General features: G+C 34.8%; 8 protein-coding genes and 1 non-coding gene across 10 annotated transcripts; 3 read left to right on the top strand and 6 right to left on the bottom strand.

The window, feature by feature from the left end:
• The first annotated feature begins 5,559 nt into the window (after positions 1–5,559).
• LOC104724953 (multiple organellar RNA editing factor 4, mitochondrial) lies at positions 5,560–8,617 on the top strand. The gene is made up of 4 exons (XM_010443525.3): positions 5,560–6,243; positions 6,339–6,436; positions 6,523–6,588; positions 6,679–8,617. The coding sequence occupies exons 1-4, from the start codon at positions 5,891–5,893 to the stop codon at positions 8,376–8,378; spliced, it is 2,217 nt and encodes a 738-aa protein (XP_010441827.1). The 5' UTR covers positions 5,560–5,890; the 3' UTR covers positions 8,379–8,617.
• Positions 8,618–8,771: 154 nt separating this feature from the next.
• Positions 8,772–11,354, bottom strand: LOC104724952 (protein OSB3, chloroplastic/mitochondrial). Its single transcript, XM_010443524.3, has 9 exons — positions 10,826–11,354; positions 10,583–10,721; positions 10,343–10,454; positions 9,975–10,087; positions 9,727–9,877; positions 9,576–9,640; positions 9,325–9,475; positions 9,173–9,237; positions 8,772–9,065 (listed from the first exon to the last, which is right to left on the bottom strand). The coding sequence occupies exons 1-9, from the start codon at positions 11,194–11,196 to the stop codon at positions 8,937–8,939; spliced, it is 1,296 nt and encodes a 431-aa protein (XP_010441826.1). The 5' UTR covers positions 11,197–11,354; the 3' UTR covers positions 8,772–8,936.
• A 1,904-nt stretch (positions 11,355–13,258) lies between these two features.
• On the bottom strand, positions 13,259–13,729 carry LOC147934824 (uncharacterized). Its single transcript, XM_087472817.1, has one exon. The coding sequence runs from the start codon at positions 13,727–13,729 to the stop codon at positions 13,259–13,261; it is 471 nt and encodes a 156-aa protein (XP_087328943.1).
• A 1,636-nt stretch (positions 13,730–15,365) lies between these two features.
• Positions 15,366–20,107, bottom strand: LOC104724950 (copper-transporting ATPase RAN1). Of its 2 annotated transcripts, XM_087474604.1 has the most exons (10): positions 19,835–20,107; positions 19,204–19,667; positions 18,479–19,096; positions 17,935–18,364; positions 17,459–17,784; positions 17,281–17,339; positions 16,847–17,189; positions 16,564–16,758; positions 16,212–16,469; positions 15,366–16,106 (listed from the first exon to the last, which is right to left on the bottom strand). In XM_087474604.1, exons 2-10 carry the CDS (start codon positions 19,516–19,518, stop codon positions 15,630–15,632), a joined length of 3,021 nt encoding a protein of 1,006 aa, XP_087330730.1. In that variant the 5' UTR covers positions 19,519–19,667; positions 19,835–20,107; the 3' UTR covers positions 15,366–15,629. The 2 variants fall into 2 exon arrangements, with proteins under 2 accessions (XP_087330730.1, XP_010441824.2); XM_010443522.3 differs by lacking the exon at positions 19,835–20,107 and having other exon boundaries at positions 19,204–19,823.
• Positions 20,108–22,971: 2,864 nt separating this feature from the next.
• Positions 22,972–24,456, top strand: LOC147934823 (uncharacterized). Its single transcript, XM_087472816.1, has 4 exons — positions 22,972–23,286; positions 23,452–23,647; positions 23,697–24,252; positions 24,408–24,456. Exons 1-4 carry the CDS (start codon positions 22,972–22,974, stop codon positions 24,454–24,456), a joined length of 1,116 nt encoding a protein of 371 aa, XP_087328942.1.
• Positions 24,457–29,545: 5,089 nt separating this feature from the next.
• On the bottom strand, positions 29,546–40,088 carry LOC104724947 (protein CHROMATIN REMODELING 4-like). The gene is made up of 11 exons (XM_087474603.1): positions 39,312–40,088; positions 37,999–38,335; positions 37,819–37,920; positions 37,022–37,720; positions 36,273–36,368; positions 33,493–36,120; positions 33,038–33,195; positions 32,796–32,910; positions 32,617–32,699; positions 31,840–32,365; positions 29,546–31,732 (listed from the first exon to the last, which is right to left on the bottom strand). The coding sequence occupies exons 2-11, from the start codon at positions 38,215–38,217 to the stop codon at positions 29,735–29,737; spliced, it is 6,624 nt and encodes a 2,207-aa protein (XP_087330729.1). The 5' UTR covers positions 38,218–38,335; positions 39,312–40,088; the 3' UTR covers positions 29,546–29,734.
• Positions 40,089–45,370: 5,282 nt separating this feature from the next.
• Positions 45,371–47,294, bottom strand: LOC104724946 (uncharacterized protein At4g15970-like). Its single transcript, XM_010443519.3, has 3 exons — positions 46,880–47,294; positions 46,398–46,763; positions 45,371–45,976 (listed from the first exon to the last, which is right to left on the bottom strand). Exons 1-3 carry the CDS (start codon positions 47,138–47,140, stop codon positions 45,494–45,496), a joined length of 1,110 nt encoding a protein of 369 aa, XP_010441821.1. The 5' UTR covers positions 47,141–47,294; the 3' UTR covers positions 45,371–45,493.
• TRNAH-GUG (transfer RNA histidin (anticodon GUG)) lies at positions 46,086–46,157 on the top strand. The gene has a single exon. It is a non-coding gene; the product is annotated as a tRNA-His (tRNA).
• Positions 47,295–53,431: 6,137 nt separating the features above from the next.
• LOC147934822 (uncharacterized) lies at positions 53,432–54,058 on the bottom strand. The gene has a single exon (XM_087472815.1). It carries the CDS (start codon positions 54,056–54,058, stop codon positions 53,432–53,434), a length of 627 nt encoding a protein of 208 aa, XP_087328941.1.
• Between the last annotated feature and the right edge of the window lie 7,347 nt (positions 54,059–61,405).

The raw sequence follows: 61,405 nt of genomic DNA, 5'->3' as shown, positions 1-61,405 counted from the left end.
AGCCCGAATGGACTGAGTCCAAAAGATCCGATTTTTTTGAACATATATTTAAGTCTGAACCTGGTGTTTTTCAAAGCCAGGCCGAGCCGAACTGGGCCAGTCTGCGGGCTTTGGGTCCAACTGACATGCCTAATGGCACATAATTTTTTTATTGATTTAGAAATCTTAGCTGTATTAATTAAAATGTTTTTATTGGCTATTGATTTTAATTTAGGTGTCAACAAGCTGATGTGTCACACAAATAAAACAATACATTCTTATTTTATTGTATTGATTATTGATTATTATTATTATGTCTATTCTCGAACGGAACCATTCATGAAGCCATTTCTCACCTTAACCCCTCCCCAATAATAATATGCAACGTCCCTATACAATACAACACAAACAAAATACGCTAAATTAGTTTATATAAATGAATCAAGTAAAAAACATATATATATATATATATATGTATAGAAATATATCATTCTCTTAACATATACTAGATTTATGAAAATGTGTATTTACTAGTTATAATTTTATTTTAATTTTTCAAAATATAAGGTTTTCTTTTTATCATTTAATCTTCTGCATAAACATAAAACACTACCAAACGTTGTGCACTTACGGTGAGTTGTCCAAACTGTATGATAGAATTATAGTAACTTTTTATAGGTACAAAATAGTTTAATATCTAAACATCAAAGCAGAGCCGTCGCTAACAATTAGGAGGCCACAAGCCCAAAACAAAAACAAACTTAATTTATATCCAAAAAAATTGTTCTAAGTCTTTTTATGATTCTGAGAATCGAACCTACCACCTATTACTCTTCCACCTAGCACTTAACCAGTAGAACTATAAGAGATTTTTGACAAAAACAGGACCGAAAAATGGATAAGTAAAACCGGGCCGCAAGAACATGCTTCACCAGCTTGTGGCTTGGGCCGGCTCTGCATCAAAGCGAACTCAAAGACAAAAGCAAGAAAACCAAAAAAAAAAAAAGCTTTAAAAGAAAATTGAACTATAAAATGAACTATAAATTGTAATTATAACAACAAAAATGAACTATAAAATGTAAGAATAGAAAATAAAGCTAATGGTTCCAAAACTTAAAGAAATGGTAGATGGATTTTAATAATTTTATGTAAGAAAAATTCCAAAAATTAAGATATAAAATCAATACCATTCAAATTTAAAATGATAATCTATCAAAAACTCAGCCGAAGTCATTGATATCTCTTTTGTTGCTATATTCGTCATCATCATCGGTTTCACCTCCATTATTCTATTTCTTACCCTATTAGTATTATTTTCATCCTTGTGTGCCTACTAATAGAATATTTGTGAGTTTTGGTGTTGAACAAATTATAGTATACTGTTTGGTTAAAGACTGAAAACAAATGAAATAAAAGTTCGAGTGTGATCATGAAAACGAATCTTTAAAGTAAATTTAGGTTACATATTTTTGAATTAATTGGATTAATTGTACTTTGATTTATGTTAAGCCCATGATATGTCATTTGAACACCAATATCTAATATAATAAAGTAGAGAGTCCTCACTCCGGTCGACTATGGGATTTGGTATTTGTTGGATTACCCATGAACAAATTTCCATTTGATTCGGTGTATTTAAATTTGGATTTTATTTATGGTAAAGGGTTAGTCCCTATGGCCTTAGGAGCTACACATCTTTCGTTACTATGGATTGTTTTGTTCATTTGGAAGGATAGGAACAAGAAGGTTTTTCAAGGGATACTTTTAGAACCTTTAGATATCATTAATCAAGCTTTAGGTGAACAATTGTTGTGGGAGGATGCCCAAATAGGCTTAAGGGGTTGTCCGGTTCTATCAGAACCTTTACATATTCCTGAGCCGATTACTCGTTGTCAAGTTGATGGTTTATGGAAATCTACCAAATCAAATTCAGGTTTGGGCTAGTGGTGTGGTGATGGTGAGGATCAGACCTTAGTCATGAGTGCAAGATTCCAACGTCGAAGTTCGTCCCCACTCCATTCGGAGCTAGAGGCATTACTATGGGCTATGGAGTGTATTCTTTCCAGAGGCGTTGATTGTCAGTGTTACGAAACGGATTTTGCAGAGCTTGTTGCGATGGTACAAGATCCGGAGGAGTGGCCGGCCTTCTCTACGCTTTGATGAGTTTCACGCTTTTCGTGCCTCCTTGCCTGCTTTTACTCTTTCCAAGATCCCACGGAAATCAAATGGAAGGACGGATTGTTTAGCTTGTTCTTCTAGAAAGTTATTATCACACACCAATTTTGTAAATAACTTTCCTCCAGTTTGGGCAACCACCTTAGGAGTTCTATTTTAATTATTGTTAGGTTGGAAAAGAAAAAATAAAGTAGCGAGTCACTTACAAACTTGCTCTCAAAGATTGTCATGTGGCATCATAGATCTGCCATTTGTCCTCTTTTAAATTTTTTTGGTTTCTTGTTTATAATTATCCTATAATAACAAAAAAAAAATAACTTAAGTCAAAATAATATATAATATAATTATTAAATTAATTTTCAATTTCATTCTAATTATAAAATTAAAATATATTTTCATATATATAATTTATAATATTTATAGATAAATAACTGAATTCATATTTCGTTTAATTAGAGAACGTAATATATATTTAAAATTGTAATTTGATTAGCTTGAAGCTCATGTCATATATTTATGTTCACAATAACTTTGATTTGTTTTATTTAAAACAAAAAAAATCAGTTCTTTATTCACAATCATTTTTTAATAATTTTTCTTACATATTTTATTAACTTACATATTTTATCAAATATTTCTAACTCTCATATTAATAATCATATCTATATTTTAAGGCACTAAATTTTAATTAATTTCAAATTTTTTTTTGTCTTCAATTAATTGCAATTTATTAATTATATTTATTTTGATATTTTTGTCACCTCCATAGTATTTATAGCATTGCAATGAATGATTAATGAATATTATAAATAATAATTAATATAACATATTAATATTAGTTATTGCATTTTTGTAACTCTTTATAGATTATGTAACTGTTATGACAATGAAAAATGAATTGATAGAGATTAGTGCAGCAATTACTAACCAATTAAATAATGAATTTATAATATGATATTAACTACAATTTTACCAATAAATAGTAAGACACACATCTAACTAACTTTCATATCTAAAATCTTTTAATTTTGTAAATTTTATATTTTTTAGTATTCAGCTAACATCTTTTTAGCTTATTTCAATATATATGTAGCATATGCTATTATACACATCTTTGTTCTTATGTTTTGGAATATTATTACTGCATAGATATTATTATTCATATAGTTTTAAGTAGCAAATAAAGTAATAAACTGATCATATCCTAGAAGATAATGTGTAGCACTCTCTCATTGAAGTTTAATAGTTGGAGCCAATGACTCAGCCTCTTTTATCATCAGCTTTGTTTTTTTCTATGTCAACATTTGTTATTTTGTTTTTTCTGGATTTCGTCGTTTAATAGATATGATTTCATGTGGTGTGTAATATTAGTTATCTTTTAACAAAAACATAGCAAGTATTACTTAAATTAAATTTCATATTTACTTGAATTCCAAATTTTTAGCTTTCAAACGTCAAAATATGTAGAGCATTCTTATTTCTAACATCATATTTACTTTCTTTTTTTGTCAAACACTTACTTCAAGTATTACTTCTTCTTATAAAACTCTGACTATTACAAGTTTCTTACAAGTTCAACATCTTCAGATAATATGATTTTCAAGACAGAAAGCGATTGACAGAAAGAACCAAAAACATCAAACTCTCCTGCGGGCTCACCTAATGATGGTATGAAGTACTATGATCTAACTTCAGACACCTATTTGAATTCATTTTCTTTTATAAGATTCTTTATATATATCCTAAAATATTTTCTGTGACTCTCATACATGTATGTTACCTTCCATGGCTTCTAAGAGAGTACAAGAAGAGAGAAGAAATATAATTGCGCAGAAAAAAAAACAAAAAAAGAGTCAACTACACCCAACAAACACTACTACTTCCGGCTTCAAAAATATTGGTAGATTATAACGTGTTATCAATACTATATGATTCAATTATTCTGCTTAAGTAAGTACTTACTTTCTCACCTAATTTATAAAATAGGCACACCACATAAGAGGAAACAACAACCAGTCAAAATATCCAAGACCTAGAAATAACACAAAGGAATTTGTTCATAATTTAGAAAAAATAAACTTATCAATTAAATAAACTATATATTTAATGAATACAAATAAAACAAAGACCAAAATATCAAAATTTAAAGAAAAAAAAACACAGTAAACCCATTAACAAACCCCAAAATAGACATCAAAATTTAAAGGAAAAAAAAACACAATAAACCCATTAACAAACCCCAATTACTTTTAACAAAATATACATATATACTAGGTTTTCACCCGCGGTATACTGCATATCTAAATTATAAATTATTGTATTTTAAATAATAATTTTTAATTTATATAGTTTTCAAATTTCTAATTAATTAACTTTATCTAATTAATTTCTAATTTTGTTCTTTTTTTATCGTCTGAATTTATTATTAATTGTAAATTATGATAACAATTACATATGATTCTACCATCGGCAATTCTTTCTGACCCTATTAGATTTACTACGAACACTCTTACTCTCCTGCTCCATGCTCTTGATGGTCACCTTCCTTCTCTATGCTCACCTGCATGTGTATGTAGAATCACGACGTACGGCGATAATTGCGCATCACTGGAGATCGTCTGTAAATTTGTTTCCATTAATCTGCACATTTATTAAATCGCATTATCCGGGATTCGAACCCCAGACCTCCTGGTGTAGAAGCATTAATGAACTCTATGCCAACCACTGGACCAAGGGGGCTTCCACAATTTCTAATTTTGTTTAGAATTTTTTTTTCTTACGTTTTATACATTTTATAATCTAATTACATTAAATTTATTATTAGATAGAATATAAAATTTTAAAACACTTAGTTTTTTTTTTATAATTAAACAGAGGTATATACATATATGGTATATTAGTGTATATTTTTATGTGTATACAATTTTTTTTTTGGGAATATTAAGAATGTGTTGTAATATATGTAATATTTTGTAGTTTATATATTAAATAATTTATAAGTTAATTTTCCAAGCTATGACTACAAATCTATAGTATGTGAAATAAACTAATAGTTTTAGTGTTGGTTCTATAGTCCAAACCCGTCATGCTAGGCGGATCACGCAACATGTTCAAAGATTTTTAATCCGTAAAAACTCATCATATGAAACCCGTTAAAGTAAAATATAGTATGTGAACCTAAAAGTAACTTTTTATAAAATTAGTTTTTCAAATTTTTAAAGAACAATAGCTTTTTACTCACCTCTTTATAAAATAAAGAAATAAAATCTGTATACATTTACAATTATGTTTGTTACCTTTTAAAACATTTAGTTTCTATAAAAAATCGAATATAAGTAGAATTAATTTATAAATGTCTCCAAAAATAGATATATATAGATTAATATAAATAAATCCATGCAAATCACGGAACTCTACCTAGTAAATTATATAATCTGAAATTTATCCTATAACTATAACCTAACTTGTCTGAGAGCTTTCAAAACAAAACACCACTCTTGATGCGACCTTGCTAAGAAAAATATAGTAACCTCAAGAAGAAGAAGACGGCGTCGTTTTATAAATTCTATACCCGGGAAAATGTTGATACTTCTGAAACTTTGTGTCAAGGTTCAAAATAACTTCAAAAGCTAAGGGGCTTTGTAATAAACAAACTCGAAAAGCCCTAAAGGCCTAACTAAACCCATCAGTCACTGTGTTTAAACCAAGGCGGCGTAATTCTCAATCTCCGGCATCAATGGCCATGCTCTCGCACCGTCTCCGGCGAGTTCTAGTCGCCGCACCTTCCTATTTCCAACGATCCTTCACTCTATCTCGTCCCTCCGATTTTATCACTCCCGTCTCATCGTTATTACCTAGATCCGCGGTGAAGCAATCCGCGGAATCAAATCGATCTCCGACGAGGTTGTTCTCGACGGCTCAGTATCAGTACGATCCTTACACCGGAGAAGACTCGTTCACTCCCGATAACGAAGGATGCGATTTTAATCATTGGTTAATCACAATGAACTTCCCCAAAGATAATCTCCCATCTAGAGATGAAATGGTTTCGATTTTTGAGCAAACTTGTGCTAAAGGACTTGGTTTAAGGTTCGTAATCTCTTGAATTTTTTTTTGTTGTTAATTTCGATTTTACAATGTTAAATCTTTATTTTGGAATTTGAGTGTTTTTTTGGTTTGTTCAGTTTGGAAGAAGCTAAGAAGAAGATATATGCAATTTGCACAACGAGTTACCAAGGGTTTCAAGCAACAATGACTATAGGAGAAGTCGAAAAGTTTAGAGGTAATGAATGATATATGAAAGCTTTTTGTTGGATGGAATTTGTATTTTGTTGACAGTTTTTGCGGTGTGGTGTTTATTGTAAACAGATTTGCCTGGTGTGCAGTACATAATTCCTGATTCTTATGTTGATGTTGAGAATAAGGTGTATGGAGGTATGTTTCTTGTTTGTTTTGTGGAGTTTTTATATCTTATTGTGGGGAAGTTACGTTTTTTTTCTGAACTGTTTTTTTTTTTTTTTTCAGGAGATAAGTATGAGAATGGAGTGATTACACCTGGGCCAGTTCCTGTTCCTACTAAGGAAGGTTTTGATTCTTTGGAGAAGGGACAAGATAAAGCTCAAAGAAGTGAAGCGAGTTCAGATCAGGGTCTAACCCCAGGAGAAGAGCTAGCTCAGATAATTGAAGTGCCTCCAGATCAGAGGAGTTTGAAGCAAATGCAAGGAACTCTGGCTCTAGGACAGGGGCAAGGTCAAGGAACTCGAACGTCAATCCCAAGACAAGGGCAAGGGGAAGGTCAAAGAAGTCGAATGCCAATTCCAGTACAAGGGCAAAGTCGAGGTGAAGGAAGTCGAATGCCTTCATTTCAAGGGAGTTTCAAACAAAGCCAGGGAACTCCGTCTGTAGGTCAAGGGCAAACTCAAAGAAGTGTAGTGCCTTCATTCCAAGGGAGTGTCAAGGAAGGCCAAGATATACGTATCCATGGACAAGGGCAAGCTCAGCAAAGTCAAGTACCTTCATTTCAGGGTAGTTTCAAGCAAGGCCAAGAAACCCCGACCCTAAGACAAGGACAAGCTCAAAGAAGTCAAATGCCTTCATTTCAAAGTGGTAACAACCAAGGTGAAGGAAGACCAGTCCCTGGACAAAGGCAAGGTCAAGGAAGTCAAATACCTTCTAATCAGGTGGGTTACAGCCAAGGTCAAGGACCTCAGACACCTCCATACCAAGGATTACCAAACAATTACGCTCAAGGACCCCGTCAAGGAGCATCGGTGTACTACAGCCAAGGAGCACCACAAGCAAACTTTGTCCAAGGGACGCCAGAAAATTACAACCAAATGGGACAAGGGAATTACACTCCGCAGAGTGTTGGAAACTGCGGTCCTGCACAAGGAGCAGGAAGCCCAGGATTTGGACATGGGTATCCTGGAAACGGGCAAGGTCAAGGAGGTCAGTTATTGTCTCCATATCAAGGGAGTTACAACCAAGGCCAGGGAACTCCGGTACCAGGACAAGGCCAAGAAGGTCAAATACCTTCATATCAGACGGGTTACAGCCAAGGATTGGGAGCTTCGGTGCCTACATACCAAGTAACACCAGGAAATTATGGTCATTGGGCATTTGTGAACTACAACCAAGGACCACCACATGGCAACTTTCACCAAGGGCCCCAACCAAATTACATCCAAGGAGGTCAATGGAATTACAGTCCACAGAACGGTGGACACTATGGTCCTGCACAGTTTGGGCAGTGGTATCCCGGACCCACTCAAGGCCAAGGAAATCAAATGCCTCAATATCAGCTTGGTTACAATCAAGGCCAAGGACCTCCATTCCCTGGACAATGTCGCTGTCAAGGATGTGGAATGCCTTCATATCAGTGGAGTTACAATCAAGGCCAAGGAACTCAAATCCCTGGACAATGGCAAGGTCAAGGATATGGAATGCCTTCATATCAGGCTAGTTACCATGGAAACTTCAATCAAGCAACACCAGGCAGTTACGGTCAAGGGACATCTGCAGTGAAACCAGCGAATTACAATATGCAGAACGGTGGAATCTATGGTCCTACACATGGATCAGCAGGAACTCCAGGATTTGCACAAGGTTATACTGGACACCGGCAGAATGAAACATTTCAACAAGTGGATCAGAAAAATGTAGCAGGTGACTGGAGCAACAACAATCCTGCAAACCCAACTGATACCAGAAAACCAAATTCCTGAACATAAGCAATTACACAGTTTACTTGTCTCATAGCTTTATGAAAACAGAAGTCTGCAGTTCACTCTTATTGCTCTGTATATATGTTGCATAGATGATTCCATTGTTTCCGTTACTACAAATCTACAGTAAAAGAATGAAGATCAGATGAGAGTAAGCAGGAATTGTTGAAACTTGCAGCTTCTAAGAGAAGCAGATTTCTTTACTGGTAATATACCATTGAGCCAAATTTTGTCGGTAATTTTCGAGGCACTGTGTGTTCACTCTAAAATTGGTAGATTCATAAGCCAGAAAATATTGGCTCAATACATAATGGGTTGGGTGTACCGTGAAAAATGTAAAATTTCGAGGCACTGATAAGTTTTTCTGCAATGAAGACTAAAACCCTTACGAGATCCTAAGCAAAAACTACTTCTATAGATATGGTGCTCATTTTGATAATGTCTCACTCAGGATCCTTAATTTACTCTAGCAATTTTCTTTATATAAGACTGGATAAATAAAGTCACGGCCTTTTTACATAGTGGGTGGCCAAAATCAACGTAAGGCTGCGAGACAAACTAGGCCATGACAGGACTTTCTTGGTTCTTTAAAGGTGGTAACTTTGAAAGCGCCCAAGTTGGAGAATTATTTATCCACAGTCCTTCACCGGTCTCCTTATGCTTGAAATCAGGGTATTTCGGGGTTCTCTACATATAGTTCAAAAACATTATCGGGAAATTCGAAAATGAATATAAGAGGAGAAATGGAAAGAGAATAGTGTCTTCAAAGATTCAAAGATGGATGATATATTTACCTTGTCTAATCTGTTATCCCACCATTTACTCGGGTTCTCAACCAAGTTCTTCCAAGATTCTTCTCCTACATCTCACAACGGCTCGTTTTAGAAAAGTGAGACAAATACAAATGCCACATACCTATCTAATACTTGCTAAAAGAAGAACTTACTTTTAAGCTGCGGGATTGTATTGGACATGAGAGGTCTTTCTTGGTTCTTCTTCAATGGTGGTAACTTTGATAGAACCCAAAGAGGAGAACCGGTCATCCACAGTGCTTCGCCAGTCTCTTTATGTATGAAGTCAGGAGCTTTCTCATTTGTCTACACGTGTTCAAAAACATAAGTAGGACGCCAGATAAAGAAGATACGAAGAGACTAGTTTCTTCATGCTTCAAAGATAACCTCCAGCGCAGTATATTACCTTAACTGAGCGGTTGTCTAACCATTTATCTGGGTTCTGAACCAAATCCTTCCAAGATTCCTCTCCTATATCTCAGGATAGCTCATATTATAAAACGAGATCATAACAGAATGCCACTACTTACCTAATACTTACTGAAAGGAGAACTTACCTTTAAGTTGTTTCAGTTTGGTGTTTCCTGTAGGGACTAAGACATCAAACTCAAGCTCTTCGAGTTTTAGCAAAGCCCATTCAGGAGCTGTGCTGAGCCACAAAGAAAAACCACCAACCTTCCTTTTGAAATCGGGATGTTTTAGCTTTACCTGCACATGAGAAAATAGATAACCAAAAGATTAATAATCAAACATATCAACTAACATGACTGAAAGAGAAAATGAATCAGAATCAAAGTGTGTTTACCAATCCGTTAGCTTTATTCCCACGGTGATCCAACCACTCTTTAGGATTTTCAATAAGGTGCTTCCACGAATTAGAGGTTTCTTCATCTATGACTTTAACCTTTTTGGATCTTGCTAGAAAGATAGAATATAATATATGTGTTAACTCAAATGTCGCAAAACCTTGTACACAAGAGATATTGCCAAAGACAAAGAGAATCACGTTGACCAGAACACCACTATATAAAACACAAAAAGTTAGCCCCTAAAAGACTTAACCATGACCTAGCCGAGCCACTAGTTGAAAGACACAAAATATAAAACGAACATAGGTACACAACAACATTAGTATTTTCTCACGCATAACATTGAATAAGGATATTAACATACCGGGCTGTCTCTTCGTGCTGGTTACTTCTTCTTTAGGTGGTGAAATCTTCTTCATAACTTCTTTTTCAATACAAGTTTCAGCTTGTACGAAGTTAAGACTCTGAACCATAACCTGTATGTAATGAACGAACTTCATATATATTACAGATGAATAATCCAAGAACATGAAACAGATTACAAATCTAGTCTTTAAAATTGATTCCATCTACAACAACACTCAATTTCCTATATAAAACTCACCTGAACATTGGATTGAGTATATGTAACACTCGGAGGAGGTGAATCAATAAACAGCTTCCCAGATATATGAATTCGATCCTCTTTCTTTACATGTTGAACTGCAATTTGAGCTAGATCCCCTTCGAATATAATTGGAATCCTGAACAAAAGTTTCAAACTTTTGATTATATAATCTTTAAGATAAACAAACAAGTTCCACTATAACAATAACAACAACACACTCATGCTTTCAAAAAAGGGTACCAGAAACTAGATGATTTTGAACCCGAACGCTGAGAAATCACAGTTCCAGCCCAGAATTTACCATCGGAGCAAGGACCGAACTGAACAGGTTGCTCGACGAATCCAATTAGGTTGATCCAATTCGAATTCTCCGGCTTGTACTCAATCTTCTTCGGCGGAGTCAGTTCTTTCTCCTCTACGGGGGAAATAAGCGGCGGCGATTTCGCTGATGCTTTAGCCCTAGGCTTCCTTCCTCCGGTTCCGATGACGTTGGCTGAGAAAACGCGGATTTGCTGCGAGATCACCCATTTTTGAGTGGGGAGCTTCGCTGCTTTCGAGTGGTAGAGTGAGGAAGTAACTACTCTAGTCAATGTTCTAGAGATTAAATTCATAGTTTCATACTAAAAAGGGAAAGAATCTGATTCCGTTTACGAGTTCCGGTGATACTGTGGTTGCCGGAGAAGGAGATGAGAGAATCGTGAAGATAAGCGAATAAGAACAAAAGAAGCCCTAATTTTTTCGGTCGCCAAGGGTTTAAGGGAAACTAGTCAATGGATCCGTAATAGGCCTTAAAGGCCCAAATAAATTATACTGGGCCTTGTTTTGTCTTTAAAATCATAGTAAAGGAAATTCAGAAACCAAGCAAAGTTTGTCACCGGAATAAGGTTTTTTGAATCTGATTCTCAACGGTTTGTGTCTATTGATCAGGCAAAGAACAGATGTGCCAAACTTGGCACCAATATTACACATTTTGAGGACTCCAAAGTTGTTTTTGCGAGTCGAAAAGGAAGCGACATGGCCGAGATAAAATAGCCAAAAAAAAAAAAAAAAAGACTTTCATGATCCTAAGTTGGTATATTATAGTGGCATATTGGGTTAAACTTAAAACCAATGTGAAATTAGATAAAAGTATAATTTTGTTCTTAGAGAACAAAAAACAAAAAAGTTGTTTATTTGTTTAATTTTTCTTATCTTTTCCAACATTCTAGTATTCTACACAATTCAAATTTAAAAACATAACTCAAATTTTGCCTTGACCAATTCAAAACAGAGATTTTAGCCCCAAAAAAAAAAAAAAAGAAAGAAAAGGAAACGTAATCATCATCTTATGGCTCACAGCTCAGTTTGTATAATTTTATATACATAAATACATACACATATAGAGAGACGTATATTATAGATGTTGAATATTCTTACAACTTTTGTATATAATTAAAGTATGAATTCTGCAAACCTTTGCTACGCAAACAAGGAACAAAAAGCGTTTTATTTTTCTAAGACGTGTAGAGGAACCATGAATAGAGAAACCATGACGTATAACGTTTTAACGTTCAAATATGTTTTGGGTGTTTATCTTTTAGTTAACTTGTCCTTCAGCCGTACGGTTCAAGTATATCGCGTGGACGAGAAGATATCATCTATATTGTGGTTAAAGAAATAGAAAAAAGATTGAAGCAAAATAAGAATAACATCTAAAGTTTTTTCTTGATGTTATATTATCTGAAGTTTATATACTCGTGGTTGATTTTGACGAACTCATGGTTGATTTTGTAGCGTAAAAAAAACTTAGCCATACAACAAGAGTTCAACGAGTATTTGATTTTTATTCTAGCTAACCGACTAGAGACAGAACTGAACAGTACGATGTTTGTTACTATTCAAATCGCACCGTATTTTTCTCACGATTATTCCGCATGTTAACACACTCAGAATTTCATAAAATTTTAATATTCAAAGCCAAAGAGATCAATAAGATCAATCAAACAATACAATAATATTGTATGCTTTTTCTGAAATGTGAATGGACTCTAACAACAGTTGATACCATGTTGACTTATTAAATTCGATTTCCACATTGATCAAGTACTAGTCCGAGATCTTGACCATATGGTTTGAAACATATGAATTAAAACTTAAAAAGTTTGCTGGTTTATAAAATTTAGTGATAATTAACTAAATAGACCTATATATCTTATTCATTGACTACGGGGTTTTAATATAAAATTGACCCTTCTACTTTTATTGTGTCATTTTACTTAGTACAACTACAAACACTTAGCGTGTATTTTTTTATCTTAACTTATGTGAATTCTTCTTATGTAATGAGTAATGACTGATATATTTTAAGCACCTCAAATAAAAAAATTATCAACAAAATAATCATTCATCTATAGTACCGCAAAAATCATAAATGATTGCCAAAAAATTGATATTTTTGTAGCTGAGCCATCATCGTTGGAAAACCTCGTTGTATCGTTGTATAGTTTAAATTTAACTTTTACGAGAGTTATTTATACATATATATTGGAAATTCAAAAAAAAAACATCACATGAATATTACAACATAAATGTAGCAATAAGAATTTACCCTAACTAATGTTTCACTTTCACTATCATCATATATCATACATGATAATGTTTTATAATCTGTAAAAGTAAATAAATCATATAAAATCATATGTCGAGATCTTTCATCAAAAACTCCTCCACCATTACGGCGTCAAGGTAAAACGCATCACAATCCATAGTAATCACTCCATCAAAGCTACTATTTTTCAAGTATTCCCTAATAAGATCATCATCATCATCATCATGAGCATAATATTCATCACACCCACCATAACCCTCAGAGTCATCACTTAGTTGACCCATCTCACACGACGCCGCCGTCTGCTTACCTTCCCATTCACAGGTCCCGTGACTCTCCCTTTCCACCACCTGCATATCAGTGGCACAATCTTGGTTTTGGACATCACCGGAGCTCGGAAAAATGACTTCTGTAGCAACCGAAGCCGGCGACCTGAAATCTAACGTCACCGGACCTTTTCTTCCGACAGATACATCAATGCCGGAAGAACGTCCGGTGAATCTTTGAACTATGTCTCGGAAATTGCTAGGGTTTGCGTTGAGGAGTGTTGTGTGCATATTTCTCTTAGATGATCTATTATAAGATCGGCTTCTATCATGTTTTGATGCATTGGAACATACTTCAATACAAGAAAGAAATTAAAATAAGTTAAACTTTTAATAGGTCAAATATATACATTTCGTAGGAAAAAAAAATGAATATAACTTAGAAATAATTTGAGATGATTCTGATTCTGTAATCGCCATGTTGTACATCTGGGCTTCACCAGTGTTAATAGAAGGATCATAGTGTAGTAAACATTGGTTTGTTCTAAAGTTATTATTCATTTTTGTGTGTGTGTGTTTTGTTTTTTCGGTCGTGTCTTAGCTTGCAAAGACGCTAAAACTGAGTGCCTGGTTCATTTATATGTGGAGGTATAGAGAGAGAGGTCGATCGTAGCTAGATTTGACTTTTATGATAGTTTTTTTAAATTATTTGCATTAATTTCTATTGCTTACACTGATCATCAATATCAAGGCTTCTTGACCACATGTATATAGAAACAATCCGCGTTCAGTTTTGGTTTTATCCTATATCAATATTATCATGTATTACTTTATACAGAGATAGAGGGTCAGAAACCGTAAATTGTAATCGCTTTACCATAGTGTATGACTATTGTCAAAATATTGCAAATTTCGAATATGATTAAATAATTCAAACTAATCAAGCGTTTTAGTCGATACAATAATCTTGAACACATGTTATGATCTCTTTATTAAATTTGTAGTTAAAACAATCCAAACAATATTTTCGTCAATCGAATAAAATAATCATTAGTACGTACAACACATATCATAATCTAATATATACTTACATATATCGTCCTCTACATTGTAAATACGTATGATACATTGATACGTGTGTATATGCCCTAGCGATGTTTATACAAAATATAAGACAGTATAATATAAAGGTTTGGATGTAGATTATTTTCGAGGAAGCAACCAACACGTGATGACAACATCGATAATGATCTCCTGGAAGACTTTTATACTTACTTAAAAGATGCTCTCTCTTGGATAAACCGTGTCTTTGGCTCTTTTACGGTCAATACATGCATATATACAATTAAGTAAACTAAACTTAATTGCAAAGTATGTTCTAGGTAGTAATATGTAAGAAATTACAAAAACGACTATTTGGTTGTAGTCTTGTATTGTATTCATATTAACGAAAGAAGAAGTGAGTATTTCACTTTAAATTGTTGTTAGGGGCACTCTCTTACGAACCATACGTTGTTATCGATAATAATTATATACCCTTAATTAATAAGATTTCATAGAACTATGTGTCTTTAGCTGTCATCTATTAGCTAAATCAGCGGTGGGATCTATATATAAACGTGGCGGTAGTTTGTGTGACAAAATCTTTTATTCCACAGCGCATCCGTGATTTTGTTCGGTAAAAGAGAAGATAGAAATGAATATTTTAAAAGTTCAATTATATGCTACGAATTAATTCAAAATTTTAATCAACTATAAACAGCACGTTTCTTATACAGGGTAGTCACACCTGCCATTTTTGCAATAAAATTTGGGTTTATAAAATATTGTTTTAGTTTTTCTTTCTTATTAGTGAAAAAAACTGAAATTAGTCGCATTAGAGAAACTTTCACTCTCTGGCTCTTTGTACAAAAAAAAAAAAAAAAAAAAGAGAAACTTTCACTATTTTACATTAATCAAGCAGAAGCATCGAAACCATTCTTCTTACAACAAAGGCCGAGAGGAAATGTTCTTACATACAGAAATAAGAGACCAACCAACCTCTCAACTCTCAAGACCGATACATTGTTGTTACATGATTACAACAACAATCAACGGTAAAAGAAAAAAAAAAAAAAAGTAAATACAAATTATTTTCAAAACAAAAACTAGTCAAAGTCACTCCAATGCAAGGAAGAAAGGACTTTTTTTTTTACTCCTTGGTGAATTCCAAAATAGTGGTAAGTCTTGGCTTCTTGTATCTTCTAAGAAGCAAAGAAGAGCAAACAACACTAACCGAAGAGAGTGCCATACATGCTCCGGCTGCCCAAGGCGGCATTTGCACCCGCAGAACCGGGAAGAACACTCCTGCTGCTACTGGGATTGACACTACATTGTACGCCATGGCGAAAACGTAATTTAATTTGATTCGTGTTAGGGTTTTTCGAGAGAGATCGATGGCTGTTATGACGTCTTCTAAGTTGTTTCTCATCAGAACGTAATCCGCTGCTTCTATCGCTACATCTGTTCCTGCACCAATCGCCATTCCCACGTCGGCAGCGGCTAGAGCGGGGGAGTCATTGATTCCATCTCCTACCATCGCTACTGTGCTTCCGTCTTTTTGCAGCGAACGGATGACTTCAGCTTTTCCTGCTGGCATTACTTCTGCTCTCACATCTTCGATACCAACCTGCACTCCATGCCACCAAAAGACTGTCATTTACTAAACAGGAATGGAACCATAACAACGAAATGGCCAAACCTAATCCCAGAGATTGTGAATTGGGATTCTAACCTCTTTGGCGACTGCTCTTGCTGTTCTCCAGTTATCACCTGTAACCATTATGGGTCGAACACCCATTCTAAGGAGACCTTCCACAACCACAGCGGCTTCTCGCTTTAGAGGATCCGCGATTCCCAGCACACCAATTAATTCACCATTATAGGCTACAATGACTCCTGTCTTTGCATTTTCTTCAAGATCTTCAACAAACTTCTCAACGTGGTCTGGGATGGTTATGGCATTTTCTGACATAAGTTTACGGTTTCCCACCTGATTTAAAGAAAATAAAAAAACTCTCTTTTAAGTTGCGAGAGCAGGACCAAAAGCAGATAGTTGTTTATATACTATGGAATAAAATCTCAACCAGAATTATCTTCTCATTGACTAAGCACTGAATTCCTTTTCCGGGAAGAGCAGAGAAATTCGAGGTATTGAGTAACCATCCAGAGTTTTGCAAATCTTTGTTACTTGTTTCACCGTCTTCAGTGGGTTCATCAAAGAAGTGGAAATGCCGAGCATACGCAACTATAGCTTTTGCCAATGGGTGTTCACTGCTAGCCTAAGGAAATTAAGAGAATATGAAAAGCTTCAGTAACAGTTTATATGTCATACCAATCCAAGAAGCTACGAAAGAAGATTTATCTGACCTCAGCAGAAGCGACAAGTGTGAGGAATTCTCCACGGTCCATCTCTGAGAAGGCTTTTGCGGTTGTCACGGTAGCTTTCCCTTGAGTTAAGGTGCCTGTTTTGTCAAAGATTACATACTTCACTTTGTGAGCTTTCTCCAATGCATCACCTCCTTTGATCAATACACCATTGGTTGCTCCAACTCCTGTTGCCACCATAACCGCGGTCGGTGTTGCCAAGCCGAGTGCACAAGGACAAGCAATTACTACAACGGATATTGAGAACATAAGCGAGAAAACAAAGTGAGTTCCGTTTTTCGGCAGCCATTCGTCTGGGTAAGCTCCAACAGCTCCACCAATTGACCTACAAAATCATTTGATTCTAGAATGAGAACACACTAATCCCATGTGTTTCGTTGTCAGAGAATAATTAAAGCTAAGATAGTAGATCTCACCAGCCTATTAAGGTGAACAATGCCAAAGTAATCACTACCGGAACAAAAATACTTGCAACCTGAAAAGTGGACAAGCCAGGGTAAATTTATTTCACTCTTAATGACTATATCACAAAGGAGCAAGTAGCAATACCAATGTATGAAAGAATTATTAGAATGTTTCTATAGTAATAATTACATAATCCGCAAATTTCTGGATAGGAGCTTTAGACATTTGGGCTGTCTCGACCAAACTAATAATCTGGCTCAGAACTGCATCAGATCCCACTTTTGTAGCTTTCATGTGAAGAGCACCATGCATATTAATAGTTCCCCCGATCACTGGTGAATCAACCTCTTTTGATACAGGAACTGATTCACCAGTCACCATGCTTTCGTTGACGTAACTTGAACCCCACACCACAACACCATCTGCTGGGATCTTTGAACCAGGATGAACTTTTAATGTATCACCAGGCTGAATCAATAATGCATCTATCTCTCTTTCCCCTACAAGCTTTCCTCCTATAAGATGGAAGAAAGATATGGAACTTAACTTAAGCAAAGTAGAATAGTTGAGCTTTATTTTTTGATAGAACTCAATCTCATTGATAAACGATCCTCATAGGAAGCATTACAATGCAATAATCATTTAGGGATAGGACAAGTAAGTACCTTTGCCTTCGATTAGTAAAATGGCTGTTGCTGGCGTAAGTTGTACTAGTTTCTTCATAGCATCCGAGGTTTTCCCCTTTGCAAGAGATTCCAAATATTTTCCCAGCAAGACAAATGTTATAAGCATGGCACTTGCATCAAAGTACGTGGGAGACCAAAACCCAGTGACAGCTCCATATAAAAGAGCCCCAACAGAGTAGAAGTAAGACGCAGACGTGCCCAGAGCGACCAGGACATCCATGTTAGTTGAACCATTTCGAAGAGCTCTCCATGCTGCGACATAGAAACGCTTACCAACAACAAACTGAATCACACTTACCAAGGCCCATTTCAACCAATCACCCATCATGAAGGGTCCACATCTCCATACCAGTAACGCATCAAAAAGAGCAATGTGGGGACAGATTACTTGGATAAAGAAGAGAGGAATCTGGATAAGAAAAAATCTTCACTATTAAATGACATTAGAAAACATATTCAAGACAAATGAATGTATCATAAATGGTGTCCATAAAGCATTGAAAGGAAGAGATAAGTTACTCACACTGAGAACAAGACTGGAGATAAAACGCCTGAACATATTCGAGGCCTCTCCAGTATCTTTTGAAGTCAACCTTTCATAAGGGCTCATAACACGCAACTTAAACTTCCCATACCCGTCTCCTTCAATCCCATCAACCAAAGACCTCGAGCTAACAACTTCAGGATCAAACACAACCTCCAGCTCTCCAGAAATCCTGTCAAGACGAAACTGTCTAACCCCATTCAATCTGGTAAGTATACCTTCCAAAACCTGAGCATCAAGCTCGTTCAAAATCCCCTCAACCCTCAAAACGAGTTTATCCTGCTGATTACTCTGAACAAGAGCACCTTCAAACCCAGCATCTTCAATCGCAGTAACAATCTCATCTTTGTTAATAACATTCGGATCATACTCAACTTCTCCTAAAGATGTAGCTAAAGCCACAACTGCTCTTTTAACACCAGGAAGATCTCTAAGGATACCTTCAACAGAGTTAACACAAGCTGCACATGTCATACCTCCAATAGTAAACTGACCCACCAAAGTGGCCTGTGTCTTTGTCCCAGTACTAGTAACAGGCTCAGCCAAAATCTCAGCCTCAAATCCAGCATCCTCTATAGCTTCTTTAATATCCTCTTCCTATATTAAATGCACCAAATCAGAAACAACAACAAAAAATCAAATCATGGATAAATAAATAGTTTGAGAAAATCTTAAATCTCAAATAAAATTAATCGAATTAAAACCTTGACTAAATTAGGGTCGAAGACGACATCGGCTCTGTTCTGTAACAAAGCAACGGAGGCTTTGAAGACGCCATTAACGTTCATCAAAGCTCCTTCGACGGAATTAGAACAAGCAGCACAAGTCATACCGGTAACTCCGACCTGAATCTTTCGTAAACCGGAATCATTACCACCTCCTCCTCCTTCCTCGATCTTACTCAGCACATCTTCTTCATCATCATATGAATCGAGAAGACGAACTTCTTCCATATCAGAAGAAGAAGAAGAATCTCCGGTGACCGGAGTAAGCTGCAAATCCCGTCTACTCGGCGCCATGTTTATTTTTTTTCTTTTTGGTTAATGAGATTCCGCAGACGGGAGAAATCGAGCAAATCGGAGAAGAGAAAAGAGGAAGTTATCTTCTTCCTCTTCTTCTTCTTTCTCCTTCGACGATGATTTGAAATTACAGAGACCTTTCTTTTTTCCTTTATGTACAAAAAAAAAAAAAAAAACAATGGAGGATTTGAAGAAAAAATAAATAAATAGAAAAAGAAACTCAAAAAGGATTTATTTATTTATTTATTTTTTTTGTAGCGAGAGAGAGAGAGGAAGAAGGTGGTGGAGAAAACAATTTGTCAACTAAAACACGCACCTTCTGTAATGACAATTTTGCCCCTACTCTTTTTTTTTCTTTTTTTTTCTTTTTGTTGTTGGTTAATAAATCACATTTACGGGCTTTGTTGCTGCGATCGTCATTGTACACGACGACCAAAATCAAATCAACAAAAGAACTGAATCGTATTTATTTATTGACAGGATCTGTATATCCAAGTTATGTATTTTCGCATGTATTATATGGAGGAGAAGTAAGAGACGAAGAGGGTATTTATAAAGGAGAAATTTTTGTTTTTTTCTTATACAAGATATTAATTATGACATAAAATTGTCTGTTTATAATGCATGCAATTATTTGTTAAAAGAAAATCAGAATGTACCGAGCAAAACAAGTTTGTACATAAATGTTATGATTTTGCGCCAGATCAAAGATGTAATTTTTTTAAAAGTTTTTTGGTGAACCTCTTAAACTTTAGGGAAGAAATCCGATTCAAAACTATACCATTTATTTGTTTGATGAGTGGTTGAGAAATTTTTATATGAGAATTTTTTACTAATGCTTTTTCTTTATACCTTTTTTTTTTAAATGTCTCTTCGGTAATTATTTTTAATTTTATCATTCTTTTATTTTGTAAAGACAATTTTGTCTTTCCTTTATATTACTACTTCAATAATTTTATTTGTCATTTCCGTCGTTGACTTTCTCTGTCGTCATCTTTCCTTCTGTCGCATCTCTCCTTCTCTGGTGGCATCTCTATTTCTCTGATTTCTTTTTCTCCGCCCATCTATCCTTCGCCGTTGTCACTGCTTCTCCGTCGTTTTTCCTTTTAGTCCTCTCTTCTACTTCGTCGTCTCTTCTTCTCCCATCGTGTAAGCTTGCTTCTGAATTTTAATTTTGATTTCAATTTCAATTTTGTCTTACCTATTCGATTGTTGTTTCGATTTCAAATTTGATGTCACAATTTATTAGGTTTAAAGCACTTGTTTTTTAGATTTGTTCGTGATTATAAAGTTCTTTAATAGATCTTTTGAAACCTACTGTTGTTCTTTGATATAGTTGTTGAGATCTGTTTGGGAATATGAAGTATTTTTTTGAATTGTTGTTCTTGTAATGTAGTTTTATATTTGTGATATTAGTTTGATTTCTCGGGACTTGTTTGGGTGTACAAATGATTAAATTGTATTCAGTATGTGGATTGTGGAAGTTGAACAACAATATTCATTTGGAATTTGAGATGGATAATGAAAGGGGAACTTCTTTGATTAACATTGATGAGAAAACTAGATTTAGTGAGTTGGTAAATGTTCTTCTAGAATATTTTGACATTGATATTCAAGCACAATGTTTAAAGCTTAGTTATACATTACCTGTTATGGCTGCTACCATAAGTAGTATTCGGAACTTTATTAAAAATGATAGGCAATTTAAACCTTTTATGCTCAAATATGCACAAAGTGGAGGAGTTATTCATTTATGTGTTACTGTTGAGTATAAAAAGCTGGAAAATTACCTATCTATGAATATGGAAATGGACGGAAAATTTTTAAGTATAAGAACTTCGAAAAATAAATATGCAATAGATACTTTGAAAACTCATAAAAAAAAAGAAATGGGAAGTAAAAAAAAACCATAAAAAAATGCATGTGTATGCGAAAAAGTTATTATTATCGATAATAGGAAACATTATAGTGATTTCTGTATAATCAATCGTTTTGCATAATATATACGGTAATACAAAAATAGTGATACAATATATATCAATATTATATTTTTCTTTCAGCGAATGGAAAAATGATAGTTTTTTTTTTCTATCTAGATTTATTATTTATTGTAAATTATGATTTTTTTTTTGTTATTGTATTTTTATGATATATCTATATTACCATAATATATACTCTTGCAGACATGTTAAATGACATTTATATCAATTCTGATTGGTCTTGATAATTTTTTTATTATAGTATATAGCCGTTTAAAACATGGATATGCTAAATAGTAATCGTTTGACTTCGTCTTCTACAAAATAATTTAAAATGAATAATCATGTTTTGGCACATGACTCTTTCTCTCTGTTTTCCTATATCATTTTTTCCTAACAGCAATTTACTTACTATACGATTCAAATTCAATGGATGTAGCCTACCTAGTTCAAAGTTCAAACTAGTGGCACACTCGTGAGACCTATTCATAATCATATGTATCTTAAATAGTCTCAAAATAAATGAATCCATTGTACTGTGTCCATACAAAACATTCAATAATAATATGTAACTTTAAAAATATGTTACTATTCCTTCAGTTTTATTTTATAATATTTTACCTAAAAGAATTATAACATTTAAGTTAAATAAAAAAGTCAAATACGGTAAACCTCATAAATTAATAAATATAATAAAATAATAATTTTTTCGTGCCAAAATCGATATCATCTCTAGAACATGTCATAAAAATAACCAATTTTTTCTTTTAAGTTTTCAGTTTCTAGATAGGTATCATTGCCATTTTAATAGTTTTATTGATGGTTAAAAGATAAAAATTGTGGATTCCAAAGTCGCTCTATCAACCAGAAAGTTGTAATTTTTATAAAGACAAAATCTATAGATATGATGGAGAGTGATGAGAACCCTAGGGCGGCGGTGAGATCTGGCTTACAGGATGCTACAATGCTAGAAGTAGGGGAGAAGGAGCGTCCTCCAGGAGAGCCGCCTGATGGCTCGCAAACGTGGGTGGATAGGGTTAATGGAGGTTTAGTCGGAGCCATGCGGATGCCGGAGAGTGTCATGGATGATGCTTTTGTGTCAGCAAGATTACGCGTGGCTTTTCCACACGGGGAGGACGGTGAGCCTGAGATCACGATTGGAGACGAGGTCCTGAAAGTGATGCATGGTCTGTGGAAGAATTGTATGGTGGTTAAGATGCTTGGACGGCCAATCCCGATTGCAGTCTTGAGTCGCAAGTTACGGGAGTTGTGGAAGCCGAAGGGGGAGATGTTCGTCATGGATCTACCACGTCAATTCTTCATGGTCCGTTTTACACAGGAGGAGGAGTACATGGGTGCTATTACCGGTGGTCCATGGCGGGTCTTTGGTAATTACTTGATGGTTCAAAACTGGACACCGGCTTTTGACCCATTAAAGGATGAGATCGTGACTACGCCAGTCTAGGTGAGATTGATGAATATTCCGGTGTCATATGATCATCAGTCTATTCTTATGGGCATTGCAAGTGGATTAGGGAAACCGTTGAAGGTTGATACGACAACGCTGAACTTCTCACGTGCTCGTTTTGTCAGGGTCTATGTTGAAATCAACCTGTCGAGGCCTTTGAAGGGTATGGTTTTGATTAATGGTGAACGTTACTTTGTGGCATATGAAGGTTTAGACAGAATTTGCTCGTCATGTGGGCTCTATGGGCATTTAGTTCATAGCTGTCCTACGAGGGTGACAGAAAAGGATCTGGTTGTGGCTGACAAGCCAGTGGTGCCCGGGGTAGGGGATGTGTGGCAAACCAACAGAATCCTCTAGTGACGAATGAGGAAGGTTTTACTCCTGTTAACCGGTCTAGACGACCTCCGGCAAGGAAACAGGCAGAGAGGGTTAATGCGGTAGTTCCCCTTGTTGGGGCTCTTGAGCGTAATCTTCGGGATATTACAGTTTATTGCTGTGACGATTAAATCAGGTTCTGAGACGTTGCATCTTGTGGTTGTTTATGCGGCTCCGTCAGTGAGTCGTCGGAGTGGTTTGTGGGAGCAGTTGACTTCAGTGATAACTCGTTTGGATGGTCCTATCATCGTGGGAGGTGATTTTAATACAATTGTGCGTGTTGATGAGAGAACAGGAGGGCATGGTGGTTTGTCTCCAGACTCATTAGCGTTCAGCGAATGGATCAACTCTGATAGATATGGGATTCAGTGATAGTAATTTCACTTGGAGACGGGGGAAGGTGGCAGAGACTTATGTGGCCAAGCGTTTAGACAGAATACTGTGTTGTGCTCACGCGAGACTTAAGTGGCAGGAGGCGTGTGTTAGGCATTTGCCGTTTCTGGCTTCGGATCATGCTCCTTTATACCTCCAATTGACGCTAGATGTTGCTTTGAATCCTTTACGGAGACCATTTAGGTTTGAAGTAGCTTGGCTGCAACATCCTAGCTTCAAAGAACTTCTTACTGCCTCTTGGAATGGGAATGTGTCTACGATGGAAGCGTTAGAGCTGTTAAGAGTGAAGCTTCGGAAGTGGAAGAAAGAAAATTTTGGTGATATTCAAAGGAGAAAAGAAGACTTGATGGGCAATATTAAAGTTGTGCAAGATGTTCTGGATGTATCTCCGACAGATGATATGTTGCAGCAGGAGGAGGGTCTCATCCAACAATTTGAGGAGGTCTTAGAACAAGAGGAAACACATTGGTTCCAAAAAGCACGTGAAAAATGGGTTGCTCTTGGTGATCGTAATACCAAGTACTTCCATACATCAATGGTTATACGGCGGCGCAGAACCGGATTGATCTGCTGCGGAATGAGGATGACACCTGGGTCTCGGGTCAAGCAGAGTTGGAACAGCTTGCAGTGTCCTATTAATTCTTGTCTCTATTCATTAACGGATGTACCGCCAGAGGTGGAGCGGTTGCCGATGGAGGGTTTTGTGACGTTGACAAGAGATGAGAAATTGAAGTTGGCAAGACCTTTTGTGCCACTGGAGGTGGAGACGATTGTCAAGAGTATGGGGAAGTTTAAGGCTCCAGGCCCTGATGGTTACCAGCCGGTTTTTTATCAAGATTGTTGGGAAGTAGTGGGTGAATCTGTAATAAGTTTTGTTTTACAATTTTTTGAGACTGGTGAGCTGCCTCCAGCTACGAATGATGCTTTGGTGGTACTTATTGCTAAGGTCTCTAGCCCTGAACGGATCACTCAGTTTCGCCCAATTAGTCTTTGTAATGTGCTATTTAAAGTCATAACAAAGGCAATGGTCTTGCGGTTGAAGCAAGTGATTGGAAATCTTATTGGTCCGGCGCAGTCCAGTTATATCCCGGGTCGTTTGAGCATTGATAACATTGTCATTGTGCAAGAGGCGGTGCATTCAATGAAGATGAAACATGGCAGAAAAGGGTGGATGCTCTTGAAGCTGGATCTTGAGAAAGCTTATGACCGGATACGGTGGGATTTTCTTGAGGATACGTTGAGAGCACCTGGTTTCAAGGAGAAATGGGTTCAATGAATCTTAACTTGTGTAGTGGATCCGTCAATGACGATCTTATGGAATGGAGAGAAAACAGAGGCTTTTAAACCAGCTCGTGGACTTCGTCAGGGAGATCCCCTTTCTCCGTATCTCTTTGTTTTGTGTCTTGGGCGGCTCTGTCGAATGGTGGATAGATCTATTGCAGCGAAAGAATGGAAACCAATACGCTTATCACAAGGAGGTCCGAGTTTGTCTCACATTTGCTTTGCCGACGATTTGATTCTGTTTGCAGAGGCTTCAGTATCCCAGATAAGAGTTATCCGTCGAGTTCTGGAGAGGTTTTGTGTATCATCGGGTCAGAAAGTGAGTCTGGAGAAGTCGAAGATTTTCTTCTCTAGTAATATCTCACGAGAATTGGGAAAGCTGATCAATGATGAAAGTGGAATCAAAGCAACAACAGATTTGGGAAAATACCTAGGCATGCATATTCTCCAGAAGCGGATTAATAAAGAAACTTTTGGTGAAGTGCTTGGTAGGGTGAGTTCACGACTATCAGGGTGGCGAGGCAGATTTCTGAGTTTTGCGGGGAGATTAACTTTAACCAAGTTTGTTCTAGCTTCTATTCCCGTGCATACAATGAACACCATCAGTCTCCCGAAATCCACGTTGAATGAGCTTGATAAGATTTCTCGATCCTTCCTCTGGGGGTCTACTCCGGAGAAACGTAAGCAACATCTTGTATCTTTGGACAAGGTATGTCAGCCTAAGGAGAAGGGCGGACTTGGTATTAGGAAATCTCAGGACATGAATAGCGCGTTATTAGCTAAGTCTGGATAGCGGGTCCTTCATGACCACACAAGTCTCTGGGCGCGGGTGGTACGATGTAAGTATAAGGTTGGTGGAGTTCAGGATCAGCGTTGGTTATCTGCAAAAAGACCAAGCTCCTCTACCTGGAAAAGTATTGTGCTCGGTTTAAAAGAAGTGGTGTTGCACGGAACTAGATGGGTTGTGGGGGATGGTGGGACCATTCGCTTTTGGACAGATAAATGGGTACTGAATACACCTTTGGTTGAGATGATGATAATGGCTCCTCCGAGTGGTCTCGAAGGGGTACGTGCGAAGGACGTCTGGCGGATTGGTGAAGGATGGGATTGGAATAATATTTTGCCATATGTCCCATTGGAGATCTTGTTGGTATTGTCAACTGTGGTTATTGACAATGTCACGGGAGCACGAGACAGGCTTGCTTGGGGAGGTACTTCGAATGGACAGTTTACAGTTAAATCTGCACACTCCTTGCTTACAGGAACCACGGATCCCAGTCCGAATATGTTTAGCTTTTTTCAGAGACTTTGGCAAGTCAGAGCTCCAGAGAGGGTTCGTACTTTTTTGTGGTTGGTGAGTCATCAAGTTATCATGACGAATCTGGAGAGAGCGCGTCGCCACTTGGGAGACACGAGTGTCTGTCAAGTTTGCAACGGGGGAGATGAGTCCATCATGCATGTCCTGCGAGATTGTCCGGCCATTGCAGGGCTGTGGATCAAACTCTTACCAGTTCGGCGATGAGAGGCTTTCTTTACAAGCACGATCTTCGAATGGTTATATGAGAATTTGGGTCTGACGGATGCAGCGACAGAATTCCCCTGGGCAACATTTTTCGCTATTGTGGTATGGTGGGCCTGGAAGTGGAGGTGCGGACATATTTTCAGTGAAGTGAGTAATTGCAGGGATAAAGTGAAGTTTATAAAAACTTTGGCCGCGGAATCGCTTGAGTGATCCGATTGAGCAAATGATATGTTGGAGACCACCGCGGGATGGGTGGGTGAAGTTGAATACGGACGGAGCGTCACACGGGAATCCGGGTTTGGCTATAGCTGGGGGAGTCCTATGGGATACGATGGGACGATGGTGCGGCGGTTTTGCCTTGAACATTGGCATATGTTGTGCTCCCTTAGCGGAGTTATGGGGAGTGTACTACGGCTTACACATTGCTTGGGAACAACGAGTGACAAGGCTTGAGCTGGAGGTTGACTCGAAGTTAGTTGTTGGATTCTTAACTACAGGGATTGCTGATTCGCACCCCCTGTCGTTTCTGGTACATTTGTGTCACGATTTCATTTCAAAGGACTAGATTGTCCGTATATCTCACATCTATAGGGAAGCTAATCGTCTAGCGGATGGGTTAGCCAACTATGCTTTTTCTTTATCTTTAGGGTTTCATTGGTTTGTAACAACTCCGACCATGGTTGAGTCGCTTGTAAGGGAGAATGTTGTCGAAACTGCGTTTCCGCGTCAAATCCGTTTGTAATTTTTTTTCTAGTATGAATAAATAGCAGGGAGGTCACTTGCCTCCTTGTCCTCTACCAAAAAAATATATATAAATTGTGGTCACTAGTCATAAATTTTCATTTATCTATATCATGCATATAAGTGAATTTATCTATTGTACTTAATTTCTTGCCAAATTTTTTTTCTTCTAAATATTAAAATTTGAATTCCAAAACTGTAAACTTTATAACATCCAGAAGACTAATCATATTTTTGTAAAATTGTCTTAATCCATATGTTTTATGAATTTTAATAACCAAAAAGTACCTCTATAATTAATACTTCTAATTTATACTCTAAAATTATAAAAAATTAATGTATAAAATATTAATATCACTATAAATGTACAAATTATCATGATCCCGACATTATTAGTTTATAGAAAATTATATGAATATTTTTAAAACATGAATTTGAGTGACCGAATTCAAATCTAAATTATAATCTAATTAAATAACAATGTATCATTTGGTTGATATGCGTATTATAGGTAGAAAAAATATAGCTATCTTTTTTTGTTATCCATTATATATCCAAAATCAAATTTCTAATGATGTTTATCTATTCTCTTCTTTGTTTTCCTTTTGCTATGATCTAAATTTTGAATTTTTTAACCAAAATTTCTGAAATACTGAAAAGCATGTAACTTTGAAATAGTATTATTTTACTTTATCTTTTGTTGGAAATGTGACTTCCACTCCACTGATCAAAAGCTAATACACCAAATATACTTTCTCTCTGTCTACATCATTATGCTTTCTACAAACAAATAAAATAACAAGAAAAATAAAGACAAAAATAACAATAGAACCTTCCACTTATAAAATTTTAAAAATGGTGAAGAGGTAAGCTTTGACCTAAACGTATAGTTTTTTTATTTTTTTTATTTTTTAATACGTATAATTTAAGTAACCTTAAAAACAATTTATGATTCCTTAAAACCTAATTTGTATAGTACATATAGCTTCCCAAGGGAAAGTAATCGCTAATTGTATAGTACAAAACAAAATAAAACTAGTATATCAACAAAAAAAGACACCAACAAAGTATTTTATTAATAACAAAGACATCAGTTATGTAATCTTTTTATACATCATTGTTATCTTTTCGTTTTCTACACTTTTCCTCTTTTTCTGAAAACAATTCTCACGTAGTTGCAATACATGTTCATGGATCATGGAATGATAAAAAGTTATCAATTAACAAAATAATTTTTCTAAGGCCATAAATTATAAAACACGCATTCAAAAGCATTGTTTGGTACATGACCCACCTACCAACCAAACGTAATAATATTCACTTCAAATTGCCTTTATAATTTCTCGTGTGCATCTTTTATAACTAAAAAGCGAGTTTAAATTACATAAACAAACAATAATAGTGTTACATTTTCGTAAGTCAGAATGCAAATAATGTTTAAGTATAATCATGTCAAAGAAATTAGGTATTAGGTATATCGCATCCATAATCAGAAAAAAAAGCCTAAAAGGTGGTGTCGATGCCTAATGTCTTAAAAGCCAATCCCGCGCATTATTCCAAACTCACATATTTAATTAAATATATACATGCATTAGTGTGTTTGTTAATTTTGTTTCTCACCTGTGTTGTTTACTTGTTTATGCGTTAGATTAAATTAAACGCAAACTAGGTAAACACAAAAGTCAAGAAGTCGTTGAACATTGTCAGGGTTAATTTAGTAAGTTCCTCATAAAACCTCAGAAGACAAATGATGTTTAGTTGAACAAAGATCAAAGTTTAGTTGAGCTAACGAGAGAGTTGGTTTAGTGTTAATGTGTCAGTTTCTTGAGTTGGTTATTTTTTTACCAAACATCACCATTAATAATGTTTCCAACCACAATCAAATTGTGGGATTTATTGTCACCAAAGCATATTTAAATGTCAGGTGAAAAAGGAACCTTCTATACTATTCAGAGTCTTTTCAAACTGATATACACTCCACTTGGTTAAGATTCAAACCAGTTGTACAAGTATAAAGCTGAAGACTAAAACATACCAGACAAAGAGGCTAGAAATGAAACAAACATAATCTGGTTAAGAACAATCTGCTAAACCGGAATTGAATTTCCAACAGCAAGAATTAAAGATCTCTTCCACTAAGCATTACAATCTAAAGTGTCTGGTTTTACACAATCCAAACCAACCAGTTAGATCACTAAATTCTCTTACACATCTGGTTTTACACAATCCAAACCAACCAGTTAGATCACTAAATTCTCTTACACAAGCTTTACAATCAAATATAATTTAACCAAAGATAAAAATGTAGTCTCAAATACATATACTGCTTCTTCACTGATTTGCGTCATACCTACAAAACTTAATACTTAATAGCAGTGAAGATTTGATTGCAAAGACCTACAAAATAAAAAGCAACACTGGTAATTGACTAATTTCACTGCAATCTGATCGCAGGTTTCATTCATCACCAGGAGAATTATCAGACGCCATCTTCATGGATTCTTCTTCTTCTTCTGCATTGGTGTTTTGACTTTCAGCCTCTATGGGATCACACGGCTTGTTCAATGCATTTTCAGTTTCTTGTTCCTCTTGTTTCTCATCTAAAGGTTTATCTGAATGAAGCGGGGTTCGATCAGACTCCATTTTCTCATCAGTTTCTGGATCTAAGTCTCCACATTGGTTGGTAGATTTAAGTTCAGAGCTTTTGCTCTCTAGCGAGACTAACTTCTTCGTACCAGAGATTCCTTCTAGACTAGGCCCTGGTGCTTCATATGGCGATGCTGCTATCACATAATCTTCTTCAGGTTGTGAAAATCTGATTGCCTCTGAGGACATTGGTTCTGTGCTGTTTAGGTTGTGAGGAGGTAAACTGGCTTGGGAAGACCCTGAAGTTTCACCCAATAGAGAAGGTGGAGGCAAGGGAGGAGTTGATGACGTTAGTGGATTGCCTTGAGAGCTGCTTTCTGCAGCATTGTGGCTGCTACTACCAATGTCTGTAGTCTTTCGACTCAATGGATGCAATTTACGTTTCCTTTTCTTACGCAGACTGTGTCTTGGATCTCTAGGAGCAGGAGGCGGCGGCTCCGGTATCACAAACGGTGGAATGGTGGTCGAATCTTCACCATATAAAACGCGGACTGATTGCGCTATAGCTGACACAGTTGGAGGTAGAGTGGGTGGTTCAGGTGACTTCACGGTAGGAACAGTCACAACATCCCGTAACCAATGAGGTAGCTTGTTCTCTGAAGAGCTCATTCCCAATATGTCTTTCCCCATAGGATTGGAGAGATTCAAACCTCGATTCGGATTAAGGAAAGACTGATTGGCTGATCTTCCCAAGAACACGTTGTTGCTTGAATCAAGCATTGGAGGTAACGGCATATCTAGAAACAAGGGTAGTTTCCCACGCTTAATAGCATCCCGTTTTTCATCAGCTCTCTGGCTGTTTAAGGAACTTAAACTGTCCAAACCCAATGAACCTAAGTTGCCCATTCCAAGAGAGTTGAGTGGAAAAGGCTTCTCATTGGGAATATTTGTTGATGTCCCTGGTCGTTCAGATGGCCCAGCAGAAGGATCACCAGGGAGATTGTCAGTGCACAGATTTGCAATGGGAGGAAAAGGCTCACCTCGAAATCCCAGGTGATCAGATGGTTCAAATAACGGAAGGGGAGATGCTAGATCACTGAATCCGAGTTTTATGTCTGTGAGGTGGGATTGGAACCTTGGAGGAGTGGCATATCTAGTTCCATGCAAAGCCCGATTCATTATTCCTTGGGGAAGACCAGGAAACAAGGAAGATTTGGTGGACTTATCAGTTCTGCTTGATTTAGATGGCAGAGATGAAAGACTATCCAAGAATTTACGTTGCTCTTCTTCCCACCTTGCTGCCAAGTACTCTGGTGTTTTAAACTTCGAAAACTTTAGCCTTGGATCTCTAAGAATTGTCTCCCAGTTTCCATACCCATGTCTACGAATCCCAATCCAGAGAGAATCTAGTTCATCCTCAGACCACGCATCTACTCTTGTCTTCTTTTTCTGTAAGTGTCCAATTCCAGAACCAGTTCTTAGCATTATATTCTCCAGCACCTTGCGATGGTTCTCCGGAATAGATTGAAAAGCTGATGGAAACTGATCCAAACCCAAAGGCGGTAATTCCTTCTCTTGTTGGTTGAAGACAGGTGGTTCCATAGGAGGGATTTTCATATTGGGTAGAAATGGCATTGATGGTACGCCAAATAGGTCTTGCATAGAATGACCGGTAGCTTCAAATCTTTTCCTCATCGAAAGACTGGCCATGATGTCTTGATGCGATGCTCCCATGGTTCTCGGCTGAAATGGAAATCGAGGAAGCAGCTTATCATCAAAAGGAAGGTTAAGTAGCGGAAACTTCTCCTGGAAATCAGTCAAAGCAGCACCAGAACTTCCGGGACGCTCAAAATCCCCTGATGGAGAAAACTGCAATGTTCACAAGTTATGACCCACATATAAGTATATGTTACATATATGTGAATGGAAAGTAGATGTGTTAGATGAAATTGCATGTATATGAGGGAGCGGAGTACCTGACGATGTGGAAGCCAACCATCCATATTACTAAGAGGTTGCTGATGAGGTTCTTCCTTTACGTTCTGTGGTTTTAGTCTACTCATAGAAGGTTCCTGATCATTTGCTTCCCTCTCAACCATGTTTGATGTTTGGGGTAGATTGAAGGGAAAATGGGGTCCTGCTATGGTTCTGTTCTGTCTACTACCTGGACGAGAATTATTTCTCCGGGAGGATTCAGAATGAGTAAAATTAGGAGCACACAGTCCAAGAACTGGCAGGCTATTCGGGGGTAAAGATGGCAGACATTCTGCGCCATGATGATGCTGGATTGGAAGTTCTGGTCTAGGATCTGAAGAACTGGCTTTTCTTTTCTGTGCATCACATTGCTGGCTGGCTTTGCTATCGTCCAAGTCCATTGATGTAGGGCTTTCTTCGTCCTGATTAGCTGCTTCAGTTACCTGATCCTCATTGCCATTAGGAAAAGAATCTTCAACAGAATTCCTTTTTGCAAGCAGGTTCTTTTGCCTTTCTCGCAGCTTGGTACTGTTTTGCAGAAAACAAAGGTAAGGCAAACTTAATATGACAAATCAGATATCTTCTAACCAAATTTACACAAAATGATTTTGCTAAAGAATCTTCTTTTGTCTTCTCATCAGGAAAAATCACAATTTCTAAGTATAATTTACATGGGAAGCAGACGTGAATGTATCTAAATATTTCTAAGTATATATTTTTTCCAACTTCACTAATATCAACCTAGCAAAACAGTGAATAGACTTGGAACAAAAACTTACAACTTTTCTTTAAGGGCTCGCCCTGCAGGTGTATATTCCTTCTTAAATTCTGGTTCTGGTTCTTTCTCATCTTCACCGCCACTCTGCAATAATTATAAATCAGGTATACTGGTAATTGTCACGACAAAGGTACTCATAGCCACCAAAAGAAGCTTTTAGGAGTAGAGTAAAACGGTTACCTCAGTTACAGGTCCACTGGTATGTGGGGCATATGCTTCCCTGTATGAAACAGCCTTTCTTAAACGCTTCCCTCTACCAAGCGCTGCTTCTTCCTCGCTCTGATATTTCTCCCATCTACAAATACAGTTTTCCGTATAAAAATCAGCTAACAAGTGATAACTAATATGTAGTGAAAACATCATCTGACCGAAGCAAATAACAGAGCTAAGCCGCTTAATTTGGCGCAAGAGGAAACTCCAACCTCATACGCAGAAGCCTGTCCCATTCATTTTCCTCAGTACAATTTACTACATCATCATCTTTCCTCTCTGAACTTTGTTCATCAGCATCATCAGTCACCAGAGCAGGTGATTCAGCTTCAACTTGTTCTTCAGCTATTTCCTCATTCCATTCCACAGGCTGTTAAAGACGAAATAATAAGGCAGTAAGAGGAGGCAATTCTACTTTGTAGTTTAAAGCAACCTAGAACAGCCTTCAGGTAATACAAGAGTCACTTCAGTCAATCTAGAGAGGCCTATCTTACTGTTCCTCTTTATTCAGCTAAAAGAAAAACTCGCATCTGGAAACCTACTAGTGCATATCAGTAGTGACTAAAAAAGGTGGATATTAACATGTCTTTTCTTTTCTTTTTTGTATGAATGTAAAATTGATTAACATGTCATTTAGCAATAATAACATATGAATATGATACCTCACCTTTACGGAGCCGAGCATATCATTTTCCAACTCAGTATCATTAGCATCGGTGGAGACCGTTTGAATATTTGACCGGTCAAGCAACTTCATAATTGCAATCTCATCCCAAACAATCTTGCCGTTTCCTTCTGTACATTTGTCTTGATAAACATCTCCGAGGCCACCACCTTTTTTCCTACTTTTACTTTCTAAATCCATGATTACATCTAAGTTCCCATTACTTTCAGATGTATCTTTATTATTCTCACCAGCAGAGTCGTTGAAAAGTTGTTCAGTCCCCCAGCGTAGAATATCTTCAAATTCCTTCTGGGATCCAGACTTGTTTACAAAAAGCTGATCGAGCATCAACTTCTTCTTCGCTAGCTGTAAAATGCGCTCTTCAACACTGGCACGGACGACAAGTCTGTATACCAAAAGTCGTTTGGATTGTCCGATTCGATGAGCTCTATTCATAGCTTGGATATCAGCGTGAGGGTTGAAATCAGAGTCATAGATAATAACAGTGTCAGCCGTTGCCAGATTGATACCAAGACCACAGGCACGTGTTGATAACAGAAAAACAAACCGATTTTTGTCTTGGTTGAAACGTGCTATAGCTGCCTGACGATCAGCTACAGCAACAGAACCATCCACCCTTTCAAATGTCTTAGGCCCAAATTCTATATTCAGGTAGTCCTCCAGAATGTCCAGAAGCTTTGTCATCTGTGAAAATATCAGAACTCTATGGCCTTCCTTCTGTAGAACCTTAAGCATGGAGTGCAACAGAGTCAACTTGGCTGACGCTTTTATTCTCATATCATGAAGAAACTCCAATGACCCAGACTCCGGCTCAGTACCTGGTATGAGATATGGGTGATTACAAACCTTTCTCAACTGCATCACTATGTTAAGCATTGACTGTTGCGCTACCCCTTTCCCGATATTTCGTAGTATCTGATAGTTCTTAGTTAGCATTGCACGATAATATTCCGCCTGGATTGATGTCAACTCGACAGGAACCATCCTCTCTGTCTTTGGAGGAATATTCTGCATGGCATCTTTTTTAAGACGACGAAGCATATGAGGAGCAACAAGTTTCTTCAGTTCCTCTACTTTCTCAGCACTTGTCAAATCATGGAACCTCTCCTCAAAAGAAGACAAAGAAGGGAATGAAGATGGTTGCAAGAAGTTGAGCAGATTATACATCTCACCAATGTTATTCTGAAGAGGGGTGCCAGTCAAAAGCACACGGTGTTGAAAAGAGAATGTGTTGAGCAAGCTAAACAGTTTACTTTCTGAATTCTTTAGACGATGCCCTTCATCAACCACAAGAACTTCCCAGGGAACTCCACGTAGATGAGACGAGTCAGCCAGAACCATTTCATAAGTAGTTAAAAGGACATTGAATTTGTAGGATGTCGGCTTCTTGGTCGTCCCAGTGAGATTCTTAGCATGCCACTCATAGTCTCGAATGATGGCTCGTCCTTTTGCGCTTCCATGATACTCCACAACATTCAGGAGTGGAGCCCAAAGAGAAAACTCGGATAGCCAGTTTGGCATTGTTGAAAGAGGAACCAAGACTAAGCAAGGTCTTGCAACTCCAAATTCAAAATAAAGAGAGGAGAGGAATGCACTAGCAGACACTGTTTTTCCAAGCCCCATCTCATCAGCAAGTATTACATTTTTCGATTTATGCCAGCATCTACGCAGCCAATTCAAGGCCTCAAGCTGATGGGGAAACAAAGCACCTCCTCTGAGCTCTTGAGGTTGTTCTGTGAGGGTAACAATTTCACTTTGCTGACCTTCACCCCTTTCCCTTGTGGGATTACCCTTACTATTCCTTTCCAATGTTTTCTGTTCATACTGATGAAATAGATCTATCAAATGGGATGAACTTTTAAGAATAGGCTCCTCCACGCTCTCCCACGTGCATTCATCATAAGCTAAGCCTGTCCACTTCACGTAAGCTTCTTGGTTACCTTCTTCTGAAACCCGAATAGCAACTATCCGCTGAGGCTGTTTCCATTTATCTTCACAGATATTTATTACAGTTGTTCCGTACTTTGATTTGTAGTTCTCTAGTTTTCTTTTAGCAAGACCTTTTAGCTCCACCTCGGAAATCCAAGTATTATGAATATTAGATTTTCCCACCCATTTAACAAGAAACTCATATGATACAGTCTCGCCAATAAGATCTGAAGTCTGAGCAACTACAGGCTTCTCAACTTCTTGCCCAGCCACACTGCATTTTTCCCCTGTTTCCTGATGTGCCTCTTCAAGTAATTCTCTCTCAACAGATACAGGTGTTCCACTAACTTTTGTATCTTCATTATCCACATGTCTACTCAATGTGGCATCAGAATTGTCTTCTGAAAGCATATCTTCTTTCCCCTCAACCATACCCTCAGCACCTAAGGCAGATTCGTCCATATCTTTCTCCTTCAGATGTGAATGCCTGGAACTTTTACCTGTCTCAGAAGAAGATTCTGTTCTGTCCTCGGCAACTAATAATTCAGCATTTGTATTGTGTACAGAGCTATCCCGCTGGTCATTAGCTTGTAAATTATCAAAACACAAGTCATCTGAAAGAGAACTACACAGTGAGGTCTTAGTCAGGCCTTGGATTCGGCATCCTAAAATGCGATCAACCTGTCAGGAAACCACAAAGAAAAGAATGAAAACATATATTAACAAGCATGAGCAATAAATGAGTCACCAGAAATGAAAAAGGCACACTATAATAGACAATTCTGAAGGAACAAGAAATATTTCTGATGGCATTGACACAAGGATAGAGATACCTGGAGGTTTCCAGCAGGAGGAGAGTTTTTATCATCCAAATAACTAGAAGATTTTTTTTTGCCACGTAATGCACGACGTTCCTCCTTGGAAAGCTTCTGCATTAGTAAGGATAAGTGGATAAGAACATATACTAAATGAAAGATGATACAAGAACAACAATGAATATAGAATGAAATCAATAAGACCATCAAACATGGTTTGTAAGAAATTTCAACTCAAATGAAGAAACATTCCAAGCTCCTGCAGTTAAAAAGAGATATCTACAATTCCGAAACAGAGGTATAGTCACATGTATCGTAACTACTTGTGAGAAACCACTTTACTAAATGCAAAACAATATTGAGTTTGCGGAGAATAACCAGTTGTTGCAACAAGTTTAAGCAGAACAAAATGTCACACTGGTTATATAAGAACTTAAAATCACAATTCACGAGAGCCACAATCTTCAGGGCAGAACAGGAAAAAGTACATGCAAATTGACCAAGTATCTTTATATTAATGCAGAAGATACTCAACATTAAATACAGAGTGACAGAAAAACTAGCTTGAAACGATTCTGAATCTTGTAACTCTACCAAATCTCTGATCTCTGATTCATTTATTATTATTATATATTTAGATCTACTACATTCCTCTATTATAAGAAAAAAAGCGTGGTGCAACAAGGTTTCTTACACTACATTCCCCTATTATAAGCATAGTCAAATGCCTACAAAATCTAAAATCTATAATGATTATGAAAACATACCTTCACTTTTTCTGGTATTTCCGTCTGGGACTGAGATTTGGACAAGGATCTTAAAGTCACGCGATTTTTCTTTTTCTTTTTCTTCGAAGACTCTGGTGATTTGGTACTCTGAGAAGAACCCACTTTGGACAAACTTTTCTTCGAACGTTTCTTATCAGTCTTTAACCTCTCAACACTTTCCCCATCATTTAATTCACGCTTTCGTTTTTTCCTTTTACCTTTTCCAGTCTCCACTTCAGCAACTGTCTTGTTTTCCACAATCTCGCTGGAAGCATGTTCCAACTTCTCCACGGGTGCTTCATGATTTTTTTCTGTATCTGATAGTTTAGATTCAGAGAGATCTGCAGGTTTTCCCATATCACCTTCTCCGTGAGACGATGAATTAGGTCGGTCATCCGCAGATGCATGACCAAGGTCAGCAGTTGAACAACCATCCATTGGGGACGAATAAACTTCCTTTCCTATGGATTTGCTCTCTTCAGCCGATACAGATTTCCCTTTCTCTGAAGATTGTTCTCCAGAGATTATAGAACTGCAATAAATCTGAGAAGCTCTCTCGCACTTTGGTCCGGCTTGAGAATTTCTTTTCGTGGTTTTCGTTCTTGCTCGCTTAGCAATCGCATCTAAACGATTGACAGGCTTGAGTGCTTCACTGTTTGGGGAACATTTAGGGCAGATCCACTTGCCATTTGGAATCCGCTAGAGGATACAAAATAAGGAGTAAGATAAGTTTCCCAAATTTGAGTAATGCGAATCCACAACTACGAAGGACACATGGAATAAAAAAGATCGTTTACCTTAAGAGGTGGAGTTAGGCATTCGGTATGATAAGTCCTAGGACAACTATCACAACACAGTAAATCACCACCAAGATCACAGATTACACATTCAAAATAATTCTGTGAAAGAAAAAAAAAAATTAATAACAGAACAAAACCATATATAAAATGAGGTGAGAAACTTTAAAAAAACTTTACCCCATCATTTCCTTTCCTCTTAGAGGAGTTCCTTTCAGGAGTTGAATCAGTCCTAAGCCGATGCTTAGTTGGTTTAGCGGAAGAGGTGTATTCAGGAGAATCAAAAGCCACTGAACTTTCCACTTTCTGGTCTAATAAATCCAGTATAGACGGAAGCTTTCTTCGTTTCTGCTTCATGACCCAATCTCTATTAATCATTTCACTGCCTGAATCTTTCATCTTCTATTTCTCTGTTCATACCATATGCTTGATAGAGAACCGGATAGACCTTCATGTGTAAGTTACAGCTACAGTAGTAACTAAAGAATACTGGCCTTTAAAGACCTCTGCTTCCACACTAAAATTACAAAAGAAAAACGAGTAAGGCAAACCATAATCTAAGATCAAGGCACACTGAAACAACAAAAGGAGGTAGCTAGAAATGTGCACATGCTCCGAAACACTGAACAATAACGTGACAAGACAAAATGAAGTATCACTCAATTAAAATAAGCGGCATCATCAAACAGACAGCAATGGCGTGCAACTCGATAGTCATATGAACTATAAATCAAAAATGTGAACTGAGCCTTTTCTGATTTAAAAATGTCATGCACAACGGAAAAAAAGCATAGTGTACCGACCTGTAACCACAATTTAATTCACTTTCACATAGATATGAAGAATTCAAACAGCTTCATTCAATCAAAATATAAGATATAGAAGCTAAGAAACTAAATGATATCCAATAGTAAATCTACAACATTAGAGAAGTATCACATCCCGTAATCAAAAGTCTTAATTGAAGACGAAACATAAACCTAGTAAGTAATCTAATCTAAAATTAGCACAAACTTTGATAATAAACGATTAGTTCCCTCAACTACTTGGAGAATAATACTTCCATTAAGATCATCCTATATTACATTCCTCTACTGCAAAATACGGTGTCTTACATAGCCCTAGAGCTTATCTCTAGGGCAAATTCATTAGTTTTTGAAACATAGATCAATGATGATCCTATAAGATAAGTGAATTAACAACACACACTAGTGTAGAATTCCATCAAAGTAAACACAGGCTGTCGAAACATGAATCCAAACACAAACCATTTGGAAGAAAGTAGCAAAGAAAAAACAAGACACATTGGCAGTAAAAACCAGGACAATTCACCTAGAAACAAAGACAATTAAAAATAAAAAAACCAAAATCACACTAAATCAGTAATTAATCAAACCAGCATTAACCTGACAAACCCCTAAACCAAGCATCCAAATCACAAACAAAAAAACAAAAAGAAGAGATTTACCCAGAAAGGAGAGGAAACAACTTACAAATCTGGGAATCTGAAATCGGAATAGAGAAAAGTAAAAAAAGAGTCCTCCGATGATCTAAGGGACGAGCGAAACCCGGCGATTAGGGATTGAAGTCCCGGAGAAAAGGGAAAGGGGGGGCTTCTAGGGCACGGCCTCGAACAAGAGAGAGAGAGATGATGAGAAAGAGAGAGAGATGATGAGAAAGAGGGCGACACGCGAAACGATAAATAAATTAGAGAGAGAGAGAGAGAGAGAGAGAGAAAGGTCAAGTCTTTGGAGATGGGGTTTGGGGTTAGATAGAGAGAGAGAGAGATGGCGAAAAGAAAGGCATATGATTCGGATTCGCCGGGCTCATAGGGGAACGGACTCTGACATGGCAACCAACCAAAACCAACAAACAACGCACCGCACGAGACAGAAAGAACCGGGAACGGAGAGTGACCTCTCTACCTCTCCTTTCCCGACACGTGTCCCCCTTCTCTCTCTCTCACCTAAAAAGATCTTCTTGCCTTTTTTTGTTGCTTTGGCTTCCTTCCACCGTTTCGGTTCGGTTCGGACCCCCTTGTTCTTTCTTACACAACAAGGTGCGATCCATCGAGACAGATACAGAATCCTCCGCCATGGATCTTCGAGATTTTTGTCATACTTAAGCTTAAGCTTTAGTTTCTTCCCCTTTCTACTTTGATCTTCTCCCTTTTTGTTTTGCCCTCTCAGTTTGTGTGTAATTTGTTTTTAGCTTGTTTTAGTTAAATTCGTTTAGATACGTGAGTGAGCTTTTTAGTTTTATTATTGGATAAAGTTATAAATAAATTAAATCTGATGTTCTAAAACGCCGCCAGGCAGAAAATAAAAAAGTAATCTAATAATCTTAATCGTTTATTTAGATTTCCTTTTTCTTTGACGTAAATAACCTTAAATTACTGTTCCTTTTTTGACTCCCAATTTTAAATGTTTTCTACTCACCACATATATTATTTAGTTGACAGTAAAGGGGGCATGGGCATGGGTGTTCGGATATTCGAATCGGATTTATATCAGATATTTTGGATTCGGTTTTTTGGATTTATAATTCTAAAATCTATTTGGATGTTTTTAAATTTCAAATTCGGATCAGATTTTTTGGGTTCAGATTCGGTTATCTAAAGTACTCAAAAATCTAAAATGTTTTGTCTAAATCTATTCAAACTATTTGAAAAGAATTAAAATATCTAAGAATTACTCGTAATTTTTATTTAAATATACTTAAAAATAGTTATAATACATGAAAATATCTAAAATTTTAAACTTTTAGATAGCTAAGTTATTACAACTTGTAAATATTACTAAGATATTATTACTATGTATTTATATTTTCAGATCTTGAAATTTAGAACATGTTCGAATATTTCTAAATTTTTGGTTCACATCAGATCGAATTTTAAGGCTCGGATTCGAATTGTTTTTTTCGGATTCGGATATTATATCCAGACCTAAGTAGGGATATGGACCCTCAGGTATATGGGCCGAACTTAAGGTTACTTATGATTGACATTAGGATCATATATTTGGGACCCATTTGAGTTAGGCCTTTTGAAAGTGATTGCTGTCATAATTATTATTTTTAGTTTTCTGATTTCAAATAAAAAAAAAAGAAGTTATTATATTTTGTAACACAACAGCTGAAATTGCTGATTTGTTCTAGACCTTTCTCGTGGGCAGTGTTTTTTAAAAACGGTGTAGGCCTCTAGACAACCACCTCAACAGCGTCGTTTCAATATAATCTTTTTAATTTTCTCCACATATATTTTACATTTATAGTTTTCCCTCCGTATAGTCACAAACATTCAGACCATTATTTGTAGTTTTCCCTCCGAATATGAGGTGATTTTTTTTTTACGATTTAATAATATATTTTTTCCTAATAAATATTTATATACACTTTGTCAATAATATTGTGTTGTAAACGTTGGATTATTGTGGAAACCCCCTTAATCTAGTGGTTGACACCGGGTTTATTAATGCTTCTATACCAAATGGTTTGGGATTCGAGCCTCGGATAATACGATTTACGAGACAACAAAAAAACCCTAAATATAAGGCCTGATAAACAATCGGTTTTATGGAATTCGCTTTGGACCAGCGTAGGCTCAGCAGGCGTCCGTTAGACCAAGAGGAGTGTCTAGTTTGACTAAGGAAAGAATCTCGGGCGAGCTGAGGATATAACATACGCACAAGGCAAGGTTGGTGGAGGAAATCTTGTCACTTACATCAGGAGTTTTTTTTAATATAAATACCTCGTAATAATTGTAAACAAAGACATTGTAACATTCTGATACGCTCTTATTGATTTCTACCGAGAACTTAACCCAAAATCCTCTAAATCCTATTACACTTAATTAGTTCATAGTATTGTGGTTTTTAGCACCTACAACATAGTAGTATCCATCGTGGGTGGTTGGATCTAGGCCTGACAATCTTGTAGTCATATTCAAAAGCACCAAACGTTTAATCATATGGTTCAATATTTTTTTGGTGTACTGAGGTCAAACCATTAAATTTTTTCAACATAGTTGAACAAACTACATATATGTCAAATAAATTATTTAAATGGAAAATAAAGATATTTCATACTTATGTTAATTATTTTCTTAGACAAAAGTGTCCTAAAATTAATGGGTAGTTTTAGATACATTGAATTTTAGAGAAAATTCTATGGTTTTTAACGACTAAAACATTTTATGATGGAGATTCATATAACAACTAATATTAGTCTTTGTTGCTCAATAAAAAAAAATATTTAGTCTCTTGTAAACAAAAACATATCATTCTAAAATCATAAACATAAAAGTAAGGTTTCACTCTGTCATTATTTGTCCACTTGGCAATGCAATTTTAACCAAAAAAGATATTTATATGAAAACACAAATTAAAAAACAATTAATCATCACATTTAATTCACAAAATATAAAACTGAAATCATATAAATTTCCCCTATAAATTATGCATTAATTTTAACTTTATTTCTCCACTATGTTGTATTAATTTTTTTTAACAACATACAAGATCAGCTCACGAGAACCAATGAGAAGGTAAATTGTTTACAAACAAAACATGGTGCGGAGAGGTACGCGCTTGGCGTGCCAAAGAATCCGCACTAACATTAGCATTTCTTGAAATTAAAGATAAAGAGAAGGATGAAAATTCCTCCCTGTCCATCTTGATATTAATCAATTGTATTAATCAGTTGTATTAAAACAAAACAATAAATTAGAATTGTAACTCTCATTTTTCTATGTAATTTTCCATCACTTCTCTTCTTATAAATACTCATATCTTATTCTCTTAGTCTATCACTCTTTCATTCTCTCATCTTCTTCCACTATATCTCAATTTTTTTTTTTTTGTTTTGTTTTGTGTTTATTTTTTATTATTGTTGTTGTATGGGTTAAAAAAATCAAATCAAATATCATTGTAAAAGCTTAGTTTTTGAGTTTGTATGATATGTATATCATATATTGTTTTTTTTAATGTTTTAAAAAGTTTATCTCCATTGTCTATTTTATATTAACATCTTATAAGTCATTATTTTTCATAAAGTTGAAATGATCCATATCTAATTATCTCTTATGTCTCCGGTTATCTCACATATTCATATATCATTTTTAATAATTTATAAAGATCAATATAATATTTAAAGATCAATATAATTATCCATTTATAAAGTCTAATTTGTTTTGTAAAGTCTATCAACTCTATTTATAAAGTCTATTTTGTTTTGTGATCCAATAGATAAATCTGCAAAGATCAATATAATATTTAATTTATTTATGATTTGAGGTTTTTGAAAAAAAAAGAACATAATTATAAAATTGGTCTTTGTGTTTTAATCAGATTGAAAAATGATCCTAAAAAGAAATCATATTTAACTGGAAGTGAAATATAAAAAAATAATATAATTTTAAAAATACCATTTAACTAAATTCTCTAAAGATGAAACCATTAGTATGAAATCTAGCACTATAAATTAAATTGATGAGTGAAAAACCAAAAAAAAATAAGTTATACATGGGGTTTTAAAAATTCTTGAGATTGAAGTTCATATAATTTTATAAGAAAACTTATTTAGTTTGTCACTTCAAAAGTAATATTTTTCATTTTGAAATATTATGTGTGAGTGTTGAGTTTATATCAACAAACAACCAAATCATTTGAATTTTGATTAGGTCACTTGGTATTCTTTTTATTTTAAGTTATAACAAATTAAAATATTTATTTATAATTAACTCACTTTTAAAGGCATGTAACTCCATTTAACTCTACATTTAACTCAAATGTAATTCCTATGATAGGAGTGTCAAAGGGCCCGCTAAAATCCGCAATCCATTTGGGCTAGGCTCGCAAGGCCCGCTTTTTAACAGGCTTAATATTTAGTGTCTATGCCCGCCCCGCTAAGGTACTATTTGGGCTAGGCCCGCGGGCATAGAGCCCGCTTGACACCTCTACTCCTATCCAATAATTATACATTAATTCATTCCTCCTACTAACTTATTTATCTTTCAAGAGAAAATGTTTTTGGTTAAATTTTAATATTTTTAGTTATTTTGGTTAGCTAAACTTATAGTCATATATATATATATTGCTTTAAACTTTGGAATGTAAAATATTTTATACACAATAATTTTATATGTAGTTACTAAATTTTACAATGACATTAAAAAAACTCTTTAAATCAGTTATTAACCAATATAAAACATAGAAATAGATTCACTCATATTAGGAAATTTTTAAAATTTCTATATATATATATATCAATTTGTAAGAATTCTTTTTTAGTATTTGTTAATTTTGGTATAATAAAAAACCATACCAAAAATTATTGACACAAGTGTAGGGTTTATTTGCACATCATTTCTATAAGAAATTTGAGATTCATATTTTAGTAGAAAAAAAATATATTCTTTGATGTTATTGTTAATAAAAAATTAAAGAACAATATTTTATTTTAACAAAATTTCAGAAATATAATAAAAACTATTATGTATGCAACCACACGTTGCGTGGACTACCTAGTGTTTTTAAATGGAGAGTTTATCTTTAGTCTCTCACATATCCATAAACTATTTTTATAATTGCTACTTCAACCATTTTCCATTTCTTTTTTTTGGATAACTTAGAAGTGATATTAAAAGTTTCCTAGGCCCAAAACTAATCTCCTAGGACCGAAGGAAACCATATTAAATTTTGAACCTTGTTGCCAATGCTACTCGAACCCAGGTGGCGGAACCAATTTCCATTTCAACATTTCTCATTCGTAATTTTCTTCTCAAAGTGATTGCTATCATAATATTTTCTTATTTTCTGATTAAAAAAATGAATTTTGTTTTAGACTTTGTAACACAACAACTGAAATTGTTGTTATATGTTTTATTGTCTTCAGTATTTCATTTTAGTTGTTAGAAAAAAAAAAAAAAAACTGTTTCAATCAAATGAATGTTGGAATATATGCTCGTGAGTGGTAGTTGGATCTAGGCATGAACATGTTCTATTAGTTTAATGTCCATTATGAATGTTACGACTGTCTTGTTGGGTGGTTGTGTTATTTGGTTTGTGCAAAGCAAGTTGAACCAAGTTTTTTTCAGTTCGATGTCTGACCAAGTTGAGGTGATCATACATAACACATTTGTTCTTTAGCACTAAGATGAACCGCTAAGAACGATGATATTATCTATAGTTTGCATTTGTATTTATAGAAACTCTTAGTCTCGAGAGCATCACGGGCAAATTTGGCAAGCCATTTGTGTTGTGTGCTTCTCTTGGCAGTTGGCATCATGGGTTTCAAGCCCTTCTCATCTAAGTTAAAAAATTGTAACGAACCTAGGCCCAAATCAAAATTAAAACTTACACAAACGATACTCGTGGTTGATAAATCTTATGAAGTTACATTATTTTCAGGATTTTTTTTCCTTCTGACCAATCAAAATTGTAACATTTCACAACAGAAAGTTTATTCAAAATTCACATTTCAAACAAAAATTACCATAAGATCATTTTACTTGCTAGTAGGAGGTATTCGGCTCGAACAAACTTGGAATATCATATAACCAACAAAAAAAAAATTTGATTATATTAGAGAGTTAAACAATATTTCATGCACCAATAATAAACTCTTCGTATTAAAATTTACTATCATTCAAAACTCAAAAAGATAATAAAAGAAAAGCTCAATCTTCCAAACACTTCATAGGAACACTCCACGTCGTGTTCTGCACTGGTTCTGACAAAGACAGGTACTTTCTCCAATCATCAAGGACAAGATTCAGATCATGAAGCTTCTTCTCCAAACCAATACAACAATTAGCATGCATCGTGCAAACCAAGTTTATGTCTCTGCTCGTTTGACAAAACCCACCAAAGTAAACCGTATCGAAGAATCTCATTTGGATTCCAATCTCAGAGACAAAAGGCATATGCTTGATTCTGTTGAACACATCTTGATCATGTAACTCTGGATAATCCAGACGAGACTTGTGCCAGAATTTGTAAAACTCAATGCTTCGGTTGTTTGATCTCACGTATGTGAAACCACCATTGACCCAATTGTTCGAATCGAACGGATCTCCGAAAAATCTGTCACATGCCATTTGAAAATCTCCATCTGGATATAGCCTAGGAAATGGATCTCTAAGCCACATTATATCTGCGTCCTACATTCAAATAAATACACAAGTAACTGTTTATAAGCCATCATTAGCTACGATTACAAAATCAAGGATAATTTTGATTTATAATTCAAGTTGTAACTATGAATCAAAAGTGGCTGTAGTTTAGTGGTAAGAATTCCACGTTGTGGCCGTGGAGACCTGGGCTCGAATCCCAGCAGCCACACTTAAACTTTTTTTTTTTTTGGTTTATTTATCAAAAAAAAATTGTAACTATGAAAGTGTTAAAAAGAAAATAATAAAATTGTGGTATACAAAAAACCACAGAGAGGAATGAAGAAGTAGAAGAAAAAGTAATACTAAAAAATTGTGAAAAATTAAAAAGATTGTAAAACCAATTTTCAAAGACATTAATTCTATATTAAAGAAGAATCTTAGAGGATAAAAAGAAAAATTAAGACAATACCGTGAAGATGAAGTTAAAACCCATCTCAAGAACTTCAGTAAGAAGCTCGATTCTGCGCCACATCATCTTGAGATAATCAGGAGTGTTGTAAACTTTCTCGCTGGAAAAATCAGTTTCTGAGGTTTCAATGTGGTAGCAATTAGTATGAAGTTCCGAGCATCGCTGAAACGCCTTGGGATCCAAGCAAACCACTACGACATGTTTCAGCAGTTGTTGTGTTCCTTGTCCGATAAGAAAACTCTTCAAGAAAAGATCAAACAGAGAGTTTGGTTCTGCCCAAGCTTGGTTCAATGTCGTTATAATCACTGTCCTGTTCTTGGTAGACGCGTTCTCCAAGATCTCCCTGAAACTGAGCTTTGGTTTTGTCTGCAACAACAACAAAATTGGTCTCAGAATTACAGATTCAAATAATAACATGGGAGAGTATGTATAAAGAGTAGAAACAGAGTAGTTATCAGATCTGATTAATGATGAGAGCATACTGTTTCTGGAGAAAACTCTGATGCGTTAAGATTTGGTAATGGTGGAGATGGAGAAGCGATAAGAGAGAACTTGTGAAGATCAAGTCGTTGCAGAGGATAAGCTGCTTTGTATAAAACCAGACATGAAGCAGTTAAACCAAGAAACAGTATCAAGATTCTTGTTACATCTTTTTGTCCGATTACATATCCTGAATCCATAGATTTACTGCGAGAAGAAGAAGAACAAGAAGTAGAGGAGGAAGATGAAGATGAAGAACTCATTATTTTTGTTTGTGAAGTGTTTTTTCTTCTTTCAAGTCTTCGTTTTTTTGTCGGTTCTTCTTATAATAACCTACTTGAGCAAGGCAAAGTCATCATTGGTATTCTTGTAACAGCAATGTTCAATATTTTATTCAAAATTAAAAAGACTGATTCTAAAAAAATAATGGTAGAATCGTGCATTGTTAGAAAATACAATAATGATTCGTAAGCTCATAATGACGGCTTTGGTATAATAATAATTACAGTTAATTTATTAATAGAAGACTATACAATAATTTGACTAAAATCGCTAGCCTATCTTCCACTAGAGTCTAAATGCGTGGGCGTTCCCTATTACTAGGAATAAGTTACAATAATTTCATAAACAAATGTGTGTGGCTGCCATGATAGACTTATTTTATTTCTCTCAATTATTTATTTTTGAAAGTTATGAGTCAATAAGTTGACCAAAAAGGGTGTATTTACGAGTCTGTAATAACTCATTAAAACAAAGAAAAATATCAGGAGCTTGCGTAGGCATGAGTAAATTGAGTTTCTGGGGTAAAATGTGATTCACTAGCTTACAGAAGTGGCCTTAATGCTGAACCTAACTTTAAACCAAAGTAGACGAGATTATTGGATTCTCCCCAAAGTAGACAAGAGAAATAATAATATGCGACTACGTTTAGTGGCATTGTCATTGTGGGTGAGATTTGGAACTTAACAGTTGTCTTTTGTCTTTGGAGTTTTGTGGTTATATATGTTGTGGTTGAATTTTGATCAAAGCTAACTCGTGCGATATGTGAGTCGATCTACTCCAACAACATTATTTATATTCTAAGGAAATCTCAAAACAACATTATACACTAGCAGCATAATTTTAAAAGTTCGGCTTTAGTAAACCATGATACATACCATATTTTTTTTGTAATAATAAACACATGATTGTTTTCTTACCAATATGATTTCGTTTAATAAGGTACATTTCATTCTTTTGCTTAAAGTAATATTCAGAATTGTTTTCTTAGCAATTTTTGTTACTTAGATCCGTTTATTAGGCATGTAAATCAGATTAGTCTGGTCGATTCGAAATCCGTAAAACTCACTTATATGTAAGTTCGGTTTGGCCTGAACAAAAAAAAAAATCTCTATATTAATAAAAGAGAAAGTACAAATCTACTTCCGGGTCAGGTCATTAAAAAAAATTACCCGAAACAGAAGATTCGGATACTTACTGATTGGGCAAGAAAACGGGTTTGAATATAACCATTTACGTGTTTTAGAAATCGATTTAGGATTAATTTATTAAATCGAAAATATTAAATATTAAGTTAAATGTAAACTTAAATAGATTTTCCTAAAAAAACTAAAGTGTTTAATCGAATATTTATGGTGTCTCTAATTTAGGAAATTAACAAAATTAATCTTATTAGTAAATCAAATGACACTTCAATTTTGGAAAACTATTATAGAATAATATCTGATTGCCAAATTATTCCTAAATTTTAGTCATCTATCGGAAATCTCATTAATTTCTATCCTAAACTAACAAAATCCAAAAATATCATTTAGTTATAAAGATATATCATATGTTTGCCAAATATCGGAAGTTTTTATCTAATTGTTAGTATTGTAATTGATTTCGAAAACAGAAATATCATTAATCAAGAAAAAGCCCAAAATTATTTCCTTATATGATTAGAATTCAATATTAAATTATTAATACAAGATAAGTTACAAAGAGTATATTCAATAAGTTAGTTTAAGTAATTACCCTAAAATCCGAAATTACCATTAATATTCTAAATATATTTATATAATTATTAGGAAATCACTTAAATTTCTCTACAACCCAAAACAATATTTTCTAGAAGACTTCAATTTACTAACCCTAAAAATCGACATCCATCCTCACTATATCAAGCAATACATTTGTGAAACAAACATTCAATAGTTTCATTTCAACTTTTCTATGTTTTTGGAAGTTTTTGTTCTAATTATGATTTTTTGTTAACAAATTGTTTCATTCATTTTCTTTTATCCAATATGATATGTATTAATGTTTTTAATTTTTATTTTACAGGAACATCAAAAACATTGTGAATCTATCAAACTCATATGTTATGTGATACGGGTATGTACAAAAATTCATTCATTTTTTTTAATTATGATGCAGATTACGACTACGAACCGAATTATGATATTTATTAATATATTTCAATTTTTTTTGGACATATAAAGCATTACGAAAATTATCAAATTACTATATCCTTATGTTCAGGTATATACATAATTTGACTTAGTATATGAACTATTTTACATTTTTGTAAATAATTTGACTTAGGAACTGTATTGTTTTATTTTCTGCAACTAATATGTTGCTTAAATATATTTATATTTTTTGGACAAAAATACTTATATATATATATATACATATATGTATCTCTATATTAGTAAAAGAGATGTACAAAATTGAATTCGGGTCGACTTAAAATTCATAATCATGATTACATGTTCTTAGAGATAGGTAAAATATTGAATATATCTTTGTTTCGCATTTTAACTTTGTGCCTACCATCTTATTACTTATCTAAATCGTATATTTGAATAGACGTAGACTGTTTTTGCGGGTCGAAGTTCTACTTGCCCGCAAGCATGAACTCCAGCTAACATGGATTTGTTCAACTCAACGTTAATACAAGACACAGGACCAAGACAAGATAATTAGTACGTAAAAATGGAACATGTATCAAAATGCTTGGCAAGCATAAGTCCAACCGATATTATACTTTTCTATATTTTTATTTTCTTTGCTTTTCGTCTTTGACCAACTAAATTCATATTAAACACATTATCTATTTTTTCTACACGTTTTGTTAAAAAAAAAATTACCTCATTTGGATTACATAATATAGGCTTTGTAATATTACTTTCAGAACAAACATGACCAAATATATACGTAACACTGTATTATTAAAAATGATCTGAAAATATAAGTTGATATATTTTTTGGATTTAAATTTCTGATGTATTATAATCATATATTATAAGGATTTACAAAAACAATAATATCCTAAAATTTTACTTCTCAACAACATATTTTTTATAAAAAATAATCAAATCTAATATATACATATGGGATTTTTATCAAAATGCAAGGTTGGTTTCCAAAACTCACAATGGTAGAGCGGGTTAGGATTAATATTTTTATGAATGCAATCCTTTACGGGTTAGTCTGTCAAAATATTTTGACTGTATTTTTGGCAAATACATATTTTTATGAATCCCATCTTTTAGTGGGTTGGTCCGTCAAAATATACACTGTGAGTGTGTATTCTTTACAAATATATATTTTTACAAATGCAATATTTTATGGGTTGTAAGTACATTGTGATTGTGTATTTTTGTTACAAATGCAATCTTTTACGAATTGGTTTGTCACATATACACTGTAAATGCATATTATTATAAATGTATATTTTTAAATGAATACAATCTTTTATGGGTTGGTCCGTCAAAACATATGTTATGACTGTGTATTTTTACAAATGCTATCTTCGATAATATTTTACATATATTTTAATTTCTACTATAAATCTTATTTATATAGATAAATATTCTCCCGTGCTGTAGCACGGATCCAATCCTAGTTAAACATATATTTTAAAGTCTGGCTTTGTCTTATCATGGCTACAGAGTTTTTCTAGGTTTTATCGGGCTTCTCTTTGATAAAAAAAAATGTATAAGTTTTCAAATATCTGTCGAAAATAGTAGATCTATGTATAAGATGAACCAATGAAACCATTAGCATTCATTAAGCACAACCTAATTTAAAATAAAAATGTTTATATTTATACCAAATAAAACACAAAATCAAACTACATTATGTTATAGAGCCAAGATGTAAAAGAACTTCAATGCTTTTAAAAATCCTACTATATTAATTGAGAAGTACAAATATGAAACTAATCATATAAAGTGTAAAGAATTACATTCTCATGCCATTGGTCTTGAGACAAATGTAAGTGTAAAAATATAATTTTAATATTAAACTGATAAAATCTTTTAGATAATTATTAATTTCCAAAAAAAAAATTCTCTCTCTAATTAATTATGGACGAAAATTACTAATTAATTTTAAAAAATTGTAAATCAATCAGAATTTTTAAAAGTAATATTTTATAACTATCCAAATTGTTACTTTAATAACTATATTTGGAAGATTTTGTTAATATTTTAAATTATGATTCTCCTATCATCTTTATTTTATTTTATTTACTAATTATTTTGAATTATCATATAATACATATGATAAATAAATATGTAGATTTTTCTGCACATGTTGTGATTTGAATTTTTAAAAACGAAAATATATTAATCAAGTTTATGAAGAACAAAAAGGTGTATTTTAATGTTCCACATCGAAAGGTTGTAAAACTAAATTTATGTAGTTGATAAATTAATAAATTTTATTTGTTCACAATTAGAATATAATAATTAATACATTTAAATATTTCAAAAAATAATGATGCAAATACAAAAACAATATAAAATAGTAGTATACATCCAAAAAATTAAAATACTGTAAGATTTTGAAATAATTAGTATTTAAAAATATATATGTAGATTTACCAAAAAATTGCAATATGAAAAGTAAATAATGTCTCAAACAAAATAACTTTTTAAAACAAGGGAGAAAAACTAGATTGACCCAAATTAAAAGGTTAATTACTAAAGTAACTCATAAAATGTGATGGTTAGATGAGTTATTTTTTTGCCTAAAATACCCCTTTTTACTTTGTTAAAAAAAATAAAGTCAAATTTACCCTACCAGAAATTTTTTAAGAAAATCAAAATATTTTCAAAATCTGCCGGACTAGTTGTGACAGATTTATTTGTGTATGACATATTTGTTTTTGCACAACCGATTTATTTTTTGTATTACAAATCTTTTATGACAGACTTATTTTTGACGACAGATTTTTTAACTACAGTTATGACAGACTTATAATTGATGACATATTTATTTTTAACGATAGACTTATTTAATAAAGACACCACAGGTTTTCACAAAATATATGACAGATTTATAACGTTTTTTAAAAATTGCTAAAATGACCTATGTGAACACCATATGTTATTGCTGATTTGTTTATGTTATGACAGTTTTTTTGTTTGTTTCCAAAAATCTAGTGTTTGATAAAAAATTTATTAGATGTAAAATGTAAATATAGAACAACAGATTTGTTTTAAGTTATATTTTTTCAGTCAGATTTTTTTAATTATAATTTTTATAAATCATATTATGAATCATATTTTTAAACTCATATATTTAAAGCATATTTTATACATTTTAATTTTCCTAAATCATATTAAAAAGTTTAGCATCATATTTTTTATATTATATTATATTTTCATAAATCTTATTTTCAAATTTTACATAAACATTATTTTTAGTTATAATTTCATACATTATATTTTTTTATAAAACTTATTTAAACTATATAATCTTAAACTTCATATTTTTAAATCATATCTTTTTACATAATATTAAATAAACATCATATTTGTTAATCATTTTCTATTTTTCATTAATCATATTTTTAAATCAAAATAATAAATACTATAATTTTTTGGTTTTTCGTTTTTCAAAACAAAATTAAAAAAAAAGTTTTTGGGTTTTTAGTCTTTTACGTAAAAATTGTGTCATTCTAGTTCTTGGATATGATAGAATGTTAATCTAGGAATTAATTGTCAAATTGGTATATTTTCACTTAAAACAAATATAACAACTATTTTTAGTATTATATTATAATTTCTTAAAAAAATATTGATCTGTGCTTTATAACAACTATTTTGATATCTAAGTAAAGCTGGAAGACATCTATCCAATCAAAGTCTACCAAAACCCAAACATCGGATCTCGTTAGAAAAATAACATCTGATTGACATAAGAAAATCCAAATCTGAAGACATGTGAAAGCCAAAAATATGGAAAGTAAAAAATATAATATATTTTCTAACTCGGCTAATTAACGATTAAACCTAGAATGTAAGATCTTACAACAAAAGTGACACACAGAGTGAAAAAAATTTAGCAAGGCAGCCGAGAGAAAAATTTCTTCATACGACTAGTTAAGAAACCTAAAATCTTCTTCAAAAGCAAGAATGGACTTAACTATTAGATGAGTGTATATAATTTGTATACTTGTGAATATTATAGTTGGTTAAAGACTCTCAAATGTCCAGTTTATAGGATAAATTAAATATATAGATCCGGTTTGTCCCAGTTTAATAATAATGTTCTTATCTCTAGATAAGAACATTGTAACAACTCTTTTTCTTCTTGGTGTAGTAAGCGGACAAATCCATATTCCCCTGCTTGAGTGTATTGATCGCTTGTTCAAGTTGATATTTCCTCGGAAGATTACTCACTCTAAACCTCTGGAGTAAGTCATTCCACATCTCAACAGCATCATCATAGTAAAGTATGCTATCATAAATCTCCTTACTCACAACATTCAATATCCAAGCCTTAACCATACTGTTATATCTACTCCAAATCTTGAACATCGGACTATCAATTTCTGGCCTAGGATGTGAGCCATCTACAAAGCTTAGCTTATTCTTAGCATCCAAGCTCATTCGCATAGCTATTGACCAGTTGTTGTAGTTAGATCCATCAAGAACATGAGAGACGATGAACAGACCTGGGTGATCCGAAGCATGAAGGAAGAAGGGACTATGAGCATTGTTGTATGAGTCAATTTCTTCAGAACCTCTGTTAGATCTATCACGAATCGTCGGAAACCTTGGATTCATAGTTATAACGGTGTCATCGTCCGCTGGATGAGAGGATCCAGCTCGAGTCTTCACCGAAGAACAATCCGAGACCATAGAAGTGTTCCGAGCAGTTGTCTTCTTGCGTAACTTCACCATCGGAGAGATCGAAGCTTAAATGTGCAGTGGTAGATGAAATCAAAAGCTGGAAACGTGAATCTCCTCCGCTTGAGCTCAAATTTTGCACAGATTTGAAATCGATCCAATGAATCAATGGTGAAACGAGAAGAGAACGTAAAAAAAATACGAAATAGAGATCAAACGAGCGAACAAATGCTCTGATACCATATCAGTAAACACAAATCGAGAGAAAAGTTTGTTAGAACTCAAATTCTCATTACTCCAAGAAAAAGAGTTGTTACAATGTTCTTATCTAGAACATGATTATTAAACCGGGACAAACTGGATCTATACATTTAATTTATCCTATAAACGGACATTCCAGAGTCCTTAACCAACTATAATATTCACAAGTATACAAACTATATACACTCATCTAATATTAACTGATTTTTAGTTTTAAACATATATTGTACATTATGCATTACTGGTTGGGAGTATACTGTGGCCCTCCTCATAGAGGCAACTTTAGGGAGGCTAAATCTCTTCTTGCTGAGGTACACTTTCCAGGCCACAATACACATGCTATGGACAGAACAAAATAGGCGCCAACATTGAGAGCTTCCAACGCCAGCCACTCTCTCTATCAAAACTCTCGACAGGAAAGTACGAAATAGGCTACTCTCTATCTATGACCAGGGCAATGGATGCTATGCGGAATCTATGGTGGTATGGTTAGGTTTGAGATGAAGCTTCCCATAACACAGAGATTTTGTTTTTGATTTAAATAATTGTAGTACTTTTTAACAAAGTCCAAAACCAAACGCTCTATGTAAAAAGTATTTTTTTTTTCGAATAAATTTTACATTTTATTCAAAAAAGAAAATAGAGCTTTCGCTTACCTCGGAAAATGTAAAATTTTATTCAAAAGAAGAAGATTGAGCTATAATTGCTCGGAAAACACCAAAACCAAATGCATTATTACAATGAAAAATTCCAACATAAAATCAAAGATGAGGTTGAATATCAATATTCATATTCTTATCATATTAACGAGGACCCTATAATGTTTGGTGAGGCTACAAAGTCTCAAGTCGTTGCGTTTTGTAAAGAAGTAGTAAACGATGAGATAAACTCCATCGTAGAGAATAATACATGGATCTAACGGATCTCCCACCCGGTTGCAAGCCGTTAGGCTGCAAGTGGATCTTCAAAAAAAAGATGAAAATCGATGGAGCAATTGATAAGTTTAAGGCTAGGTTGGTTATCCAAAGCTTTAGACAAAAGGACGGTATCGATTATTTTGATACCAATGCTTCGGTTGCTAGAATATTTTCTATAAGATGATCAATTGCTTGTGATCCACAAAATAGATGTTAAAACAACATTCTTTAATGGTGTTTTAGAAGAAGAAGTCTATATGAAGCAACCTGAAGGGTTTGTTATGCCCGAAAATTAGCAAAAGGTGTGTAAGTTAATAAAGTCATTGTATGGGTTGAAGCAAGCACCTAAACAGTGACATCAAAGATTTGATGAGGCTATTTTATCAAGCAGATTCAAGTTGAATCAAGCAGACAAGTGCTTATGTAGCAAATTTGATAATTATACTAATTGAGTAATTATTTGCTTATTTGTTGATGACATGTTGATCTTTGGTACCAACTTAAGACAAGTAGAAATTGCAAAAGAGTTTTTGTCATCAAATTTAGCCATGGAGGAGGCAGATGTGATTCTTGGAATTCGAATCAAGAGTGACCTATGTTTATCTCAATCTCATTACATTGAAAAAAAATGCTAAAAAGTTTCAATTATGATAAATATTCTCCCGTGAGCACTCCCAGGGATGCGAGTGTGAAGCTTATGCCTAATACGGGAAAAGCGATTTCACAACTTGAGCACTCACAACTAATTGGCTGCTTAATGTATGTCATGAAAAATATTAGACCGAATATAGCTTATGCAGTAGGAAAGTTGAGTAGATATACTAGTAACCCTAGTACTCATGTAACATCATGATTTGCGTAGAGGTTTAAAGAATTGATTTGGACACCTATGTCACCAAAGTGGGAGTCATGAAGAAATGGGTAATGTAGTAGAAGATCCATATGTGGATATGGTTAATATATCATGTTTTTTTGTGGTTTTTAACCATGATATAAGTGTGCTTTTTGAGTCTTTTGAGTTATCTTCTAGGTTGTTTTTGAGTCTTTATAGGATAAGGTACTCATTGGCACGGATGGAACATAATGGAGCTAAAATAGGAGGATTTGGAGCACATTCAAGCATTGAGGCTGAGTTGTGAAGCTGGGTGACGGGTTCAGAGCTATGCATCGGTCGATGCAGATGATAGTGTCGATTGATGCAGTGTCCACAAGACAAATCGGAAGTTTTCCCACAAGTTTTGAAGATTTACAAAGCTGCCCCAAAGTTTTCTATATTTGCATCATTAGTCCCTGAACGTGTTTTAAGAATATAAATTGATTTTCTAGGTCATTGTTTTAGACCTAAGTTTTATTTTTCCCTGCAAATTTTTAGAGAGAACCCTGAGAGATTTTCAGAGAGCTTTTGGAGAGAAGAATCAAGACTCCTTTAGAGAAGATTCAAAACTCCTTTTTCTTCTTCTTTTAATCTCTTAATGCTATCTATTTTATTCATAATTTGTGTTCTTACAATTATGTCTGAGTAGATATGCTTGTTAGATTTAGGGTTTCTCATTAGGGATTTTAAGCATTGTTAGATTGATTAATTGTTTGGATTCATTATCTTTCTTGTTCTTCACCATAGGTTGTTTTTAATGTTAGATCTTTGATTAGTCGTCTGGATTTTGATCATAGGATTATTGATTGATATGAGAATATAATTGATTTTCCTGACAAAAACTTTCGTGAGCAAAATTACTTTTTGCAAAGAGATTTGAATTAGTAATTTTGTGAACTTATCTAAACTTGATTTTATTGCTGATTTTTAACCTAGAATTTTACAAAGAGATTTGGATTTTCTGGTTTTAAATTTAGATAATATTTGCAGTGAGAACTGATTTATTTTACAATTGTGTTAAGAGTTCAAGAACGGTGCTTAATTATTGAATCCTGCTTGCTTAATTAATTGATCTGATTTTTCATGATTTAATAAGAATTTCCCTAGGCCAAGCGTTTCATCCATCTGAATTTATATCTCTTCTATTTTCTGTTTAATCTTGCAATTTAATTACAATATTTTGGTTTAGCATAATTAAAAGATGATTAAATCTATTGTGTGGATCTAGAGTCTTTGTGGAATCGATCCCTAAGCACTACAATTGATCTCTTAATTTGAGAGAGTAGCTCTAGGGTAAATTTGAGCATATTGTCTTGTCCAATTTACATGGAAAGTACAAAGTCGTTTTATCAACCCAAAGGAAGAAAGACGTGTTGGTTTTATAGTCACCGAAGATTTCTTCCTCATGGTCATCCATTAAGGAAGAACAAAAAAGACTTTTTAAAAGGAAGAGATGTTTCTAACGATTATCCACCTCAGTCTTTGACCGGTGAGCGAGTTTATTACGAGCGTTTGAATTGTGTAAATCCACCAAAAAACCAAGAACGTCGGTGGTAACAGTCATGAAAAGAAGATGCCAGGCTATGGAAAGGAACATAATTGGCACAAAGAAAGCATATTATGGTTGGTACCGTACTGGAAAGACCTCAATCTCCGACATAATATTGATGTGATGCATACAGAGAAGAACTTTGTTGATAACATCATGAATACTCTTATGAGTGTGAAATGTAAATCAAAAGACAACATCATGTCAAGAATGGATATAGAACAATTTTGTTCTCGACCACACTTACATCTTGATAGGAAGGGTAAAGCTCCATTCCCAGCATATACATTGACAAAAGAAGCCAAAACAAGCTTACTGGAATGTGTGAAACATGAGGTTAATTTTCTAGATGGTTATTCGTTAGACTTGGTTAGTTGTGTTGATATGGTCAATGACAAGTTTTAAGGCATGAAAATTCATGATTGCCATGTTTTTATGGAGCGCCAAATTCCATTTATCTTCGCAAAACTCCTAGACCGGAACGTTCACCTTGCGTTATGAGGTAATATGATATATCTAATTCGATACAATAGGTAAATATGAATATATTTTTCTAAATATAATTTTTAAATATAACCACGGAGACATGCAATTTGAATATATTTTGCAGGGATTGGAGCCTTTTTCAGGGACTTATGCTCGAGAACTTTGCAAAAAGTCGCGTTCAGATTCTAAAGCAGAATATTGTTTTGATCTTATGAAACTTAGAAAAGATCTTTCCACCATCATTTTTTGATGTGATGGAGCGCCTGCCTATACATCTTCCATATGAAGCAGAATTGGGAGGCCCTGTACAATATAGGTGGATGTATCCTTTTGAACGGTTTTTCAAAAAGTTGAAAGGAAAAGCAAAGACAAAAGATATGCGACAAGATCAATTGTTGAGTCATATATCAATGACAAGATTGCTTATTTCTCAGAGCACTACTTTGCTGATCATATACAAACAAAATCAAGGTAATTAAATGCATATATAATTAAGTAAATGCAAGATATCTATTATAATTAATTTGAATTAACTTATTTGATCAGGTTAACAAGATTCAATGAAGGTGAAGTCCATGTATATCATGTCCCTGGAGTACCTAATATATTTACTCACGTCGGTCGTCCAAGTGGGGAAATGCATGAAGTAAGACTTTCAGAGAGAGACTATCAATGCGCACATGCATATGTTTTACGAAATTGTGACTATTTTCAACCAATTGAGAGGTATATAACACAGACTCCGAAATTACCTTTTCATGTAGAAAGTCCACAATTAATTCTTATATGTATATATGTTGCTTTGTTAGTATGTTCGAGGATTTTCTTTCTACAAAATATCCAGGATTGACCGAAAAGAAGTCTCGACGAAAAGAGCTGAAGAATATCATGTGTGGGTGAAAGATTATGTAAGTCTACACAACTTTCATATCTTATTAATGCATTTGTTTATACTTTATATATATAAATGCAGGTTATATACTGGAACGCCACAAATCCATTCCCTACTTGGGTTCAAGAGATAGTGCATGGGCCTTTGCACAAGGTCAAAACTTGGCCAATGTACTTTACAAGAGTCGATGTGTTTTATACGCAGAGTCACGACGCTGGACGGAAGACATGTAACTATGGTGTATGTGCTAAAGCTGAAAATTACACAGATGCATCTGATGACACGGATTTCTACGGGAACTTAACTGATATCATAGAACTTTAGTATGAGGGAGTGGTTAATTTGAAAATCACACTTTTTAAGTGTAAGTGGTATGACCCTTTTATGGAAAGAGGCACTCGAAAGAGCAATAATGGCGTTGTTGACGTGAACTCATCGAAAAATACAACAAATACGAACCATTTATTTTAGGTAAGTAATTAAGACTCCATTTTAGTTATTTACCTATATATGTTTATCATGTAATTATCCATACTAAATTGTGATTATATATGCAAACAACATCTCAAGCGGATCAGGTTTGCTACATTTCATATCCATATGTAAAGAACCCAAAGCGAGAGTGGCTCAGTGTGGTAAAAGTGAATCCGAGAGGAAACATACCCAGGAGAATATGAAAATGTAGAACCGACTTTATTGCAAACAGAAAACGATGATGCTGTATTGATGACTACAATTGAAGATCTCGAAGTGGACAAATTGGTAGAAGATGTTAACCCAATATACCTTGATTACGATATCGGAGATGAGGATCCATAAGATGAATTTCGATGTAATTTATCGTCTTCTGACGATGAAGAACAAGAAGACGAAGAACCATATGCATAGTATATTTAATTATGTTTAATATATTATATACTATTATTATTTTTAAAATTTGTTGTTTTATGTTAAATAAAATGTCAAGAATGAATTATGTTTTTGTTTATATGTTTTTATGTTTATATGGATGGATATATGTTTTTTATGTAATAAAATGTTTTCTTTGAATTAACAACAACATTTTATAAATTAACATTAAAATTTAATTGAGCTAGGCCCAAATCCAATTACACCCTCGAAACCCATCTTCTTCATACCCTCTTCGACAAAACCTCTCTTCTTCTTACTCTCTTCGACGAAACCCTAAAGCCGCCTAACTCATCTCCCCTCATTCTCTCTTCTCAGTCTCTCTTCTCAATCGTCAATCTCTCTTCTGCATCTTCAATCTCTCTTCTCAATCTCTCTTCTGAATCTTCAATCTCTCTTCTCAATCTCTCTTCGATCAATTACTCATCAGTCACACGATGCCTAATCGAGGAAGAAAGAGAAAATTTGCTCGTAATGTTTCTCAGATTTCCGGAGGGTCAAGACTACGGCCTAACACTCTACCCAGTCAGTACAAATTCACGCCGACAGTCCAAGCTCCTACTTCAACGCCATCCCAGATCCGGGACTATCCTCCGCCTCAACAACTATTTCAGCACTCCTTTACTCACCTACCTCAACCTCAAGTACGCCAAACTCCTTCAAAAGAAGTCAACTACAATCCAGCGACTCGTCAAGATGACCCTCCCCCTTCTCCAGTTCCACGCTCTCAGACTCCTAGTCATCCATCGCATCCATCGTCTCAAGGCAACAACTTCAAAGAAGAAACTGATCCGGTGTTGCCGCAACTCCAGGAGGACCTGTTGCGGGTTCTAAATGCGCTCCTTCTGGTGCCAAACAGGGATAAGTTCACCACCGTCCTCTCTCCCATACGCATACCAAACACACAATGGTAAGATTTTTCCTCTTTTCATGTATTGATTAAAGTTTTGTTAGAAGATCAATGGTGGGAAATGAATTTGCATGGTGTTTACTGACTGTGGTCTTGTCTTATGCGAATTGCAATGGTCTGTTTGTCTCTAAGCGTATGCGTATTTTACAATCCAACAGTTTATTCGACTCTTTTAATGGTCTCATTGTTTTCTAACTGTGGTCTTGTCTTATGAGAATTGCAATGGTGTTTTCATCTTATGCCTATGCGTATTTTACAATCTAACAATTTATTCGACTCTTTTAATGATGTTTTGTTTCATGTGTATGGAGGTTTAATCGTGAAAAAGGATCTAAACTTGTTCGGAAGATTACTAAAATTCTTATAATCAAATTCGAAGCTCCCTACTACAGCTGGACATGTGTACCGTGAGACAAACAAGAGAAATACTTCTTTGAGTTTGCGGTAAAGCCTTATGTCAGATAGCCTTCATATATATATATATATATATAGCTTTACATGTCTTCTTTTCACTAACAATAGCTCCATTTTTGTTTTCTAGAAAACCCACTCCTGGGATATTTTGATAACCGGAAATTTGTCAAAGCGGATCAAAGATATGGT

The sequence above is a fragment of the Camelina sativa genome, chromosome 11, assembly GCF_030686135.1.
Source record: "Camelina sativa cultivar CO46 ecotype springtype chromosome 11, ASM3068613v1".
In the NCBI taxonomy this organism is placed as follows: Eukaryota; Viridiplantae; Streptophyta; class Magnoliopsida; order Brassicales; family Brassicaceae; genus Camelina; species Camelina sativa.
This window is presented reverse-complemented; position numbering and strand designations above follow the sequence as displayed.

What these genes read in the sequence shown, in the direction of transcription:
- LOC104724953 (XM_010443525.3), top strand. Translation starts at nt 5,891, where the DNA reads ATGGCCATGCTCTCGCACCGTCTCCGGCGAGTTCTAGTCGCCGCACCT. An exon ending in GCTAAAGGACTTGGTTTAAG is followed by an intron (nt 6,244 to 6,338) that starts GTTCGTAATCTC and finishes TGGTTTGTTCAG; the next exon opens with TTTGGAAGAAGCTAAGAAGA. An exon ending in AGAAGTCGAAAAGTTTAGAG is followed by an intron (nt 6,437 to 6,522) that starts GTAATGAATGAT and finishes TATTGTAAACAG; the next exon opens with ATTTGCCTGGTGTGCAGTAC.
- LOC104724952 (XM_010443524.3), bottom strand. Translation starts at nt 11,196, where the DNA reads ATGAATTTAATCTCTAGAACATTGACTAGAGTAGTTACTTCCTCACTC. An exon ending in TCAAAATCATCTAGTTTCTG is followed by an intron (nt 10,722 to 10,825) that starts GTACCCTTTTTT and finishes ACTTTTGTTCAG; the next exon opens with GATTCCAATTATATTCGAAG. An exon ending in TACAATCCCGCAGCTTAAAA is followed by an intron (nt 9,238 to 9,324) that starts GTAAGTTCTTCT and finishes TGTGAGATGTAG; the next exon opens with GAGAAGAATCTTGGAAGAAC.
- LOC147934824 (XM_087472817.1), bottom strand. Translation starts at nt 13,729, where the DNA reads ATGCACACAACACTCCTCAACGCAAACCCTAGCAATTTCCGAGACATA.
- LOC104724950 (XM_087474604.1), bottom strand. Translation starts at nt 19,518, where the DNA reads ATGGCGCCGAGTAGACGGGATTTGCAGCTTACTCCGGTCACCGGAGAT. An exon ending in TCCAGAAATTTGCGGATTAT is followed by an intron (nt 17,340 to 17,458) that starts GTAATTATTACT and finishes TCCACTTTTCAG; the next exon opens with GTTGCAAGTATTTTTGTTCC. An exon ending in CACTTGTCGCTTCTGCTGAG is followed by an intron (nt 16,759 to 16,846) that starts GTCAGATAAATC and finishes TAATTTCCTTAG; the next exon opens with GCTAGCAGTGAACACCCATT.
- LOC147934823 (XM_087472816.1), top strand. Translation starts at nt 22,972, where the DNA reads ATGAATATTCCGGTGTCATATGATCATCAGTCTATTCTTATGGGCATT. An exon ending in ACAAGCCAGTGGTGCCCGGG is followed by an intron (nt 23,287 to 23,451) that starts GTAGGGGATGTG and finishes GGGATATTACAG; the next exon opens with TTTATTGCTGTGACGATTAA. An exon ending in CTTGGTGATCGTAATACCAA is followed by an intron (nt 24,253 to 24,407) that starts GTACTTCCATAC and finishes ATGTACCGCCAG; the next exon opens with AGGTGGAGCGGTTGCCGATG.
- LOC104724947 (XM_087474603.1), bottom strand. Translation starts at nt 38,217, where the DNA reads ATGAAAGATTCAGGCAGTGAAATGATTAATAGAGATTGGGTCATGAAG. An exon ending in GCCTAACTCCACCTCTTAAG is followed by an intron (nt 37,721 to 37,818) that starts GTAAACGATCTT and finishes TGTATCCTCTAG; the next exon opens with CGGATTCCAAATGGCAAGTG. An exon ending in CGAGCCCTTAAAGAAAAGTT is followed by an intron (nt 32,366 to 32,616) that starts GTAAGTTTTTGT and finishes TCTGCAAAACAG; the next exon opens with TACCAAGCTGCGAGAAAGGC.
- LOC104724946 (XM_010443519.3), bottom strand. Translation starts at nt 47,140, where the DNA reads ATGAGTTCTTCATCTTCATCTTCCTCCTCTACTTCTTGTTCTTCTTCT. An exon ending in CAGAGTTTTCTCCAGAAACA is followed by an intron (nt 46,764 to 46,879) that starts GTATGCTCTCAT and finishes TTGTTGTTGCAG; the next exon opens with ACAAAACCAAAGCTCAGTTT. An exon ending in GTTTTAACTTCATCTTCACG is followed by an intron (nt 45,977 to 46,397) that starts GTATTGTCTTAA and finishes ATTTGAATGTAG; the next exon opens with GACGCAGATATAATGTGGCT.
- LOC147934822 (XM_087472815.1), bottom strand. Translation starts at nt 54,058, where the DNA reads ATGGTGAAGTTACGCAAGAAGACAACTGCTCGGAACACTTCTATGGTC.